The sequence below is a fragment of the Salvia splendens genome, chromosome 10, assembly GCF_004379255.2.
Source record: "Salvia splendens isolate huo1 chromosome 10, SspV2, whole genome shotgun sequence".
Classification (NCBI taxonomy): domain Eukaryota; kingdom Viridiplantae; phylum Streptophyta; class Magnoliopsida; order Lamiales; family Lamiaceae; genus Salvia; species Salvia splendens.
Window position 1 is genome coordinate 25,102,934 of NC_056041.1, and position 72,089 is coordinate 25,175,022.

Genomic DNA, 72,089 nt, shown 5'->3' on the forward strand with positions numbered 1-72,089 from the left:
GGAACACATCAAATTCCAAGTCTTTTTTAGGAAATAAGCTCGATTTTTAGATCTCTCTTCTTACCGGAAGAGACCTTCACCGCTTCGATATTCCTAAAGGGACTTAGAATAAGAATCCCATATCATAACACACATCAAAATAAGATCCCAAAATAAACAATCTGAGAGAGAAAGGGAGAGATGCATATGTTTTCAGATGCCATTTGATTGAATAAAGTGAATTGCTTGAGTTTGAGAGAGATAAAGGGAGACATGAGTGAAATTTGTTTAGTTTCAGACTGTATTTATAGAGGCTTTTGCAACCCTAATAATTTTATTTTGCAATTAATGCTCAAAATCTGAATTAAATAACCAAATCTGAATTATTTGTTTCAAGTATAAACATTATTACTGTAAATATATAATGTGACCTTAAATTTATAAGGGCACATGGATCGGTTTTGCTAAATACTTATTATAATGGCCTTAATCACCATTTTACAAATTTATTAAAAATAATGTTAATAAGAATATATACATAGACTATTCATATCAATTAATTAATAATTGAAAAGGCTTGATAATTAATTATTCATATCAATTAGTTAATAACTGAAAAGGCAAAATAAAATAAAAATTCTAGTGAAATCCTACACACAAGAAATTAAAATTGAAGGAAAACAAATAATATCAAAAGTTGGGACCGAAAATGACACACAGAAAAGGGAACACATCAAATTCCAGGTCTTTTTTTTGTTGTAGGAAAAACGCTTGATTTTTAGATCTCTCTTCTTACAGAAAGTGACATTCACTGCTTTGATGTTCCTAAAGGGACTTGGAATAAAGATCTCATATCATAATCCCATATCATAACACACATCAAAATAAGATCCCACAATACACAATCTGAGAGAGAAAGGGAGAGATGCATACGTTTTCAGATGTCATTTGCTTGAATAATGTGAACTATTTGAGTTTGAGAGAGAGAGAGAGTGAGAGATGAGTGAAATTTGTGTAGTTTCAGACTGTATTAAATAGAGGATTTTGCAACCCTAATATTTTTTTTGCAATTAATGCTCAAAATCTGAATTAAATAACCAGATCTTAATTTGTTGTTTCAAGTATACACATTATTACTGTAAAGATATAATGTGACCTTAAATTTATAAGGGCACATGGATCGTTTTTGCTAAATACTTATTATAATGGTCTTAATCACCATTTTATACAAGTTTATGAAAAATAATGTTAATAAGAATATATACAATGACTCGGATTAGTCAGATCAATTAATTAATAACTGAAAAGGCTAAATAAATTAAAAATTCTAGTAAAATCCTACACACAAGATATTAAAATTGAAGGAAATCAAATAAAATCAAAGAATTAAAAGTTGGGACCGAAAATGAGACACAAAAAATGGAACACATCAAATTCCAAGTCTTTTTTTGTAGGAAATAAGCATGAATTTTAGATCTCTCTACTTACAGAATGAAACCTTCACTACTTCGATTGTTCCAAAAGGGACTTGGAATAAGGATTCCATATCTTAACACACATCAAAATAAGATCCCAAAATACACAATGTGAGAGAGAAAGAGAGAGATGCATACATTTTCAGATGCCATTTGCTTGAATAAAGTGAACTGTTTGAGAGAGGGGGAGAGAGATGAGTGAAACATGTGTATTTTCAGAATGTATTTATAGAGGCTTTTGCAACCCTAATAATCTATTTTGCAATTAATACTCAAAATCAGGCAAAAAATATTTAATTTTTCTTACTGTTTTACTTGTGACTTAAAACCATCCCAAATTTATTTTGGATGATAAAAGCCATCCTCTTTCATAAGAAAACTCAAATGATTCTCTTTGCATAGAGAGACTGAGATTTTATTTTTTATCCCAAATTTTAAAATTTAATGTTAAATTTATTATTTTGGTGAGAGTGAAATAAATTATGACATGGGTTTATACTAAGATTGTTTTTTTAATGGTGAAACTCTTATCATGTAGCTTACGACATTCTTTATCGTATGTCGATTGTTCCACTTTAGTTGTCACGACGATCTTTGTCGTTAGTTTATCGTTATATACAAACTGATAATCTTATGTTATATTCATTATTTGGTAAAATAATAATACTGATTTAAATAAACTATGCTCGTAATTTTATGGTAAAACTAGTATTGATGTAATTGACAACTATATTTGTCATCTATCGGTCATTGGGCAATAATTATGTAACTTACAACGATCTTTGTCGTTTGTTGGCCGTTGAACAACACTGTATGTGATAATGATCATTGTCGTTAGTGATAATTGTATTTAATATTTGTTATTAAAGCCACAACACTTTTTATCATGAGTTGATGTCGAACAATTATTATAACAATGATCTTTGTTGTGAGTGTAACTTTGATATAAAATTAAAATACTTTATGGTAGTATTCTCAGTACTTTGTAAATTAATAGTATTTTCAATTATCTATGGGCAAGCGAGATATTTATTTCTAAATAAATATAAAACTAATTAGTTTATGAGTGCCTAAAATTGAACGGAACAGAAATTGAATCGGTAAAATATGAAAACTAAAATATGTTAAGCTCAATGATATTATAATTTTCTTGAAATTAAATAAAAAAATTTAATAAAAACATAATTCTGAGAAATATATATATTTAAAATACATATGCTACACAATACTTTAGATAATATATTTTCATTAAAGATAGTTTTTTATTGTATTCTCATTATTTTTGAAAAATTTCCTATTTCAACTCATATAATTAATTGCAAAAAGTTGTAGGTGCAATTTAGTTTTACCCGCCATTTTTATTTTGGAAACTTGGCTATTTTCTTTCCCGTATCATTAATTGCAAAATAAGTAGTAACTGCAATTTAATTTTTTATGTCATTTTTATTTTGGGATTTTTGCTCTTTTCCTCCTCATATCATTAATTGAAAAAGTTGTAACTGCAATTAAAATTTTTATGCTATTTTATTTTGAGATATTGGCTTTTTCTTCCTCGTGTCATTAATTGCAAAAAAAGTTGTAAATATATTTTATTTTTTCATGCCATATTTTTTGGGATTTTGGCTCTTTTCTTCCTTCTATAAAATTGCAATAAGTGGTAACTTTAATTTAATTTTACATGTGATTTTTATTTAGGGATTTTGGCTCTTTCTTCCACTTAATTGTACACCAATCTATATATGAGTATACCTTCTCATTAGAGAAGAACTAATTCATTCTATACTAAATTATTAATTTTTTTGAATGAAAATATGAAATCACTAAGTGCAGACAAAATAATTTATGACTCTTTGTCTATTATAAGAAAGGAAATATTAAGGAAGTGATAAATTAATATTAGTAGAGGTTTCGAATTAGATGGAGAAAAATAAATTAAATAAATTGGACTTGATTGGTCATTTTTACAAATTTAGAAAATGAAAATAAATTAAAATAATATTAATTGAGCTTAATTTATTTTAGTTTTCATTTTTTTCCCAATTCAATTTCTATTTTGTTCAATTTCCGACAATCCTACGCTAATTAGTTTTAAATACCATAAATTATTTAATTTACTTTACATGCAGATGATTAAAATACCATAAATTATTAAAATACCAATTTCTATTTTGTTCAATATCTATTTTGTTCAATTTCAGACAATCCTACGCCAATTTCAGACAATCCTACGCCAATTCACTTTACATGTAGATGATTAAAATACCAAAAATTATTTAATTTTAAATACAGTTAAACAGTTGTGACAACTATTGTGAAGTGATAAACTAATTTTGATGGATGGAGTAAAATGGAAAAAATATATAATTTTTTGTAAATAGATGGAGTACTAATTTTATAAGATAGTTGTGATAACTATTGTGTAACATGTTTTTCATTTTTTAAATGAGAATCAATAATAAATTTCCATTTACTGCTGTGATGACTAAAAACCCCAATTTACTGGATTGGGGAAAAACATCTTACCGGCTATATAATAATTTATTTAAATGAGTATTACCATAAAAAGGGTTATTTTAACGTTATATTATAGTTACATTTTTATCAAATAAAGATTTTTGTGATAATAATTGTTTGACACCAACTAACGACAAAAACATTTGACTTTAACGACATATAATAAATGCAATTGTCAATTAACAACAACGATCATTGTTACATACTCCCTCCGTCCCGCTTTAGGAGCCCAGGTTGATCAATTTCGTACATCCCGCTTAAGGAGTCCCGGTTGGGCTAAACTAATAAAAAACGCTTACAATTCAATTTAAAAAGTGTTAAAAGTGGGTCACAATATGTTGGGGTTTGGAGCCCCTCGCACAGCGGAAGACTTATATAAAACAAATAAATCAGACGTAGGATCTATTTGACAGATTATGAGATTATTCTATTCACATGTTAACATAGAATTGCAAGATAGAACGCAAATAATTCATGCTTTAAAGAATATAAATCCTAAAACACGAATTCTACGGTTTAGAGTTACCGATTTGATTCTCCAAAGAATCATCGACTGCTCGCGCCTTCTCCACGATGATCTTCAATACTAGACCACGGATCTTCTGACTGGTTCCCGAACTGTATCTCGATATCAGGGTGGGCTGATCTTATCAAAATACTATGACTCGAATAAAGAGACAAAACTTTCTCATTGAGGAGCTAAAAAACTCACGGAGGAGAAAATTAGAAAATTTCGTCCTCCTTCAAAAAGAGAAGGGACGAAAATTTCACCTTTAAAAATTATGTTTTTTGTCTCATTTATTCTCCTATTTATATTAAGTTCATATTGGGCCCAGTCAGGGATCTATGGAAGGTTTTGGATATGGGCTCCTCCGATTAGCTTTTTTTACTAATTAAATTGAACCCACAATTTAATATAAGCTTATATTGGAATATTGCAAGCAGCCACTACAGAAGTAATATTGATCTCCCCATCCAAATCCGAAATTACAAGTAATCCGGGTTTCCATTTTGTTTATTATTTATTTCCAGCGCTTAAGATATAAATGTCCATTAATTAATTAAAGTCTGCTATGGACTTAATTAATTAACATCTTATCAATTCCAAGAGTGGACTTAGCAAGAAACACTTATTTATTATTCATGGAATAATTAAATTCCAACTAGCCAGTTTCTGAATAATAAAACCTTGTTCAAACTCCTCTCGAGGACATTATCAAACGAGACTCACCTCGCGCAAGATTCAACATAATAGCAATCCTAGCACCGCTAGATATTAATCACCACTACCCAATATATCAGGATTATTGGGTCGCGAAAAACCTGCACCTTTTGATAAGTCAAAGTAGTGCATAATCAATACCGTATGCTCAATGCTAACGTATGTAGATTAAGAAATAATATATTATCAAGACCTAGTCTTTCAATAGATAGCATAAAGACACGTCTTGCTGTTAGATCCATTCAGTGCTATACCACACCAACGTCATCTTATTTCAATAAGGCTTAGAAATAATCGGACTGACATTGCAACCTTTCGCGATAGGTAGCTAAAGCCTATCTAGGTTGTGAAATTCTTCTTTTTCTTTTGCAAAGCATTGCATAGAACTGACAGTAGTTACCTTAAAGTGGACGACGCCCACAACCAGTTTACTAAGCAATAGACTTAGGCTTTGTTTACTTTTTATGCATTTAAATGTTTATAAAACATCTTATAAACGCACAAGCAAACACAATATAATAATATACTGATTCTATTCGTGCAAACTGCTCGAATAATATTGAATCGGGTTAAAAGTGGATTGTAGAGTTTTCCGTATATAAGTAAAATTATATTCGCGCGAACTTGCTCGAAACATGCTTTTCAGTATACTAAACCTAACAATCTCCCACTTATACCCAAAACATGCTTTCGAGTATACCCACTGCCAAAACTCTCCCACTTATACACAAAACAGATCTTGGAGCTAGATATATCGAACTACCATTCATTTCACATCATGTTTGAAACATGTTTCTACAAAGGCATTTTCTGTGAAATCTGCTTGGTTGTTCTCTGATCATATCTTTTCCACCACTATGTCTTTGTTGCGTACTTGATCTTTAATTAATTTCATCTCTCTATGTGATTGCTTAACTTATGTTCTCGTATGTCCCTTGAGTTAGCCTTTGCTAGAGTAATTAAAAAAATACTCATAGCCATGCTCAAACTTACGATCAAAGCTACTAGGAATATACTCCTAAGGTAAACACATATAACGAGGGTGACTTACTCGATCACTGATTAGTCATAAGACTTAGTCAGTGTAACCCCAAGGACATTACATGAGTGACTGGTAAACTAGAATATAGCGATTAGTCTTTCTCAAGTACTATGGTATATTCATGACCTCAATCAAAGTCCTTTGCCATGGTTAATATGATATACACTTGCTATGCATAAGCACAACTAATATCAAACTTAGTACACATCATAGCATATATGAGACATCTATCTCCAAAACTAGTCTCATCATTCTTGATCTCACTAAGTGTCAAACGACACTTACTAGAGAGACAGTTCCATCTTGAAAGGTAAAAGCATTTGCATGAAAATTCTAATGCTAAAATGTTCCAAGCAATGTATAGATATAGGATTCCGAAGAGAATCTCAACATTCTTTCTAGCAATGTTAAAGACTTTAGATGCTTAGAGTGTAATTAGTTTCTCTTAAATCCTTTATCTTAAAATGGGTAGACAACCAGTTTCCTACGCCAGATGTCAAACTCAGTTGTTTGTAACTTTTGTAGATTTCATCATCGTAGAGTACCAATAATACCATATTTAATGCACTTTCAACTTGCTTGTGCTTACAACACTATTAAGGGTACAAGTCAAGTCAAAACATTTGACAATCTTGATAAAACACATATACTTTGATTTAGATGCATGCCTAAGACCACAAAGGTCTTCATAAGCTTTTAATCATGTGTTTCTTGCCCTCTATTACATACCCATTAGGATGTTCCATGTAGATGATTTCCTCAAGACTTCTATTAATAGAAAGTTGTCTTGACAATCATAATACATACATTCTAATTTATGTAAGTTCTGATAGACAGTAGGATCGAATCAATCCTGGCACAACGACAGACGAGAAGATAATGTTTCTCTTTGGGCATAACCCATTGTCATTGTCTAGCCATTTGAGATCCACATTTACACTTGAGAGGATACTTGCTCCCACTGACTGACACAGCCTATAGGTAGTATTGCAAGTCTTGTAAAACATGTTGTCTATCTAAGATTGTAGTTTGAAATCTATCACCTTTCCAATGATAAATATCCAAATGAACCAATGCTACATTTTAGTAGATGGATTATGTTCAAGTTAATCTAAGACTGAGTCTTGCGACACTCTTAGACCCATGAACTTGTTATGTTCCTAGGAACGCTCCCACTATGACATGGTTCTTACAATCGTATGTGTTGAAGTTGATTTTATTAGTGCAAAAGTTTCTAATGGTATGACTCCTTGGTAATGTGGAAAATTCGATATCTCTCCCTACCCTGAGAGTTATCACGTTGTTAGGCTTTTAGTTCCTTTCTTGATCTCTATACAAGAATTCTATCTTTGAAGATTACAGAACTTATAATCTTACATCATTTGGGACAACCTTAAAACATGCCTGATCAATACTCAACTCCAATTACTTGGATACCTTTCCAACATATGTTGGAACAACATTACACCTTGAGATGTGCTAGACTAGAGTCGCTCTAGTCCACAACTCGTGTTTTGTAGAAGGTACTGATGTTGGTAGTTTCTTTAATGTGGAACTCATTGTATCTAATGCTTATCCCATCAATGATAAGATTTTCATGAGTACAACTCATCACTTAATCAAACTTGTCTTAGAAAGACTTCGATTCCTTCTTACATAACTATCCCATTCTTTAGAAGAATGCTTGAATTCGTCAATGGAGATTAGACTCCCACTACTGATCATAACCCATTGCTCGTCTTCTTATGGTGTAAACCATTAAGACTTGCTAGTCGTTCTATGTCGCACTTCTATAAGTATTCTTAATCAAATGATTCTAACTCATAGTGCATCAAACATACATTCTCGACTTTCAAGCTATTTAACAAACAAATTGCTAAAATCTTGATAGTCTAGATCAGTTTTGAACAATAGCTCAGTATTTTCTTGGCCTTAAGACTAAGAGCCATAAATACTTTATCATTCATTGTTTAAGAAGTTGATGTGTTGTTTCATACTCAATCTTGTTGAATTTATATTGTTTCAATACTATGATGTCATAAACATCAATCATGAAACAATAATTTAGCATAAATAGCTCTCACTGCAACAAATGCCTAACTGGATCAAGATCTCTTACTTAGAAGTTGCATTTCTATGTAAGTCATTTTCCTTCTTTAAAAGGTCAATCCAACTCTCAAAGCATCTCTTCTTGCTATAAACAAACGTTGATGACAATTCAGGCTCTCCCATTTCCATATCTAGTCTTTTGTTCAATGAACTAGGACATAGGAAAACTGCAGCCTTGATGAATTCGCCATTTATCATGTTACTTTCCTCTAACAGTAATATAACGACTAATATTATGAAGGTTTTCTACTTTTCGGTTAAACCTTCTTTTAGTCATTTCTTATTACTCCAGGTGATGACTTGAGTCAAAAACTATTTGAATGATCAAAAGATTCCTCAAAACATTCTGTTCCTCTAGGATATTCCAATCGAATCATCTTGACAGATTCTATTGATATCCATCTTTCATCGTCACTAACAAAGACTTGTCATGCTACTTAAAAGAAAATAACTTGACCTTATTCCTCAAAGAACTTGTCAAGTACATGCAAAAAGCATTCTCGAACATTCTTCATGGAATTATGTCGAGGATATGGAGGACATGAATCATTGAGTATAAACTCCAAGTTTTAGCAATGAGAATCTTATCCATTCACGTTTCCAGTCTACATAATTTTATCATTCGAGTTTTTCTTTAAGGATCGCAGACAAAATATTGAATGACATAATGAAGATTTGGCAAATTAACTTATTATCAAATACTTACGCTCAATGCATATCGCAAATAACCACAAAACAATTATGTATCTTGCAACTATAAAATAGAAATTAGGTACCCTTCATAAGAGGTCAATACTCATTCACAACTTTAACATTTTTACTGGTCACAACACCGACGAATAGTCCAAAGACCACATAATGGCATGGCCGCCTAATGTTGCCTAAGCACGACCATCAGATTTAGCATTACAGAATTTTGTTTCTACAACACATTCCCATAACAATGCTCATGTGCTGATAACAAAATCAAATTATCTCATAAATTCTATATGAACTTCTAAAACTTGTAATTTCTTAGGTTTATTCTCCTCACATAATGGGTAGCGATAATATTAGAAACTACTTTCTAGTTCACACTATTTATATTTGAGAAGTCTTCCCATATGAACTTGCTATTTCGTAGGATTATTGTCCCCACATAATGGGTGGCGATAATATTAGAAACTGACTTCATAATCGAAGGAGACCATATACAACGCACTTGTTGTAATTATCGCTTAGATATTTTATATGGTTTTTGCATAATTATCACATAAGCAGATAAGACAGATAATCCACTTAAAAATATAAACACCAAATAAACAGATAAATCCATTTAATGCATGGCATATAAACACACTGGATAATTAACGATAATTATTTAATCTAGTCAAGGGAGAATCAATTAAATAATTAAGTTTTGTCATGGATGATGATTATCCAAATTCATTTAGGATTTATCAAGATAGTGTTAACTATCTAAATCCATTTAGGATTATTCTAGATTTTATTTTGATAAAATCAAATCCTTCGATTCAAGATAACGTTGCTCTAGGATTATCATTATTTAAATTGTACTGGGATATTACTAGATAGAAACAATTCCATCATAATCCATGAGATAAAATAAAATCCTATCAATCAAGATTTATACAAATCTTAATTCTATTTAGAATAGACATCCAGAATATATCAAACATAACTTAGGATTTCTTCGATAAATTAATTTATCTAAATCTAATTAAATAAGGATTTTCTAATATATTATCTTTATCCTAATCTATCTAGGATATAAATCCAAAAGATAAGGATAACTTGGATTAATGTTTATTCTAATCTATCTAGGATTTGTCTTAATAGAATTAAATCTATTCAAATCCATATGATAAAAATAAATTAATATTAATATTAATCCTAATCCATCTAGGATTTATTCATGAAGTAAATCCATATAAATCCAAAGAATTAGATAATATAATATTATCATTCTTCAAATCCATCTAGAACTCATATATGAATAAATTCATATAAATTCATAGGATAAGAATAAAATATTATATTATTACTATCCAAATCCATCAAGAATTTATCTATGAATAATTTCATATAAACTCATATGATAAGAATAAAATAATATTATCATTATCTAAATCCAACTAGGATTTGTCTAGGGATAAATCCACATTAATCCATAGGATATAGATAAAAAAAATTAGATTGTCATTATCCAAATTTAACTAGGATTCATCTAGGAATTAAAATCCCTATAAATCCATAAAATAAGGAAAAAATCAAATTAATCCATAATTAAATCTCATGTAATATATAAAATCCACAAAAGATATATTCAAATCTTATTTTCATATTTATCTTGAATTATTTCCAAAATTGAATCCAAGGATTTGGAAACCCTTATCAAAATTTGGAAAGCAAAGTCACGGAATGAGGCGATGCGACGTCGCGCATAGGAAAAACCTTAGTTTGACGCAATGTTGGGGCTGCTCACGGAGGGACGCCGCTGCTGCCCGACATCGATGCTGCTGCGTCGTCTCTGACGCTGCTGCTGCATCGTCGTCGCTGCTCCTGCACCGATCCCTCTGTCGGACTCCCACTGAAAAAAACGATGCAGCGCTGGGCTCCCACTCATCTCGTGAGCTCACCGAGCCTGACGCCTCCGAATACATCGTGCTGCTGCGCGCTTACCGCCGTTGAGCACAGCCGCTGTAGCCTGGAACAACGCAACTGTCGCGCTCCTCCGGAGCTGCTGTTCCGCGGCTGAATTGGCGCCGCTGCTGCTGGACATCTCCGACGCTGCTGCGTCGATGTCCCACCGCCGGGGTTGCTGTCTCTGCGTTGCAGCAGCTGCCCCTCGGAGTTGCCCAGCCATCCATCTATTCGCCGCCGCGATTTGAATGCCGTGATTCTCAAGTCGCAAATTGCATTCACACAATACGTATAAAAATTGCACTCCAAGAAATCACAAATTGAAACATTGTAATCATTATATGGATGTAATGATCACATACCATGAATTAAATGCTAAACAAAGTCAAAGCTTCATAGAAGAATTGATTCACACAGCGGACATAACGAATAAAAATATGCATTCAAACAATTCAACAGGAAATTAATCCACATAATCAGAGCTAAAAATTGGCTCTGATACCAATTGTTGGGGTTTGGAGCCACTTGCACAGCGGAAGACTTGTATAAAACAAATAAATCAGATGTAGGATTTATTTGACCGATTATGGGATTCGCATGTTAACACATAATTGCAAGCTAGAACGCAAATAATTCATGCTTTAAAGAATATAAATCCTAAATCATGAATTCTACGGTTTAGAGTTACCGATTTGATTCTCCAAAGAATCGTCGATTGCTCGCGCCTTCTCCACGATGATCTTCAATACTAGACCACGGATTTTCTGACTGGTTCCTGAATCGTATCTCGATATCAGGGTGGACTGATCTTATCAAAATACTAGGACACGATTAAAGAGACAGAACTTTCTCACGGAAGAGGAGCTGAAAAATTCACGGAGGAGAAAATTAGAAAATTTCGTCCTCCTTCAAAAAGAGAAGGGACGAAAAATTCAACTTTAAAAATTGTGTTTTCTGTCTCATTTATTCTCCTATTTATATTAAGTTCATATTGGGCTCAGTCAGGGATCTATGGAAGGTTTTGGATATGAGCTCCCCCAGTTAGCTTTTTACTAATTAAATTGAACCCAAAATTTAATATAAGCTTATATTGGAATATTACGAGCAGCCACTACAGAAGTAATATTCACCTCCCCATCCAAATCCAAAATTACAAGTAATCCGGGTTTCCATTTTTTTATTATTTATTTCCAGCGCTTAAGATATAAATATCCATTAATTAATTAAAGTCTGCTATGGACTTAATTAATTAACATCTTATCAATTCCAAGAGTGGACTTAGCGAGAAAAACTTATTTATTAGTCATGGAATAAGTAAATTTCAACTAGCCAGTTTCCGAATAATAAAACCTTGTTCAAGCTTCTCTTGAGGACATTATCAAACGAGACTCACCTCGCGCACGACTCAACATAATAGCAATTCTAGCACCGCTAGATATTAATCACCACTACCCAATATATCAGGATTATTGGGTTGCGAAAAACCCGCACCTTTTGATAAGTCAAAGTAGTGCATAATCAATACCGTATGCTCAATGCTAACGTATGTAGATTAAGAAATAGTATTTTATCAAGACCTAGTCTTTCAGTAGATAGCATAAAGACACGACTTGCTGTTAGATCCATTCAGTGCTATACCACACCAACGTCATCTTATTTCAATAAGGCTTAGAAATAATCGGACTAACATTGCAATCTTTCACGATAGGTAGCCAAAGACTATCTAGGTTGTGAAATTCTTCTTTTTGTTTTGCAAAGCATTGCATAGAACTGACAGTAGTTACCTTAAAGTGGACGAAGCCCACAACCAGTCTACTAAGCAAAAGACTTAGGCTTTGTTTACTTCTTATGCATTTAAATGTTTATAAAACATCTTATAAACGCACAAGCAAACACAATGTAATAATATACTGATTCTATTCGTGCAAACTGTTCGAATAATATTGAATCAGGTTAAAATTAGATTGTAGAGTTTTCCGTATACAAGCAAGATTATATTCACGCGAACTTCCTCGAAACATGCTTTTCAGTATACTAAACCTAACAATCTCCCACTTATACTCAAAACATGCTTTCGAGTATACCCACTGGCAAAACATCTTATAAACGCACAAGCAAACACAATGTAATAATATACTGATTTTTTTTAGAAAAAAAAATTAACTCCTATATAAGGGGGGAAATTACAAATAAACTCCTATACTATAGATAGGAGGAAATTACAACTGATGTCAAGAGGGCTCGAACTCGGCACCTCATGCAATAATGTCTAAGCTCCTTGCCGCTAGGACAAAGGCTCTAGACATGTAATAATATACTGATTCTATTCGTGCAAACTGCTCGAATAATATTGAATCGGGCTAAAAGTGGATTGTAAAGTTTTCCGTATACAAGCAAGATTATATTCGCGCGAACTTGCTCGAAACATGCTTTTCAATATACTAAACCTAACACAATATCCACTACAACATTTATTTATTACACACTCAAACACTTTCTTAAAACATGTGCACGACTCAACCGAGACTCCTAAAGCGGGACAGAAGGACTCTAATATTGTTCAAAGCCAATAGACGATAAAGAATCAAGGTAAGTCACTAAATTATTCTATTACTAGTAATAAATTTCACATTTAATTTCCACGAAAAAAAGACGACAAATATAATTATAAATTACGAAAATAAGAGTTTTACCATAAATATACAAGCTTAGTTTAATTTAAATCAATATAATTATTTTATTAAGGAATGAGTAGTATTACGGTAACAGTTTTTTTAACGATAAACTAACGTCAAAGGTCGTTGTGACAACTACAATGCAACAACCGACATACGACAAAGGATGCTGTAAGCTACATAATAAGTGTTTCACCAATAAAAAAACAATCCCAGTATAAACCCAGGTCATAATTAATTTCTCTCTCACCAAATAATCAATTTAATATTAAATTTCTACATTTGGGATAAAAAAAATAAGATTTTTGCCTCTCTATGCAAAGAGAATCATTTGACTTTTCTAAAGAAAGCGGATGGATTTTTATTATCTGAACATTTAACCCATGGTTTTGAGTAACAAGTAAAACAATAAGCCAGATTTTTACTACTATTTTATTGTTCATATAACTAAATTTTATTATTAAATTTATTTGTATGTGCACTAAAATTGTGTTTTATTTTATTCATATTCCTTTATATGCATCGTAAAAAGTGTTCGGATGGTTCAAGGATATTGTAAACTGATAGACGAGAAAGATAGAGTAAGAATAAAATCTTCGATCTGACTACAATAATGAAAATATAGTTATACACTAAATGAATTATTGTATAATACTATAAAATTAAAAATATAATATCACAATGAGCTGTAGTTATGAAAAATTGACAAAACTAAGATGCTTTATTTGTTGACATAAATGAAATCAAACATTTATATTCTTTACATGATATTTTTATTTTATTATTGTAAGGGTTATAAAATTTTAAAACGAATTTAACTATATCACTGCACAAAATCAAGTTTGTTAATAAAGTAGTTATGGGTATTGAGAACACTAAAATAATTAATAGTATAATGGATTGTACATAAACTCTATAACTATTGTATATTTAAGTAAATACCAAAAGTGGAAATATATTGAAAAAAAAATAATGAACTGATGTAGTAATGTGCAAGGTAGCAGGTGTTGTGGAGGACTCCACATTAGAGGATTCTTTCTCACGTTATTAAAAGTGAAATGGGATAATGAATGCCATCTACACATTACATTTATCCTTACATAACTCACTAAAAGAGCTATGGGATAATGAATGTCATCTCCACATTAACAAACCTCATTTAAAAAATGGAATAATGAATGTCATTTCCACATTTAAAAACCTCATTAAAAAACAAATGGGATAATGAATGTCTTTTATACATTACGTTTACACTATCATGTTAACATTTATTTCAACCATAAGTGTAATCTCTAAGCAAACAAAAACTGAAGAAACGAATTGGGGGATCTAATTGTTGTAATATTATTGCTTGAATGTTAAGTACAAAGACTACAACCTTTTATAGGCAAAGGACCAATTTACATATGGTAATACAGCCAAGGAGATCCTATTCTATTTATGGAGTAAGATCAATTAGAATAAATCATATTAATGCTATGAGATTACCAATACTTAACTTGCCCAATACTTCTCTGAACGATTTCGAGTCCACTGCTTTAGTCAGAATATCTGCCAGCTGATCTCCCGACTTAACAAATGGCAACTCAACAATCTTAGCTTCAATTTTCTCCTAGATGAAGTGCTTGTCTACCTCCACATGCTTAGTTCTGTCATGCTGGACTGGGTTCTCAGAAATGCTGATAGCAGTCTTATTATCACAAAACAACTTGCACGGCTTGGATACGTAAAGATCAAGTTCTGTCATGAGCCTTCTTAGCCATACTATCTCAGTGAGACCACTCCTGATTCCTCGGAATTCTTCTTCAACACTTCAGAGTGCAACCACCTTCTGTTTCTTGCTTCTCCAAGTGATAAGATTGCCTCCAACAAAAGTGAAGTACCCGGCAGTGGATTTTCTGTCATTTGGGTTTCTAGCTCAATCTGCATAAGTGAAACCATTAATCTCCAAATGTCCATGTTTCTCAAACAATACTCCATGTTCAGTAGTTCCCTTTAAGTACCGAACAATCCTTAGTGCAGCTTCCCAATGGTCTTCCTGTGGTGAGTGCATAAACTGACTTACTACTCCCACAACATATGCTGTATCTAGCCTAGTATGAGAGAGATAGATAAGTTTCCCTACCATTCTCTGATATCTCCCCCCGTCGGCAAGTCTTGCTCCTTCGAGTATTTGTAGTCCATGATTCTGTATCATTGGAGTGTCTACTGGCTTGCAATCTATCATCCCAACTTCAGCTAGAAGATCAAGAACATACTTTCTTTGGTTGATGAAGATTCCCCGATCTGATCTCAGAACCTTAATCCCCAAGAAATATTTGAGGAGTCCAAGGTCCTTCATTTCAATCTCCTTGAACAAATTTTTTCTTAGTTCACCGATCACTTCTTCATCACCCCCTGTGATGATCATGTCGTCAACATAGATGATAAGACATGTGATCTTCCCATTTTTCTTCTTGATAAACAATGTATGGTCCGAATTACTCTGTTTGTAGTCATATTTTTTCATCACTTCAGTGAATCTTCCAAACCAGGCCCTCAGAGACTGCTTCAAACCATACAATGTTTTCTTGAGTTGACATACTTCCCCCGGCTGAAACTCCTCAATGAACCCAGGGGTAAGAACCATGAATACTGGTTTTGGCAGTTCACCGTGCAGAAATGTGCTTGTCACATCAAACTGGTGGAGGGGCTAATATTTGTTTGCTGCATTGAAGAAGAGAACTCTTACTATGTTGATCTTAGCTACTGGCGAGAAAGTGTCTGCATAGTCAACTCCATACATCTGAGTATACCCTTTTGCCATAAGTCGTGCCTTGTATCTTTCAATCAAACCATTTGGTCTTCGTTTAATTGTAAACATCCATCTACATCCAACGGCTTTGACTCCCTCTGGTAGCTTTCCCTTCACCCAGGTATTATTCTTCATTAATGCTTCATTTCAGTGAACATAGCCTCTCTCCAATGCTTGTGTTTCATTGTCACTTCCTCTGTTTGTGGAATTTCCTCTTCCTCATATAGTGCCGCTTCAAATACTCGTGCCATCTTGGTCAGATTTTCCTGCATAAAGTTTGTCAGTCCACATCTTCTCTTTGCACCAATCTTCTCGGGAGAATATCTTTTCAAGGGAATGCCTCGAGTGCTTCTAGGTGGAAGAATGTATCTCCCAGTGTCACTATCCACAGTGTTATCCTCAACTTCTGCACTGTTAGTAACAACTGTAGTAATCTCCTCAGTTTCAGATTCTTGTGGAGAGGCTTGCTCGGAGGCAATGACAACTGACTCTGTTTGATCCTCAATCAAAGGACTTTGAGGTAGCACAAACCAACTTAGATAGTCCCCAAAATTATGTTTAGGATTTTGCTCCCCCTAACTGCTAAGGTGGTGAGGGTAACAGAATTCGGTTTCCAAGAAATTGCAATTTATGGTGGTGACAATTTTCATAGTGGTTGGGATCAAACCCTAAACCCTACCCTTTCTGGTTTATCCCATACCCTATAAAAATACATTTGGTTGCACAAGGTGAGAATTTGGTTCTCTCCTGTTTAGGAATGTGGACATGAACTGTACACCCAAAAACTTTTGCTGTCATGCTTCAGATTTGTGTTTCAAAAATTGCAATTTAGGAATGTGGACATAAACTGTACACCCAAAAACTGAGTTCGAATCATATGGAAGAAAACTGAGTTCTAAAAACTGTGCCACAGCTAAGCCTCTTCTTTCGTGGATCTGTGAGCCAGCATCGCACTGCCATGTTGAGCTACCCCATCCACGTGGTAGAGTCCTTGGTTCTCCGTGCCACGCCCAACGATCTTCCTCGTCCGAATATCCTGTAAAATACAAAAACTCGGGTGCATTAGGAGTGTACAGTTCAACTCTCTTGTTACATGACTCACTGACATCAATCTCTGAGATAAACTCGGAACAAATAAGTAGTTTGACAAACGAAAATTTGGAGAAATCTTTATAGTTCCAGTCCCGACCAATGTAATCAGTTCCCCATTTGCAGTTCAAATAAAAGTCTTAGTAATTTCTCCAAAGTCAATAAAATCAGCTCTTTTGGGAGTCATAGTATCTGTGGCCCCACAATAAAAAATCGGAATTGTATCATTTTTTGGGGCCAAGTCGGAATTACCAATTTTCGTTAGTGACTAATCACATTTAAACAGAGAATTTAGGCAAACTAGGAGGATTTAATTGCAAAATAGAAGAGTTGTTAGGGTGTGGTTAGTAGGTGACCAAAACCTTTACCTCATGTGAATTCGCCGCTTCCCAATTTATCGTCTCCCTTGCTCCGGCTCTCTCCACAAATTTTCAACCTGGATTCCACCACCTCCGCCGCCGCCGTTGCCACTGCCACCACCAGCGGTGATTTCTGGATGATTGGTGTTGTTCAGTTTGTTTCCTTCACCAATTTCTCCTTCTCGCGGTGTGATTTGGCATTCTGCCACTGTCCTGTTTCTGCGATATTGGTGGCGGCGAACTTCGCCTGAGCTCGTGCCCTCTGCCTCTCGTCCCACCATTCCGGGTATCCCACCCGTAGGAAGCAATTCTCCCTTGTGTGCTTGTTTTTCCCACAGTGGGAGCACAACAGTTTGCTCGTCTAGTTTTACTCCGGTTTGGTGAGTGGCTCCTTCGGCAGGTGGCGGTCGCGGTCCGTTCCGGTTATTCGGTCGCTCTCTTTGCGCTCCGAATCCGTAACCTATCTCCCCCGATGATGCATCGGCGCTTCCTACGCCAGAGGTGTCTCCGGTGAGTGGAGAGGACGCCGGTGGCATGATTTTCCGTCGATCTGCCCCTACTTCACATATCCGTAGGACTCTTTGACTGAGGGGTATGGCTCTAGTTTGAGGATGTCCCGCCGGACCCCGTCGAATTCCTCATTCAATCCGGTGAGAAATTTGATCAACCGTTTCTCATTCAAGTGTTGCCGGAATTGCCTGATCCCTTTGTCACAGCACATCACCGATGATTTTTGGCTTCTGTCGACAGTCACCCACAAACCTTGGATTCGACGGTAATAAGTTTCGAGATCCAAATTCCCCAGTCTAATTGAGATTACCTTGTCTTCCAGGTCATATATGAGGTACAGCTCCGCCTTTCTCTCGAGGGTTATTGCTAGGTTGTCCCACAGTGCTTTGGACGTCTGGTGGTGGGCGAAATCGGCTAGAATATCGGTTTCAATATTATCGACGATCCATGAGAAAATCACTAGGTCAGTCTCCTCCCAATCGCGGTATCCCTTGCTGTCCGGTTCTGGTGGTTCGTCAGTGATATGGGAGTATCCCCTCCTACTCTCTATCACGACCTTCATCAGTCGCGACCACAACGGGTAGTTCTTCCTGTTCAATTTGAACACCACAGTAACATTCCTGGTCGTTCTTAGTCTGGATGATTCGGTTGTTGGTTTCTCCTCCTCTGAGTCTGACATATCTGTGTATAAGGGTAGGGATTGGTTTCTGTGTTTGATTTTAGTTTCTTGGCCGAGAATTGGAACATGCTATGATGAAATTTTTCTGAGCCAGAATTCCTCCTGCTCTGACGCATGAAGAAATGAATTGGGAGATCTAATTGTTGTAATATTATTGCTTGAATGTTAAGTACAGAGACTACAACCTTTTATAGGCAAATGACCAATTTGCATATGGTAATACAATCAAGGAGATCCTATTCTATTTACAGAGTATGATCGATTAGAATAAATCATATTAATGCTATGATTTCTTTCCAACAAAAACAAAAAAAGTAGATAGAAGATATGGAAGGAGTTATAACCAAACACATGTACTATTACAGAAGATAAAAAATTATAGACAACAGCTATGAAAAATGTATTTCCATTACAAGTCATTTAATGAAAAGTAGGTTTTTCTAGTTTTTCTAAAAGGGCAAATTCTTAACTTCCTCACAACTATTTCAATCCAGAAAACGAGGGAACAAAGACAGATCTAGATCATCTATCTCGGTGCTAAAACCCTCTGCCGCTTTCTGAAGGTGCCTGATCACCTCGCTTTCTTCTGTGGCGGAGGCAAGCAGTGCTACACGATATGCATTGAAGGATTGGAAGCGTCAATTCTCAAAGAATCGAGGTTGCGCAACTTGATTTCCGACTGTTTAATGGAGGCGCGGTGGTGTTTTAGGGCGGCCCTCGGCCATGTTGAGGAGCCTCTCTTGATATATAGGGTTGCTTCACATCATCATTTCCCGCACTTTTTGAGTTCGCTCTCTTCATGATCTCTCTCTTGACTATGAATAACTATAATCATTGTTGAGAGTGTAATTAATTATGGTGAGTGTGTAATTTTTTTTAATTAGTATCTCACACTAGTATATAGAAATAACTGATTATAAGATGAAATCCTTACCTTCCACATCTCCTGCGATTCATTATGCTCGCGAATCAGGACTACCCGCATGCCTTGTGATCGTTGTGCGATTGTAAGGTTACTTCGATCATCGATATTTGGGTACACTTCCACCTTTGTGCCTCTCCTGAGATTTCTTGAAGTATTTACAACATCTTCATCTTCCTATAATAAAAAAAATAAAGTATATCTTATATATACAACTTTGTTTACTCAGAAGCTAACCATTTCCACAAAGATGGAATTTAATTGAACAAAAAGTTTATGTTTATTACTCCCTCTGTCCCACAATAAGAGTCACATTTTGCCATTTCGGTTCGTCCTACAATAAGAATCACATTTCATTTTTACATTTCATAAATGGTAAGTAGGTCACACATTCAACTAACTCACATTATTATATTTTAAATAACCAGATCTGAATTTGCTATTTAAAGTATAAACATTATTACTGTAAAGATATAATGTGACCTTAAATTTATAAGGGCACATGGATCATTTTTCCTAAATACTTAGTCTTAATCACCATTTTATACAAGTTTATTAAAAATAATATTAATATGAATATATAAAATGACTCGGATTAATTATTCATATCAATTAATTAATAACTGAAAAGGCTAAATAAATTAAAAATTCTAGTGAAATCCTACTCACAAGAAATTAAAATTGAAGGAAAACAAATAAAATCAAAGAATTAAAAGTTGAGACAGAAAATGAGACATGGAAAATGGAACACATCAAATTCCAAGTCTTTTTTTTGTAGGAAATAAACTCGATTTTTAGATCTCTCTTCTTACAAAAAAAGACCTTCACCGCTTCGATGTTCCTAACGGGACTTAGGATAAGGATCCTATATCAGAACAATCATCAAATAAGATCCCAAAATACACAATCTGATAGAGAAAGGGAGAGATGCATACGTTTTCGGATGTCATTTGATTGAATAAAGTGAACTGTTTGAGTTTGAGAGAGAGAGGGAGAGATGAGTGAAATTTGTGTCGTTTCAGACTGCATTTATAGAGGCTTTTGCAACCCTAATAACCTTTTTGGCAGTTAATGCTCAAAATCAGAATTAAATAACCCGATCTGAATTTGTTGTTTCAAGTATAAAAATTATTACTGTAAAGATATAATGCAACCTTAAATTTATAAGGGCACATGGATTGTTTTTGCTAAATACTTATTATAATGGTCTTAATCACCACTTTACAAGTTTATTAAAAATAAATTTAATAAGAATATATACAATGACTCAGAATTAATTATTCATATCAATTAATTAATAATTGAAAAGGCTTGATAATTAATTATTCATATCAATTAATTAATAACTGAACAGGAAAAATAAATTAAAAATTCTAGTGAAATCCTACTCACAAGAAATTAAAATTGAAGGAAAACAAATAAAATCCAAGAATTAAAAGCTGAGACCGAAAACGAGACACAAAAAATGGGACACATCACATTCCAAGTCTTTTTTTAAGGAAATAAGAATGATTTTTAGATCCTCTTCTTACAGAAAGAGACCTTCATTGCTTCGATGTTCCTAAACGGACTTGGAATAAGGATCTCATATCATAACACACATCAAAATAAGATCCCAAAATACACAATCTGAGAGAGAAAGAGAGAGACGCATACGTTTTCAGATGACATTTGCTTGAATAATGTGAACTGTTTGAGTTTGAGAGAGAGAGGGAGAGATGAGTGAAATTTGTGTAGTTTCAGACTGTATTTATAGAGGCTTTTGCAACCCTAATAATATTTTTTGCAATTAATGCTCAAAATCTGAATTAAATAACCAGATCTGAATTTGTTGTTTCAATTATACACATTATTACTTTAAAGATATAATGTGACCTTAAATTTATAAGGGCACATGGACCGTTTTTGCTAAATACATGTTATAATGGTCTTAATCACCATTTTATACAAGTTTAAAAAAATAATGTTAACAAGAATATATACAATGACTCGGATTAATTAGTCATATCAATTAATTAATAACTGAAAAGGCTTAAAAATTAATTATTCATATCAATTAATTAATAACTGAAAAGGCTAAATAAATTAAAAATTCTAGTGAAATCCTACACACAAGAAATTTAAATTGAAGGAAAAAAAATAAAATCAAAGAAATAAAAGTTGGGCCGAAAATGAGACACGGAAAATGGAACACATAAAATTTCAAGTGTTTTTTTTGTAGGAAATAAGTAGGGATGTCAATCGGGCCAGCCCACCAGTTTTCAGGCCAACCCTACTCGCGCTGCGGGTCAATCGGGTGCAGGCTAATCGGGTTGTGATTTTTTCAGGTTATAAAATTTCAACCCTAACCCTAAAAGCTCAGATTTCAGGCTAGCCCAACGGGTTAATCGGATTGCTACCGATAAAATTAGCATGCGATCAATCCAATAAATAATGACGAAAATTAGTTATATTTATAGAATATAAAATATTTAACTATGAAAAATTTGAGATACATACTTAAACTCGAACAAAAACATAATCAAACACTAATATTTGAGCTTTGTGTAAAATAAAACATAAATTTAAATATTTTAAAGCATGTTTTAGAAATTTAAATATTTTTTAATGAATTTAAAGTTTCTAAGTTATTTATTTATTATTGTACTAATAAAAATTTAATATATAATTTGTATATTGAATATAAAATTGAAAGTTATTTTTTTAGTTATCCATATTGTAAAAATAATCAATGAAAGTTTCCAATTAGGAGTAAAAAAAACTGAACAATAGAAAATTTATCGGGTTTTCGGGTCCGATTCTAACGGGTTGCGGGTTAATCGGGTGCGAGTTAATAGGGTTGTAATTTTTTCGAGCTAGAAATTTTCAACCCTAACCCTATAAATTTGGCGGGCTATTCGGGCCAGCCCACGGGTTGCAGGCTGCATTGACATCCCTAGAAATAAGCATGATTTTTAGATCTCTCTTCTTACAGAAAGGGAACTTCACTGCTTCGATTGTTCCTAAAGGGACTTCGAATAAGGATTCCATATCATAACACACACCAAAATAAGATCCCAAAATACATAATCTGAGAGAGAAAGAGAGAGATTCATACATTTTCAGATGTCATTTGCTTGAATAAAGTTAACTGTTTGAGAGAGAGGGAGAAAGATGAGTGAAATATGTGTATTTTCATACTATATTTATAGAGGCTTTGGAACCCAAATAATCTTTTTTGCAATTAATGCTCAAATTCAGGCAAAAAATATTTGTATTCTCACTTTGATTACAGTTTATTGAGCATCGCTTGTGCTCCCATCAATCCATTGGCTTTTACTCTAATAAATTGGTGCGGTGAATGATGGTTGCGACTGGCAGCACGGATTCACGTTTGGATGGGTTAGGGAAGGCCACCAGAGATTTGGAAAAATGGGTCGATTCCGCCAATGCATCAATTGGCGAACTGAACGCACAAATCACAACGATTCGACTCAGCTAATGACGATCCTTGTGGAGTTGCGAGCGAACAAATCTGATCCCAAAACGAGACCCACCAGCACAGATTCCATCGACGGTCTGGAGTCCAACACGACTGCCTCCAGGGGGTGCGCATCGTTGACTATGCCCACGTTTGATGGCTCAGAGGCCATCGTTTGGCTAGCTAGGGCGGAGCAGTTCTTTTTGGTTCAAAATAATCCACCGGAATATCAGGTGAAGATGGCCATGGTGGCACTGGCAGACCCAACCCTACCTTGGTACCAGCTATTGATCAAATGCGTCCCCACACACTATCATGGGCGCAGTTTCTCCAGGAGCTTATGAACCGGTTCGGAAACAATGGAGCTCTTGACGAATATGAGGCGTTTAGGGCGGTCCGCCACACCGGAACTCTCGCCGAGTTCGTGGCAGCATTTGAAGCTCGTCTTGCTCAGGTCCGGGATTTGGCCTATTACCAATATTTGGGTTTTTTCTTGGCCGGTCTCCGATCATAGGTTCGTTTGCAGATGAAGGCGGCCAAGATCACGAACTATGCGGACGCGATGCAGTTCGCATTGGACATCGACCAAATGTCAGGGAATCCTCCATCTGGTTCCTTTCAGCCGCCGCCCACCAGCCCATCACCAGTGACTGTGCCGGCCTCCGGCCAATCTTTCTCGAAAGGGTATTCTCAGTCTAACTCTTCCCGATCGGTGACAGGACCCTCTCGATCTCAGCCAAGCCAATTCCGGCATATGTCTCCCGAAGTTTACAGGAAACACATCGTGAATGGAACGTGTTTCAAATGTGGTCTAAAGTTTGGACCTACCCATCGGTGCCCTCCCAAATATAAAGGACCAGACGATGATACCATTTTCCATGAAACCATCGAGGATTTGGACTCGAAACTAGTTGCAGCTCTCTGAGCTCTCTTTCAACGGATTGGGCCCCCCAGACCTTGAAGCTTTTTGGCGATATCTGTCATCACATGGTCAAGGTGTTGATCGATAGTGGTGCCAGCCACTGTTTCATATCGAACAAGGTGGCGGCCTTGCTCCATCTTCCGGTCACTCCAACTATGCCTTATTCTGTCACGTTCGGTGACGGTTGGAAGGTTCACACAACCGGAATCTGTCACGACGTTTCCCTCTAGCTTGCAGCCGAGAAGTTTGTCATATCTTGTTATGTGTTTCCCTTGCGTAATATCGATGCCATCATGGGTGTATCGTGTTTGGCCGGTTTGGGAACCGTAATGGCAAATTGGCAACATATGACCATGGAGTTCTCGGTCAACGGTCGTCAGTTGTTCCTACATGGTGATACATCCCTGACTCGGCGTGCATGTTCTTCCTGCGACATCGCCGTCTTGGAGGAGGGGGATTCTTGTTGGTTTCTGCGTACTTTGGAAGGCGAAACTAGCACGCAGGCATTCGAGCTGGGCACAAATCCGTCAATGGCAGCTCAATTTCAACTTCGTGATATCATCGCGGCTTTTCCTTCGGTCAGCAGCACCGCATCTGTACTCCCCCAGTGCGCCTGACTGATCATCATATTCCTCTGCAACCGGGATCTCAACCCGTCTCTATCTCAACCCAGAAAGATGAAATGGAGAGACTGGTTTCTGAAATGTTGACGTTCGGCGTTATTCAACCAAGCACAAGCCCCTACTCTAGCCCGGTCCTGTTGGTACGTAAGAAGGACGGGTCTTGGCGATTTTGCATCGACTATCGTGAGCTTAAAGGACCAGGGGTGCGTAGGTGTCGTTCAAGCAAGGATATATCCTACTGGTCAGGATAGAGATCTTAACTAAGCCTAGACCTTGGTTTCAAAGATTCCTCAACCCACTCCTACTGATCAGTATAGTGGTGATAAGGGTCGAATCCCACAGAGATGGTGCGTTTAAACTACCGCGGTGATATTTGGAAAGGTTGGTTAGCTACCACGCTTGGGTTGAGTCTCTACCTAGGCAAGAATTTAAAGGTAATCTCCTACTGACTAGAATGGGGGAGAAGTGTAGAGTTGCAGCTGTGTACGTGGAAATGGATAATCATGGTGTAACAGAAAATATTCGAAAAGTACTGGGTTTCTATTTTGGGCCAATCGGAATATCAGAAGGCAGTGGTAGTTGTGGTGACTAGGCTGACAGATCTGCACGGTACAAACTAAAGGTGAAGGACAAAAGGCAAAAAGCATCTAAAAAGCAAAAGTGGTCCCCAACTATTGACATGGACATCATCTTCTTTAACAAACATAACTAAAATCAAATGAAAACTTCAGATTCAGCGCGCAAAACACAGAAATGACGACTCACGAACACAGATCCACAAATAAGAATCCCAAATCTGAAATCAAACTCCGAAACTGAAACTCCGCATACTGGACAACATGAACACAAATCGAAACTAAAGACTAGACTTTGCATGCAACGATTTACTTCACAATCAAACAGTACCAGATTATACTAACTTCGAGAAAATTACGACGACACAGAAACGAACGATTTAACACTTAAAAAACAACCAAAAACATTAGATCTACTAACTAGGCAGAAAAGAAAGAAAGCAGCTCAACAAACTGAACAGAAATCAACTTCATAGCATTAAACATTGTTCGGATCTTCAACAAAATACTTCAAAGCAGTGAAATTCAAAAGCAGCAAAGATCCAACGTAAGGAAAATGCAAGTAAATTAAACTACGAAAGCGAAATAAAAGTGTTTTGCCACTCCGGGCGATGGAACTCCTAAACTATGATCTTGCTGACTGGAATAAGGATGACTGGTACTCCGGGAGCTTCTAGAACTCATGTGATCATGTCTGTGGCGAGGTAAGAATCTGGACTAGGCTGGAAAAACTGGAATTACCGAGAGAGAATTCTACCTAAGGTTGATGGTGGTCATGATCCTTCCTTTCTCTCTCCAAGTGGCTTCCTTTTATAGGGAGGCTTACCCTTGATTTTAGGGTAAAACCTTGTGGTGAGATGACTTCTTTGCCCTTAATTGTGGTTGATCAGTCCCAGCTATCCTTCTTCTCTATCTCGAGCCATTTTTGCATGTATACTGGTCAGTACGTAATCGTCCTGACGCCCGTTTCACCTGAAGTATCTGAAGCTTTGCCTACTTACTAGAACACTCAACCTGCACGCTTAAGCAACTTGTTTTGCAGATAAAGTTCAAATATGCACATCATACTGACCAGTAACCAAGGCCTAGAATACGACTTATCAAACTGCTCAGACTTACCACATGCTTGTCCTCAAGCGTGAAGAACAAACAAAAGAAATAAGTCGAATTCTAGCCTGGTTACTTCCCTGACCGACTCTACCTAAACTAGACTCTATACTACGACGCAAAGAAAAACACTTGAACAAACATAGAAAAAAAAACACACAAACAAACATAAAAAGACTAAAACACAAAGATCGGGCTATATTTTCAACCATCCCTCCCATCGGGATCAGGTGCAATCCGGCCTTAGACAGCCTTGAAATTCTGACGCCCCCCTTTTCTTTCCTAGTCAGTATATCCGCTTGTCAAGATCGCCCACACTCTCGGCCGAACACTAGGTTCACTCAGTCACTCATACCTCACCAGGAGTATTAGGACTGTTCTCTCTAATTGTTGGACCACAAAATGCTTCGGACATAGATCTCACGTGCAGCGACTGAAGGACTTAAAAGCTTGTAAATGGGCTATTGGCTTGTAATGTTTTGGGGTGGATGTTCCTAAGGCTCTAGGTTCAAAATTTCTGCTTCATTGAGGTGGGGGAACTGTGTGCATTTGGGCTCTTGGTTGTTGCTTCTCTTGGCTGGCGCTTCTGGCTATGATCTCCAACTGGTCAGTAGCTTCTTGTGGCTTCGCCACCCTTATTCCTTCTTCATTTTTTTTTGTGGCCGAGTTTTTTTCTGACCATTTTCTTCATATTCTTTCTTCTTCTCTTTTTTTCTTTTTCCCCCGTGGCTTCGCTACCCTTATACCTTCTTTTTGGGCCTGGGATGACTCCCTGACCGATTTTCTTCCAAACTTTCTTGTCCAGCTGGATTCTGCTTTCTTGTACACCCTTCTAGCCAGTAAGCTTCATTCGCTTCATGCCTTGCACACACACAGTCCCAGTGGCTAGGGGTATTTATCTGGGTATAAAGAGTTAGAAAAGAGGTTCTAAAGGTGGTTTTTGTTTTGGGGGGGGGGGGTTTCCTACTGCCTTCAGTGTTGCTACACGCAGTCACTTCACCCTAGGCACCCTGTGGCAGCCACTCTTTTCTTTTCTGAATTAGTGGAAAGTGGTTCCACTTTAGGCTTTTTTTGTTTTGGCTCTAAGTGTGGGCTTTTCTTTCATACTCGCATCATCTATCCTGGCTAGGAGGTATTAAGGAGGGTGGTTTCTGTTTCCAGCATGTCGTATCTCCCTCAATTCCCCTCACCGTCAGCTCAGGACAGTTGAGTTTTAAGCCCAATCAACACACAAAAGAAAAAAAACTAGACCTAACAAGACACTAACACAAGCACAAACACAAACCACACATATACACATACATCATATTGGCCATTGCGTCCCCCCTCCCACTTCACAAGTGTCTGCCCTCAGGTAAGGCTGTGAAGTGGAAAAGCTAATGGCCAGTATGATGGACACATAGACAAACAGACAAAAACAACATATTAAAACTAAAACTTCTCACACTTAGACTATGGAATGGGCTAAGTGGGAGAGTTTGAAAACCTAAACAGAAACCAATAAACAAAACACACATATATACAAAACTCCTCACACTTAGGCCATGCAATGGGCTAAGTGTGAGCCAACATGCTTACGAAAAAGAAAACAGAAAACACAAACACATGCGCCAAAAAGACAAACCCTTAACTTCTCACACTTAGACTATAAAATAGGCTAAGTGTTATGAATGGGGTTTGCGCACAAACAGAAATTATACTACCTAAAAGCACAGAAAACAATAAAAATACGAAACACTAAAAACTGAAAATAAAAAGAAAACTAACTGGTCAGGTGGGGTGGTGGTCACTTGTTCCTCCTGCTCCTTCGCGGGGCAGGTTGTGGTGCAGGTGGTTCTTGCGGTTGCTCCTCCTCATTCTCGGACTGTTTTCCAACCTCACCTGCCTCTGCTCCTGCGCTGGTGTTCCCTGGGCTGCCGTCGCTCTCCCGGCTGGTATAGTTCCTTCTCCCATCGCGTAGAAACGTGGTATGCCCTGCCTCATGTAAACGGTGTTCGTTCGGACGAACAATGGTGTATCAAAGAGGCCGGGAGGGTCGACCAATGTCAAGGGGGATAAGTCCTCTCCCTCCGAGATAGCTATGTTGTTCCTGACAAAAACTTCCAATATATGGCAGAAGGAGAGGTTCCTCGCTGGGTGGGTGGCAATTAAATGGCATTGGTAGGCGGTCCAAAAACCCAGATGTAACTTTCTTCCGTGCTTGGCGCACCAGAGAAGGTATAACTCCGTCATCGATGTCCTAACAGCGGAGTTCGACTGCCCCAACAAATTGAAGTCCAAGTGAAGCTGGACTAGGCGTAGGATTGGGTTATTGAAATGGATTGAGCGAGAGAGAGTGGATGCAAATTCTCCAGAGACTGGGTGAGTTAACTCCTCCCATGCCTCCTGGGGCTCAAATTCCACATGTCTGTGGGGAATTCCCCGCTCCCTACTTCTCCACTCAGGCCCTATGGCCTCTCCTAAACTACACATTCCCAATCTGACCGTCCACTCAATCAAGCTCATGCTCACCTCTCTTCCGAATACCCTAAAGGTTATGACTCTTCAACCAGATCCGTAGTGACCTTGAATCTAAAGGTAGTGAAAAACTCATTTGCCAGCCTTATAGGTATACTCGGATCCCCATTCTCCAACAACCAATCAAATCCCAACGCACGCAAATGCAACAAGAGAGTCTCACGGGAATTCAATTCATCAAGTGCTGGGAAAAAGAGTACCTTCCCACTCTTAATCTGCTTGTTGTCGTCCTTGTCATCAAACGCATCCTGAAGCTTTTTAGTGCTGAAGTGCTTCATGTCTTCTATTAGCTCGTCAATGAGCTCCACCTTCCGACCCTGGTACTTCAATCTTTCCACGGGAGGATGCATCAACTCTCGATGGTTGTGTGGGAGCTGCTTCTCCCCATACTCCTCGTCCTCTAGGGAGACGTCGCTTTCTAACCCCAATTCTTCACTCGCGGTATACTCACTGTCACTCGGCTCCTTTCGGCGCGGTGGGGCTCTCTGATCTGACTCTGTGATGGCGATGCTTCTTACTGCTTGGTTTCTTCTTAACAGGGGCTTTCCCCTTCCTTTTCCTCTCCTTGCGGTATCTGTCCTCATCTCCGTCTTCATTTTCTTCCGGTCTCTCCTCTGTTGGTGTTGAAGGCTCCTTCTGGGCAGTAGACTGGGTCTCCAAGCGGATATGGGTACTGTCATCTCCTGGCTCTAGGTGCCCTACTGACTCCGATGCGAGGTCCAGACCCTCAGCCATCGTGTCAGTTTCTTCCCTCTGGTCACTCGGCGTGGGTGAGACCACCTCGGTTGCTGTCGAGGCATCTTTCAAGTTGGTAGCCGAAAAGGATTCCTCCCCAGGTTTTGTAGGAGTAGCCATGTGTTCTTCACTAGAGATTTCCAATGCACTTGCTGCCTTGTTTGCTCCTGCCTTGTTGGATGTCCATTTCCAGAGGCATCTTTGCGATACTCTCTTTGGCTTCAGCCGTTCTGCCTTTGGATCACCTTTAAACACCAATTTTCTTTTAACTGCCTTCGGTTTCAATACTGGTGGTACCACCTGCTCTGGTTCTGCTGGTTGTACCTCGGTATTCTTCTCCTCGATTTGTGTATCACTCTCCCCTGCTTCTGGCTGGGGAGTCACCGACTTCGGCTCTCCCTCTTCGGTCTGTTTCTCTTCCACCTTGTCTACTGGCTGGTGGGCTAGGCCTTCTGGGTCGTTCCTTGTACCAGCTTCTTCACTCTCTCCTACTGCCTCCGATGCGAGGACCAGACCCTCAGCCATCTTGGAAGTGCCATCTTCCATCCTGGTTACCTCGTTCAAAAGCTCCTCAAACTCCTCATCAGTCATAAGGACTTTTTTTCTGGCCGTTTCATTCAGATATATCCCCTCCCTTTCCATTTCTTTGGGAACGAGTTCCGCTACCGGTGTTCTCTCCGATTCATCTTCTTCCTCCCGGCTCTTCTGCTCCTCGATTGCCTTCCATTCACCTTCCCCTAGGTCAGAGTCACAATAGGCAGAAAGACGGTCAACATCCATTGGTTCGATTTGTTGGCGAGTCGGGGAGGGTTTTGAGGATTCTGATGGTGCGGTCGTCAATGGAGATTTCTTTTCTGGTGGGATTGTTGAGGAAGTTGGAATGGGAGTCGGTGGGTGCACTGTGGGCAAAACATTTGTTCTGGGGTAGGTACTATCGGGGTTCCTCCGGTCATGCTTGATCCGCCTCCGATTTGGTTAAAACCCGCCAACACAGCCGCCCAATCTTTATTTGGGTCCTGCTGCCTGAGGAACTCCGCCAGTTCGTTCAAGGGAATCATCGCCAGAGCCTGAGGAATCGGCTCTTGTGGTTGCGGTTGTGGGTTTGGCGGCCGCTCTTCAGTCGGCGGTTGTATTTCTGGAATTTCATCTCGGAGGTTTGAAAAGGGTCTCACCGAGGCTTGTTTGTTGGCCGTTTTCTTTAAATCTACTTGTTGGGGAAGTGTGTCTGCGGGTAGAAGGTTTTTCTCAGCCTCTCCTCCTTTCTCTAATTCTCCCTCTGGAGATTCCTCTATACTGATTGGTAGCTGAACCCCTGCGGCTCCAATGAATTCTGATTTCTGACAAAAGTTCATAATTGCTCTTTCTATCTCTTCATCAGTCAACCCTTGGCTACTGATCAGATCACACCATGCAGCAGCTTCTATGTCAGCCTGTTCATAAACATCTAAAGCCTGGAGTTTCTCCTGCTATAGTTCGGTCAATCACATCAACATAGCATAGATTTTCAGAATCGATGGGTTTCTTCATGGCATCATTTATATCGAAGGTAAACTTCTCCCCATGAAAATCAATGCAAATAGTCCCCTCAGCCATATCCACTATTGTCTTGGCCATTCTCAGAAAAGGTCTTCCTAACAAGACTCCACTAGACTCCCTCGCTTCATGTTCACTCATTTTGATCACATAAAAATCAGCAGGGTATGTAAAATCATGCACTCTTACTAACACATTTTCTAAAACTCCCTCAGGACTTATGCACGACCTATCAGCCAGTTGGATCAACACCCTAGTATTTGACAGCCTCACTCCTTTCAACCGGTTATAGATAGACAATGGCATGACATTTATAGATGCCCCCAAATCACACATTGCATGTTCAACCTTCACATCTCCTACAGTTATGGGTAGGGTGAACATACCTAGGTCGGCTCTCTTGGGTGGTAACTTCTCTTGCACTATTGCTGACGCTATCCCTTACACCATAATCTTGCCATCCTTCTGGGCTCTCCCGGCTATGAAGTCCTTTATGAATTTCCCGAGAGGGGGTAGCTTCACGGCTTGGAGGAATGGTATGGTGACATCCAACTTCCCAAAAATCGACAAGTAGTCAACCGGGTTCTCTTTCTTCCTCTTTGTAACAAATCGGAATGGGAATGGTTTCTCCCCTTTTTTCTCCTCTACTGGTCCCTCAGCAACCTTCTTGGAGTCTTTCTTGGGTAGTTCCTGGGTCTGGGCCTCCATTCTGGGCTCTTCCTCTTGAGGAGGTTCCTTCCTGGTCAGTAGGGTTTCGGGTTCACCTCTTACACTTGGTGTATCATCCAAGAAGAATGGATCCTGCATCCGAGGCATAGGTCTCCCTAATTCTTCCGCTGAAATGGTATCGTCTCCTATCTTCGTTCCATTGGATCCTCCACTAGGTCGTTTCGGTTGAGGCGCGTCATAAGTAGTTCCTGACCTCAACGTAACCTTACTCACATTTGCCTTTTCAGGCATTTGGACTGTAGATGGGAGTTTCCCCGCATTTCCCTTCAAATCACCCACCGAACTGGCCAGTTGAGCTAACTGCCTATTCATCATATCCATGTTCACCTTATGTTCCTTCTGGGCATTTTGCATCCCCTGCACCACCTCATTATGGGATTGCAATTCTCCTTTGATGCTCTGTTGTGACGCTAGCATTTCACCCATCATGTCCTCAACGGATCTCCTTGGTCTGTTCGAATTTTAGAAATGACTCGGCCCTTGGTGTTGATAGTTCTGGGAGTTTTGATGGCCTTAATTAGGCGGGTATTGGTTATACTGGGCAGGAGGGGTGTACTGATCTTGAGGATATTGATTCTGGTGCTGGCCTTGGAATTGATTTTGGTTCTGATGGTGTTGGGGTCCTAGGTTCGGCTGATTTTGGAAATTTTGGAAGTTTCTCTGGTGGGGCGGCACATAGACAGGGTTCGGGTTCTGGTTTTGTGGGTTTTGGTTTTGGGATTGTTGGTTTCTTCCTGACCAGTTGGGCTGGTAGTCTGGGTTTGCTGGTCCATGGTTAGGGTTTTGGTTCGGATGGTGGTTATACTGGTTCTGACCTTGGTTCTGATTTTGGCTTCCGTCACCCCATCGGAAGTTTGGATGATCCCTCCATGGTGCATCCCGTTGTCTACCTTGAATCCAATGCCCACTAGAATTGAAGTACCCCGCAGCATTAACTTGCTCCATATTCCCGAAGTCATTAGGCTGATCATAGTTCGGTCCTTGATTTCCCTGCTCTGCACCCTTGTAATTACCAGCTGGGGGAGGTGGTGGAGTGCTCTTCTCGATCGCACTCAGAAGTGACTTCTTCACCTCATCCATTTTCAAATCCATTTTCTACTCCAGCTTATTTTCCTGATCAGTAGACGAGGCAACAGCAGCCCGCTCTCGGTTGTATCCTTCCCTTGAATGGTCATACTCTTTCTTTGCATTCAGTAGCTTCCTTAGGACTCTTTTCGCTTCGCTGACCCGTAATTGCGTGAATCTTCCTCCTGACGATGAATTTGCCAGGTCCTTGGTTACCGCGTTCATACCTTCGTAGAAAGTATGATGTACCTCAATGTCCGCCATGCGATGGTTGGGACATGATTCCAAAAGACCCATGTATCTTGCCCAATAATCACTCAAGGGTTCATCATACCCTTGCTTCACATTAGTTATTTCCCTCTTCAGCGCACTTGTCTTGGATGACGGAAAAAACTCGCCCAGGAATGCTGACTTGAAATCGGCCCAAGTCTCAATAGAGTTGGGGGGCAGGCGCATGAACCAGGTGTTAGCTTCCCCCTTGAGCACAAATGGCAAAGCCTTCAGCCTATAATCATCCTCAGTCGCCCCTGCTGGTCTCCTCTGCACCCTACAAATTTTACAAAACTCATGAAGAAACTCATACGGCCCTTCATAGCTCTTCCCACAGTATGTAGGCAGGATCGCGATCACATGAGGCTTCACATCGCAGATGGTTTGCCCTGGAGTAACGACTATGGCTTGCGGGGGCTCTCCTTCAGTATGTGCGTTCAGCGTCCCGATCTCCGGGTCTTCATCTCCCTGGTTGGCCATTTCCCTTGGGTTGCCTTCCAACAGTGGTTTCTCTTCTGGTATTGGTCCCTCTATGGTGCCCTTCTCTTCGTCACTACTCGTGCCTAGGTCAGACAAGGTGGTCGACAGGCAAGAACGAGTGGTTACGAGTATAGTTCCTCGCTTGAGTATTTTCGGCCTCCACTGATCAGGAGACGAGCTACTGCTCATAAACTGAAATGAAAAGAAAAAGGAAAATTATACACAATATATACACCAAAGTATCACACACAATAGCAACTCAAAAACGCCATCCATCCCCGGCAACGGCGCCATTTGAAAGGACCAGGGGTGCGTAGGTGTCGTTCAAGCAAGGATATATCCTACTGGTCAGGATAGAGATCCTAACTAAGCCTAGACCCTGGTTTCAAAGATTTCTCAACCCACTCCTACTGATCAGTATAGTGGTGATAAGGGTCGAATCCCACAGAGATGGTGCGTTTAAACTACCGCGGTGATATTTGGAAAGGTTGGTTAGCTACCACGCTTGGGTTGAGTCTCTACCTAGGCAAGAATTTAAAGGTAATCTCCTACTGACTAGAATGGGGGAGAAGTGTAGAGTTGCAGCTGTGTACGTGGAAATGGATAATCATGGTGTAACAGAAAATATTCGAAAAGTACTGGGTTTCTATTTTGGGCCAATCGGAATATCAGAAGGCAGTGGTAGTTGTGGTGACTAGGCTGACAGATCTGCAGGGTACAAACTAAAGGTGAAGGACAAAAGGCAAAAAGCATCTAAAAACAAAAGTGGTCCCCAACTATTGACATGGACATCATCTTCTTTAACAAACATAACTAAAATCAAATGAAAACTTCAGATTCAGCGCGCAAACACACAGAAATGACGACTCACGAACACAGAACCACAAATAAGAATCCCAAATCTGAAATCAAACTCCGAAACTGAAACTCCGCATACTGGACAACATGAACACAAATCGAAACTAAAGACTAGACTTTGCATGCAACGATTTACTTCACAATCAAACAGTACCAGATTATACTAACTTCGAGAAAATTACGACGACACAGAAACGAACGATTTAACACTTAAAAAACAACCAGAAACATTACATCTACTAACTAGGCAAAAAAGAAAGAAAGCAGCTCGACAAACTGAACAGAAATCAACTTCATAGCATTAAACATTGTTCGGATCTTCAACAAAATACTTCAAAGCAGTGAAATTCAAAAGCAGCAAAGATCCAACGTAAGGAAAATGCAAGTAAATTAAACTACGAAAGCGAAATAAAAGTGTTTTGCCACTCCAGGTGATGGAACTCCTAAACTATGATCTTGCTGACTAGAATAAGGATGGCTGGTACTCCGGGAGCTTCTGGAACTCAGGTGATCATGTCTGTGGCGAGGTAAGAATCTGGACTAGGCTGGAAAAACTGGAATTGCCGAGAGAGAATTCTACCTAAGGTTGATGGTGGTCATGATCCTTCCTTTCTCTCTCCAAGTGGCTTCCTTTTATAGGGAGGCTTACCCTTGATTTTAGGGTAAAACCTTGTGGTGAGATGACTTCTTTGCCCTTAATTGTGGTTGATCAGTCCCAGCTATCCTTCTTCTCCATCTCGAGCCATTTTTGCATGTATACTGGTCAGTACGTAATCGTCCTGACGCCCTTTTCACCTGAAGTATCTGAAGCTTTGCCTACTGGCTAGAACACTCAACCTGCACGCTTAAGCAACTTGTTTTGCAGATAAAGTTCAAATATGCACATCATACTGACCAGTAACCAAGGCCTAGAATACGACTTATCAAACTGCTCACACTTACCACATGCTTGTCCTCAAGCGTGAAGAACAAACAAAAGAAATAAGTCGAATTCTAGCCAGTAAGCTTTATTCGCTTTAGGGTTGGAGAATTGGACCACAAAATGCTTCGGACTTAGATCTCACGTGCAGCGACTGAAGGACTTAAAAGCTTGTAAATGGGCTATTGGCTTGTAATGTTTTGGGGTGGATGTTCCTAAGGCTCTAGGTTCAAAATTTCTGCTTCATTGAGGTGGGGGAACTGTGTGCATTTGGGCTCTTGGTTGTTGCTTCTCTTGGCTGGCGCTTCTGGCTATGATCTCCAACTGGTCAGTAGCTTCTTGTGGCTTCGCCACCCTTATTCCTTCTTCATTTTTTTTTGTGGCCGAGTTTTTTTCTGACCATTTTCTTCATATTCTTTCTTCTTCTCTTTTTTTCTTTTTCCCCCCGTGGCTTCGCCACCCTTATACCTTCTTTTTGGGCCTGGGATGACTCTCTGACCAATTTTCTTCCAAACTTTCTTGTCCAGCTGGATTCTGCTTTCTTGTACACCCTTCTAGCCAGTAAGCTTCATTCGCTTCATGCCTTGCACACACACAGTTGGATGGAGGATTTAGGGTTGGAGAATGGAGGGAGGAGCCATAAAGGCTCCCCTTTTGGGGGCTATGAATTGGTGAATATTATGAATTAGGTTATGGGGTAAGTATATGCTTGAAAAAGGTTTAAACATGGTAAAATGTGTCCTCCAAGTAACAGGAAAGATGAAATTTTCGTGCGCCATAGGTTAAGGAAAAGATTTGGCTTAACAAGGTAAAAGTTTATTTCCTTCTTTAAATTCCCGCCAACACATGACAACATTGCGCAATCTTCGTAGAATGGCCATAACCTTCTCCACAGAACTCCGATTGAGAAGATCTTCATACCGACGTGATGATCTTTCGAAGACGAAGAGAATGACATGTAGAATGGCCCTGATCGGACTTCAGAATCTCCGGAAAATTGAGTTTGAACACAGGCTGTCGTGCTCGACGGGCCGCCGCTAAAAACCTGATGCACTGTTTTTTAGCACTACAACTACTTGCAAGTAACCAAGGCAGAAATAGTATAGCTAAAGGTCAGTACCGGGATATCGATCGTTGCACCTCTCATGTACGACATGACATCCGAAACTCTAGAGGAGGTGAAGGATGAGCCTCAAGGGGAGAAAGGAGAGGACATCGTACGCTGAAAGAGATTTGGCGCTTCGTTATTCTACCTCCAGGTGAAAACAGAGCATGCCTTCGAAGAAAAAGCAGAAAGGCACGTGCCCGAAGTAGAAGAAGAGAATGCGCAGGCACAAAGACCACCTCCGGTGATAGATAAACCTGATTGATGCTACGATGAAAGAGAGCCAGAACTGAAGAAGGAGAGGCCCAAAAGAAAGTCTACGAGACTTAACTACCGCGAGTGGCCGGAACCTTGGCCTGAACAGCTTAAGGTGGAAAAATCTCCTGACACCGGACTACGCCCCAAGGAAAAGGAGAAAATTCAGGGGCTTACAAGAATCACAAGAAGAAGCGGGCTATCACAAGGGTAATGTATCTTCAGAAAAATCAGTGGATAGAAGGAAGAAAAGTTAGTTCAGGATCCCCAGTTGATGATTGTTCCCACAACGGGGTGTCAACCTCTGAAATGATCAAGTTGAAAGGAGACTCAAAATCAATTGATCCAGTAGAATGCAAAAATGACAACGGAAACCAGAGGTTGGATGATTATAAGGAGGAAAGAAAGCTGTCAACCTATAAGCACAGGGGTGTAGAGATGATTAATTGGGCAGAAAGTACTACTCCCCAAGTCTTGGTGGGAATCGAAGCAGGACAAATTCAGAAAAGCAAGGAACAACTTTCGACTCCACCAATCCACCACATCTTGGTAACTACAAAGTTTGAAGGGAGTATCCAGATCTATAACTTGTTCTTACTGCTCCATCTTAAAAATTGGTAAATAAATTGGTAGTATGTGTAACGAGAGAAATTCCATTACGCATACCCAACCTAATCAAATAAATAAATGGCCATTGAAAAATTCTTGGAGATTCACTTACTCGACTCACTGAGAAGAAGCACTTGATCAAGTGGATTCCGAGAATTGTCCACAACTGGGAATAAATGTTTTTATTTTATTTCATTTTATTTTGCTTTGTTTTAAGAAAATCCCAAACAAATTAATTTCAAAAAATAGCAAAATATTTTTCTCAAAAATTTTCGGATGTATTTGGAAGGAGTTTTTAAATTTAAATGATAAATCTTTTAATTCTGGGAAAAGATCTCCAACCAATACTCCACAAATACTTTCATTATGTTGGTTTCAACATATTTTAAGCATAGATTTAGTTAAATAAGTGAAAAAGAAAGTTACTATGCACTTTTGTCTTTTAACCGAGAGAAGAATAAAAAAAAAGAAAGAATTTCATAAACACTGGAAATTTGAATTTTGGCGCAGAAAGGCGAACAGTTGCTAACGTCACAGAGATCATTTCACCTTCATCTCTCTGCTGTTATCTAAACATATTCCTCCCCACCTTTTCATTTCCCAACCAAGATTGACCGCCGATTCTCAGAGCCATCAAACCCTAACCCCTTTCTCTCACCCCTTTGCAACCTATCTTTCCAGTCAGAAAAAAATGGACAAGTCCTCTACATCCGGTCAGCCACACAAACCTTCCACCGGATGGCGGGTTCGATTGGTTCCCGCAACTCCCAGGCCGGAGGGCGCAACAGTCCCTACATCGCGCCCTACAGAAGATCCCTAATGTAGGTACATCTCAGCCACCGGAGACGTCCGCGGGCAATTTTTACTCGAGAATGATCCAGGAGGAGATAACAACAGTTAATCATGACGAAATCAAAGAGGGAGAGACGAACTCACTCGAGAGTTCTAGTGAAGCCGGAACCCTATCGGACACCCAGATTACTAGCCCGACATCGTCTTCCTCACTAAGGTTCAGCATGGACGACGAAGATGAATCAGAGGAGGTACAGGGGAAGAGAATAACGGGTTGGAAATTCGAAGAAATTGCATCGGAGGTGATTCGAGAGATTAAAGAAATTGAGGAGAAAATGAAGGAAGAAACGATGGAAACGCAGGAATTGGGAGGGCCGCAGGGAGCTCCTACAGGCGTGATTAATGGGGGGCTCCATGAGAATCCCATTAGAAACATCTATGACTTGACAGAGATGGATGATGAAGAGTGATACGCTCGGATTTTGCACGGTTTTAGGCCATCCTTTGGTCCGTTTTTAATGTTAAAGTTGCATTACATGTCCATTATTTGCATATTTTATCTATTTTGGTATTTTGACATGTTTTGTGAGAAACCTAAAAAGGGAGTCAAAACGCAAAGTTGGAAATCTGGAGTTGTTCTGCATGTCCAGCGGTCCTCTGCAACATTGTCGGCGACCGCTGGCGCCTAACGACTGCTAAGCCAGTGGTGGCCTGCTTCGGGAAAGTTGTGCATGAAGTCAAGACAAACCCAACGACCGCTGGTGAATGCGTGGAGACCGCTACCGAGAGTCTAGAGAGTTACGGGATGATAGATGGCGACCGCTGAAACAAGTGCAACGACCTCCAGCCAAAGGTCAAAAGCCTCGGACCAGCTCATGGCCAAGATGCAGCGGCCCGTCAGAAAAAATCGGCAAGCAGAATTTGCCCTACTTTCTCTCCAAGATTTACCATATTATGCAACCCTTTTCCTTATATGAGAAGGGGTGATTTCTCCCCTATAAATAGCCCCCAAAGCTTCATCAAAAATAGATCTTCTCTTTGCCAAATACTTCCAGAGTTCAAAAGTTAGAGTGCTTCATTGTGCAAGGAGTTGAAGAAGGATTCAAGATCATCACGGCTACAAGGATTCAACCTTTGGGTTTTATTGATTTAGTTCTTATGCTTTCATTGTCTTCCCTTCAATCTATGTTTTTAGCTTATTCTATCATGTGTAACTAAATTCATACGATTCTAGGGATGTGTTAGTAACTTTTATTGGTTTATACAATTCCTATTTCTATTTAACATCCGTTTGTTCTTACTTTGTTTCTTCCTTAAGTTGTTCCATAATACTTCACGTTTGAGTGACACATTCGGTGATGATTTAATATAACTTGCTACATAATCGTGAGAGGAGGTTGGCGAGTTAGATCCACTTAATAGATACTACAATTAGCTTCCTTTAAAACGACACTGTTATTTGAGAGTGAGGACTTTATAAGGGTCTTAGGAGCTTCTAGGAGTTACGTATTTAGGATTGACAACCCTAATGTTTGTAATCAACGTTTGCATCGGATGAGCATAAACTAGGTGACTCGTTCTATCAAAGTAAGAATTGTGCTAGGGTGTTGTAGTTGGAATTTGTATAACCATAATTGTGAAAGCACATCCCTGGAATTCCCTTATCTCTATAATTTTATCTTCGTTACTTATTTGCAATTAGTTATTTCTTTGCTTTCTAAAGTTCTTTGTTTTAAAAAAATCTTCAAATCTTTCGGTTTTCTAAATAGTAATTGAGTTTTAGTAGAGGATAGACAATCCGTGTTTTTTTCCCCGTGATCGATATCCGGTACTAACCTTTAGCTATACTATTCCTACTATGTATACTTGCAGGTATTTATAGTGCTAATAAAAAGTGCATCAAGTTTTTGGCGTCTTTGTTGGGGACAGCAATTCACTTTGGGATTGATATCTTCAAACGGGCAATTTTGCTACTTTGGATTTTACTGCTTTCATTTTTATTTTTATTTTCTTTTTATGGAGTCCATACGGTTACAGTGATGAGCAGCAAGGAGGGTTTTACGAAGAGTGTTATAGCCCCGACCAAGAGGGATCATACTTTGACCCAGACTGCTTTGATTATTCATACGATGCACATGATTATTATGCTAATGAAAATTCTGAAACATGTGCAAGTATGGAGGAGCAACCCCGCTCCAAATGGAAGGAACTGTTGGAAATTTGCATCATCGAGGTTCAGGAAAATAGGAAAGTGACCAATCAGAGGATGGCCTAAAACCGTGTTTGAAAATAGGAAAGTGATCAATTTGGAAAGAAACACCAGCCTATTAGAGCAAGGTTTGACAAATCTAGCCGTGCAAGTAGGGGATTTGGAATATAATATGGAGGGTTTTGGCCACTGCAATAGGGAGCAAACACACTCCAGGGAAGCTTCCCAGCTTGCCAGAGATCAATTTGAAGGGAAAGTGTCATGCCTTGCAGCTTCCCAGCGGGACCACATACTAGCCTCCTCAAGCAACAGACTTAGGCAGGGACAGAAAGAAAAAGAGCAGGAACCGATTGACTTCACGCCAGCCGCTGGTCAAACCCAGCGGCCAGCTACAGATCCTCACAGCGGTCCGCTAGACGCTCCCTAGCCAGCCGAATCCGATTCAGACACAGATGCAGAACCATCGCCAGCGGCCACTGCACCACCTCGTAGCGGTCCGCCACCAGATCATCAGTCCCCAGAACCACAATTTCACTGCACTGCCACCATTCCGTATCCCCGGGGATTGAAGAGTAAGAAGTTAGACGCCCAGTTTGCCAAGTTCTTGGAGGTCATGAGGAAGGTCCAAATCAACATTCCATTAGTGGAGGCGCTGCAACAAATGCCCAACTGTGCCAAGTTCTTGAAAGATGTGGTCGCTAAGAAGAGAAAATGGGGGAAAAACGAGACAATGGGCTTAACAGAGAATTGCAGTGCTATAATTCAGAAACATTTGCCTACCAAACACAAAGATCCAGGGAGTTTTACTTTATCTTGTGTTTTGAGAAATAATGTAGAGGGTAAAGCGTTGTGTGATCTTGGAGCAAGTATTAATTTAATGCCTTTATCTTTCTACAGGAAGCTCAACATCGACAACATCCGTCCCACCTTAATTACCTTGCAGATGGCGGACAAAAGTACAACAACACCAAGGGGGATTGTAGAAGATGTCTTGGTAAGAGTAGGAGAATTCATTTTTCCCGCTGACTTTGTTGTTTTGGACATGCAGGAGGACACGAAAGTGCCTTTGATACTTGGGAGACCATTTTTAGCCACCGAGGGAACCATGATAGATGTATAGAAAGGAGAGCTAACATTGCGGTTTCATAATGAGAGTATCACATTCAACATCTATGACGCTTTGAAATTCAATGGGAAGGAAGGAGCAGAAGGCTATCAAGAGTGTAACGTCATCCAAGTGGTCACGGATTGCGTGGGGAAAGTGGAAGTCACTTACCACCAAACTCAAGACCCTCTAGAATCTTGTCTCATAAATTCTTTCACTCATACTGCTAATTTATCTACATATGTGTCTAATGTGTGTGCTATGATTGCAGAACTCGAGGTCCTTCCCGAAAGAATCCTTCAAAAGGGGAATGCATTCTTGCCATTGCGCACCTCCGAAGAAGAGGAAGAGAGGAAGAAAGCATTGGGGAAACCACGAGGACCACCTAAGGTGGAATTGAAGCCACTCCCAGAATACCTCGGGTACGCATTTCTAGGAAAGATAACACTTACCCGGTTGTCGTTTCCCCGCCTTGAGTGAAAAAGAATGTGAAAAGTTGTTGTGTGTGTTAAACAAGTATAGGTCTGCTATAGGATGGTCTATTGGTGATTTGAAGAGGATTAGCCCAACCACATGCATGCATAGGATTTTACTTGAAGAAGGGCATAAGCCTCGTGTGCAAAACCAACGTAGATTTAACCCTATTATGCAAGATGTAGTGAGGAAAGAAGTAATCAAGTTGCTAGATGCAAGGATCATTTATGCCATATCAGATAGTGAATGGGTGAGACCTACACAAGTGGTATCTAAGAAAGGGGGGATGACCGTAGTGCCCAGGAAGGATGGTGAGATGATTGCCACGAGAGTAGCCACGGGTTGGAGAGTTTGCATTGATTATAGGATGTTAATATCAATCACTAGGAAAGATCACTTCCCTTTGCCTTTTATTGATCAAATGCTTGATAGATTAGGGGGATATGATTTCATTGTTTCTTGGATGGTTATTCTGGTTATAATCAAATTGCAATGCTCCCGAGGATCAACATAACTCTGCTTTTACTTGCCCTTATGGATATATCCTTATAAAAAGATGTATTTTGGCTTATGTAATGCTCCTGCTACTTTCCAAAGATACATGATGGCCATATTTCTTGATTTGATTAAGAATGTGATGGAGGTCTTTATGGATGATTTTTTTGTTTTTGGGAAGTCTTATGATCATTGTCTTGAAAATTTGGCTAAGGTGTTGCGGAGATGTGTAGAAACTAACCTTGTTCTTAATTGGGAGAAATATCACTTCATGGTGAAAGAAGGTATAGTTCTAGGTCACAAAGTATCTTCTGCAGGGATAGAAGTTGATAGAGCCAAGATTGCAGCCATTGAGAGACTACCGCCCCCATCCAACGAGAAGGCCGTGAAAAGCTTCTTGGGGCACGTGGGGTTCTATAGGAGATTCATCAAGGATTTATCAAAAATTTCTAAGCCCCTTTGTAAATTACTTGAAAAAGATGTGAAATTTAATTTTACTTCTGATTGTTTGCAGGCTTTTGAGAACTTGAAGAAGGCTTTAGTGAGTGCTTCCATTCTCATCACCCCCGATTGGAGCCAACCATTTGAAATCATGTGTGATGCAAGCGACATTGCCGTTGGTTCCTCCTTGGGGCAGAAAAGAGATAAAACTTTTAGAGTCATTTATTATGCTAGTATAACTTTAGATTCTGCACAAGCTAATTATACGACCACAAAAAGGAAGATGCTTGCTATAGTTTATTCTTTTGATAAATTTCGAGCTTATCTTGTTGGGACTAAGACCGTTGTTTACACTGACCATGCGGCTATTAGGCACTTGTTTGCAAAGAATGACGTAAAACCAAGACTCATTCGGTGGATCCTATTACTTCAAGAATTCGATGTGGAGATAAGAGATAGAAAAAGGATGTGAGAATGTATTGGCGGATCACTTGTCTCGGTTGGAGCACCCGGTGGAGGGAGAAGATATATCACGAGAAATCAATGAGGACTTCTTATTCTTTACCCAAGACACTTTTCCATGGTATGCCGACATTGTTAATTATTTGGCAGCCAAGGTACACCTTCCCGATCTTACTCCTTAACAAAGGAAGAAATTTTATAGAGATGTTAGATCTTATTTTTGGGACGAGCCCTACTTGTTCAAAAGATGTGCAGATACTATACTTAGAAGGTGTGTACCGCAAGAAGATTGGGCAGCCATAGTTGAAAGATGCCACTCGTCGCCAACCGGAGGACACTTTGGTATGCAAATGACCTCCATCAAAATTCTATAAAGTGGTTTCTATTAGCCAACCATCTACCGTGACTCAGCCAGTTTTGTGCTGCCTATGAACACCATCATTGAGGTGGAATTGTTTGATGTATGGGGATAGATTTTATGGGACCATTTCTAAAATCAGGGGAGTACCAATATATTTTACTTGTAGTTAAATATGTGTTTAGATGGGTGGAAGCAATTCCTACCAAAACTAATGATTCTAAAGTTGTAACTGCTTTTGTGAGGAAAAACAATTTTAGCAGGTTTGGTACACCCTGCGCTCTCATAAGCGATGGAAGATCTCACTTCAACAATAGGTGGCTAGACAACGTATTAGACAAGTATGGAGTCAAGCACATAGTTACCTCACCTTACCACCCCCAAACCAATGGGCAAATCGAGCTTGACAATAGGGAAATCAAGTCCGTCCTACAGAAGACAGTGAGCACTAATAGGATGGATTGGGCACTCCGTTTGGATGATGTGTTGCTGGCATATCGTACCGCATACAAATCTCTTATAGGTATGTCTCCTTATCAATTAGTCTTTGGGAAATCGTGCCATTTGCCTTTTGAGTTGGAGTATAGGTCCTTTGGGCGGTAAAGAAATTAAATCAAGACTTCCAAAAGGCCGGCGAGGAGAGGCGCCTCTTCCTCAATGAGATAGACGAGTTTCGAATGGAAGCATATGATAGCTCGTCCACTTACAAGGAAAGGATGAAGGCCTACCACGACAGGATGATTAGCCCATGAGAGCTCACCTTGGGGGATGTAGTTTTGTTGCACAATTCAAGACTCTCTCTTTTCCCCGAAAAGTTGAAGTCCAAATGGACCGGTCCCTACATGATCAAGAAAATCTATGATAGTGGGACGATTGAGTTGCTAGCTCCAGATGGGATGTTGTTCTAAGCCAATGGCCACCGTGTGAAGAAATACTATAGCTAGGACAAGGTGATGGAGGAGGAAGTGACACTTGAAGAACCTCCCAAGGAATAAAAGAGGTACAGTCAAGCTAATGACTTTAAAAGAGCGCTTGTTGGGAGGCAACCCAACGCTTTTTCCAGTTTTTAAAGTTATTTTTATGTGATTTTCATTTTTCTGCTGTATTAAAATTTTTTCACAAGTACTGGACTCTTCCCAGCGACCGCTAGCGCTCGCACAGCGACCCACTGGGAACGCACAGAAAGTCTCTGGACTCTGCCCAGCGACCGTTGGTGCTTGCGCAGCGGCCCGCTGGGAATGCACAGAAAGTCTCTGGACTCTGCCCACTGGAATGGTTCTGACTATAACACAGCGACCGATGAAGACGTCCAGCGGACCGCTGGCCATTCACCGCACTCCAGCCGTGAATTTTTCGAGTTTTTCAAAATTTCGCTCGTCCAACCTCTACCCGAAAAATTTCAAGGTATCTTTACTGCTTTCCTTAGTTTACTCACGTCCCTGCCAACTCTACAAACTTATTTTACACTTTGTTGTAAATAAGTTTGGGGGGATGAAGTGGTGGACCATAAGCTTAGATTTTTGTTTTTGTTTTTAAAAATTCCCGAAGTTGAATCCTTGTCATGAACTTAACATGAAGAACTTAGAGACACGCATGCTTAGGGACACTTTAGACCGAGATAAAGTTCTTTCATCTTTGATTAAGTATGACTTGACGTTTTGATTTGATGGTTTGGTAAAAGGGTGCATAATTAGTAAATTTCTTGTTCACCTTGAATCATGCTTATACCTTGTGAGATTCATGCCTTAATTTCTTTCATGTGTGATTTATCTGTATTCATGTATATGTTTCTAGAACTTGCTCCTAGTCTGCCTAAGTTTACATAGTGTTTAAGTTGATTTAGGAGGATGTTATGCCATCTTTTCGTACCTACTTTTATATCCAAATTTTTTTACCCTTTTCAAAAAAAAAATTCTATATCCCTTTGGAGCCAATTTTGAGCTTTTAAGCCTTTTCTTTGGAAGCCAATCAATGGGGACAATTCCTTGAGTTAGTATAGTTATTACTTTATCTTGTGTAAAGGAATTGGAGAGATAAGGGGAAATTGTGAAAAGTGAAAAATAGTGTGCTTAATGTTATAAAAGTGTATGCTGTGAAATAGAAAAAAAATTCAAAAGTGTGCTTAATGTAGAAAGGATTCCTATGTAAGAAAAGAAAAGAAAAAGATGGAAAGGTTGTAAAAGAAAAAGAAAGAATATCGAAGGATTGGAAAGTGAGTTGAATGAAGAATAAATGTTGAAAGTGTCTTGGGATAATAAGAAAAGTGGAGTTTATTTTACTCTACTTGGGATTTTTATTTTAGCCACTTTTTAGCTAAATATTCATCACCTACCAAAGCCTACATTACAACAAAAAATAAAGACCTTTCAGACTTTCGATGCTTAATCGCATCTAGTAGAGGAGGGATTAGACTTTGAGCAAGCCTATGGTAAACATTGCATGATGCATGATTTGAGTGCTTATGCACATTACTTTATACACTTTGAGAGTGAGAGAACACTTCCCATTTTTGGAAGTTTGCCACATGTGAGTGCATGAATTCAAAGTGTTCCACGAGTTAGTAATGAATGTGCACTAATAAGCCTTTCTTGATTTGATTGCGTCAATACATGTTTGATCTATCTTTTCCATACTTTGAGGCAATTATGACATCTAGTCCTAGTGCATTCCGTGCGTCTATTCTTGTGGAGATGATACGCTCGGATTTTGATACGCTCGGATTTTGCACGGTTTTAAGGCCATCATTTGGTCCGTTTTTAATGTCAAAGTTGCATTACATGTCCATTATTTGCATATTTTATCTATTTTGGTATTTTGACATGTTTGTGAGAAATGTGCATATTTGAGCCTAAAAAGGGAGTCAAAGTACGGCTACGTAGAGGGTGAAGAATTTGGTGTTCACTTGGTTGAAATGAACACAAATCTTTTTTAAGACTGACACCCCCATCGGGCCGACACCGGCCGATTTTACTCCTCATCAGGCCTCTACCAAAAAAATTTGCCTTATGATTGTTTCCAATGATCAGATCCTCCGGAGTATTGACGTACACTTTAAAGATCGTCTTTATCTCATGGAAGCATGAAACACGGGTGTCAAATCTGTTGTCAAAAAATTAAAGTAGTGTTAATAGATAGTTGGTCCAAAATATTTTTGGTGTTTTAATGGTGGTATGAGTTGTAAATAACTTAATGCATAAATATAACAAATTGGGATGACTGTCCATAAATGGAAATGCACATATTTTTGTGAGATGGATGAAAATGGAAAGTGCACATATTTTTATAGGACGGATGGAGTATCAACCCATTTTGGTGGATGGAAGAAAATTGAAAAATGGAACATGACATACAAAACTTTGTACGACTTACCTATACAAGTTGGATGGCTTCCCCCTTGATGGATACCTTAAAATTAAATATAGATGAGTCTTTAGAAGGGGTCAGGACGAGCTTTTGGGGGTGGTCTCTTTCGTGACGCCCTAGGAGGCCGGTGATATGGTTTCGTGGCTAGCATTGGGAACTGCTCTATTCTGATTGCACAGGTTTGGTGTTTATTCTATGGATTGGCCAAGAAGAGAGGATATCACAAACTGGGGGTAGAGGGTGATCGTTTTGTTGGTATGTCAATGATTATGGGTAATTTTGATATCTTAATCAACTGTCGGCCTTTAATACGAAAGGTGTGCGACATCCTCAAAGATTTTGATTCTATTGTAATTCGACACATGCACAGAGAAGGTAATTTTGCTGTTGATTTTTGGTCGCATTTTGCTTATAGTTTTCTCAGAAGAGTCCATGTTCTAGAGGCTCTGCCGAGTTGTTTGAGTAGTTGGTTACTTCATGATAAAATAGTAGAATAGGTGTTTCTTACTTTTGGTAGTCTACTTTCTTCCTCAGGAATAGCCCGCTTATGTTACCCGAAAAAAAAGAGCACATGATGAGACATCTATGCTAGGCCATTCCAAAGGAGCAAAACCATTTTCATTTGTCACAAATATACTATTCTCTCCACTGCATTGATCATCTCAATATGAAAATTTTGTCAGTCTGTGAATAGGTTCTCTTTAATTTTTTTAATACTTTTGGTTATTTGGTTATGAACTGCACATTCCATTGTCTTCATCTCACTCACATTTTATTAGAAAACCAATAAAAGTCACCTTCGACTAAATTTTTCCATATACTTTCAATTACACTTATAAAAACTCAAGCCAAGTCAAAATGAGTCTCTTATTGTGGCGGACGGTGATACTCCCTCCGTCCCACAAGAATATGCACTCTTTCCTTTTTAGTCCATCCCACAAGAATATGCACTTTCTAATTTTGAAAACTTTTATCTTTCTAATGAGGTAGTGTCACGACCGCACTTCCTAAGGATAGGAAGCACGGGGAATCGTGACTAGTGGGGGAATTAAGAAGCGGGGAAGAAGGGGGTAGCAATCAAGGGAGTACGACATATCGATCAAAAGACGAAATTCCATTATCAAATCAAAGTTTCAAATCACGAAGTAACATAGTGTGAATGACATAGTTCTGCAGAATACAGAAAACATCAGAATTTTAAAACTTGACATAGCGGAAGCATTTGAGAGTTAGCTACTACTATGTATGAAGACACAATAGTAACCGGATCATTTATTGAATAATGTCTCTGTCCAATGCTCAACATCCTCCGTCCCCCGTCCACGCTCAACCTGCACATAGGGAAAACATATGCAGGGGCTGAGTACTTGATGGACTCAGTGAACTCATGCCCGAAATACATTTATCATTTAAGATATGTCAAGCCATCATCGAGTGAATCTCGGGTTTTACTTTAAAAAGGCCGAGAAACACTAAATCATTCCTTTAATAAAAATAGTGCCTGCAGGCAATCATCATCCCCCATCATGTACCATATCTGAGCTATCATGTGAAACGAGAATGTGGCCACAATCTCGATCACTGGACCGGCCGACCTAGGGGACGGCTCACGATCCCTATCAGTGCACTAGTCCGAGTAGGGACTCACTCCCTAGTCAGACCCGAATTCGTTAACTATAAAAGTCTAGTAGGATATTATCCAGTAGACAATCAGATAGGCAATTCAAAACATAAAATACGGCATGACATACTATTTTAAACCACCCTTATTTCACCATAACATAACATTTCAAATAAAAGAGTTTAAGTAATAGAGCCCACCTCAAAAGCTTAGGATTTCCGTAAAAAGTTCCTCGTTCCGAATTTAGCGTGCGTGCGAACCACCTTTTCAGTAAATACATAATGTTCACATCAAACTCGGTAACGAAGACATTTTAGAATGCATGCACTCTAATTAAAATCTTTTAATTTGTTTCCTCGGTTTTCGTACATTTTTTATTATTCGGCGGCCGCACAAGGCGTCGCTTGCGGCGCCGGTCGGCCGCTTACGCCCATTCTTTCCTCCGTTGGCTCCTCGCATTTTTCCACGACGTCGAAATAAATTTCTTAAAATTTATTTAAGCGTATAATTAAATTACCGCACTATTTCTCTTCGCCAATATATATTCATTTCGGACTTAGGATAGAAATCCTCGTTCTTTGAATAAGAAATTAATTTAATAATTTCCCAAAATTAAATTATTGGCCCAAGATTAATTATTTTCTTAGTCCATCTTATTTCTCCAATTAAATTTTAAAGCCCCAAAAAAAACTCAACAACACTTCAAATTTTAAATTGAGAGGCCCAACTCTTTTAAAACAAACCATTGGCCAATTTTTTTAAAAAGAAAGCCCAGTTTTTTTTTTAACTCCCATACGCCCCCACGTCTCTCTCCCTTCACCTCATTCCATTTTCTCCCAAACTCAAAGAATCCCCAAATTGCAGAGCCCTACACCCGCCGCTTATAATCAATTGGCTCGCCTGGCCATCGTCGGCCGTAATCGCTGTAGGAGAGGAGACGACACAGCCGTCGCTGCTGTCCCTCGCCAGCCACCGCTCGCCGAGAAGCGCCGACGCTGCTGTCACGGGGCAGTCGGCGTAGTCGACGCTGCTGCTGTTCCCCAACAGTCGCCGGGTCAGCCTTCACCAGCTCCGCTGCTGCTGTCTCCCCGGCAGAAATCGCCGCTGCAGCGAGAGGGTGGTCGCCATTTAGCCGCTGCTGCTGTCCACCTTTCATTGATGCTCAGTTATCTCTCGGACAGCCTCGAAATGGCCCCGAACAGCCCCGAAACGGCCCCGAACAGTCCCGATAAGATAAGTTCTTTACATTTCGTTACATTCTTTCGCATTTCATTTAATTACCGGGGAAGGGGTGTTGGATTGTTTGAGAATGATTGATTTGTTTGATCGGTGTTACTTGTGTGGGAGATTGATGTGTTGATGATATGCTATGTATAACAAAGATCACAAGGGAAGGGATTTATCCCTTCTATGCTAAGAACTTGACCGTGAGGTTTGTAGGCTGAAAAGGGAGACTCCTTGAACTTGGCAGATTAAATTTCACGTCTGGAATTGAATTGAGAATTTGGCAGCTCTTCAAATTCTCGCTTTCTGTCGTGAATCCGTGACTTGTAGTGGTAGACACTTGGAAACCAAAAGCTCTTCTACTCTCCTTCTCTCTTGGCTCTCTCTCTCACTTTGTCTTTGCTAGAGATGACGGTGTGAAAGTGTATGTGGAAAACTGATATTTAAATTGTGACCTTTGATTGTAGAATTAAAGATGGAAGATGAAGAAGTTTGAAATTGGAGAGTCTCCATAGAAGGGGTATCGGCCAAGAGGGAGAAGGAAGAAGAAAGGATTTTGGGCTTGCTCCCATTTTTGGAAAAGAATTGGACTCCTACACTTTAATTAAATTGTTTTGGGCTCATTTGGTTGTAAGGCCCAAATTTGTATCATTCTTTATTTGTTAGATTTTTTTATTATTATGGCCCAAAGCCATTTTTATATAAACATTTGGACTTCAAATTTTATTAATTATTTCACGACATATATTTAAATTAGTACTTAAAAAGTACGGGGTGTTACAGGTAGACTCCATTCTACACTAACAATACTTTATTTACTTTTTCTCTCTACATCTCTCTTACTTTACCAATTTTGCATTAAAACTTATGCCGAATCCAAAGTGCATATTCTTTGGAGACGGAGGAAGTATTTATTTACCTACAATTTTGAACACTATCCCAAAAGGCACTCTGGCTTTTTAAAAATTAGAGCTCTAGGTTCACAATAATGCATCGAACAACGTTTAGATACACAGAGACAGATGGGTGGCAAATGAATAAGCGTCGAGACTCGCAAACAATTTACACGTCAAAAATAGCAAAACCAACAAGCCGGTTTAATGGAAGATGATCCACAAGAAAACATATAGCAGTATAGGGTTTTAAGAAGTTTGGGAAATGATTGGGCACAAGACGAACACGAACGCAGTTTTACAACACACGGAATAGAGTGCACCTGCACATCCCATTCTCCTGCGTTCTTCATAAAAATATGCACTCTACATTTTTCTTCTGCACATAGACATGGTCAAGATTCTGCACTTGGGCTCTGCATGCAGCAAAACCATTTTTTCTGCAAACGCCATATTTCAGTATATCAGTTTTGGATGGATGACGTTCATGAAACTTGTTCAACCGCTCGTAAACAACTACAGTACATAACACGTGCAAACCGTAACATAATCATAAGGAAAGTTGCACTTTTTCAGGAAATTTCTTTCCCTCTAATGAGGTGGGACCCATTTTCCACTAACACACTTTGTCTTTCTATATCTCTCTTACTTTATCAATTTTGCATTAAAACCTGCGCCGTTTTAAAAGTTCCTATTTTTAGGGGACGTTTGGGAGTATATATATACAAGGGGATGGTACAAATCATGCTAGCTTCAATTATGTATCAAACAAATCAGAAAAATTAAATAAATCGAAGAACGACTTACACCCTGAGGTTTTATAGGTTCTGCTCCTCCATAATTAGTATTTGTATCCACCTTTGAAGGAGAATCAGGTTTCCCACCTGTCTTTTTCTCATCACGGGCCTTGTTAAATATTACAGTAAACCCCTCAGCTGAAGTAGGATCATTAACATCCCAGTCACCAAACTTTGGCAATGGGCGACCCTTCTCCTGGACAAGACACAAGGGGAAAAGAAAACCGAAATAGTTAGAAAATATGCAAATTTTAAGTTGCTAAGATCTCGAGAACAATCAGTAACTAGGCAAAAAATTTGATGCAGAATGCCAAGTACACAACAAAGTTGAAGAATAGAATTAAGATCGGTATGATGACAGAAATATGGCTATGGTGGTGATGGTGAGGAGGATACAATGATATTGCAATACAAGATCACTTAGAAGAGGGAAGATGTGTAATCATGTCAGTGTAAAATGATAAGCATTCATTCAAAGAACTAAAAAATCAGTCCGTTTATGCACAACATTACACAATAAAACTGACTTCAAATTAAACGATAAGGTGAACTTTACAGCAGCAAAAAGTTTCCCTTCTTATTGTGATCCTACTACAATTCAGCTACTAACTTCAGAAGACAAAATTACTCAGAGATAAAAAGGGGTAAGCAACGCAACGCATATGCAAACTGAACAGGATATCCCATTAGATAACGGCAAGCCAATCGTTCACCCACAAGCACTTCCATCGCCAAAAGGAGGGGAACAGAACACCCCTCCCCGCCACCAAAGTATGAAAGTCGTACTCGTTCTCCAATCCAATTTCACACCCATACCCATACCCATACCCATACCCATACCCGTACCCATGCCCCTTTTAAATCCCTTGAATTGCCAGCACACGAAAAATGAAACTTTAAGCCTGAAAGAACTACTCGCCACCATCAGCAACACCGTTCTAATGCAAATCACATCGAAAGACTTGTGAGCAGGCAGGGAGATACTTAATGGTACATCATATGCATATGTATGGCAAGGCATGATAATATGTGATCAATAACTCCAAATAAAACAACCAATTGCACTCATACAGAAAAGGACATAAGAAACCACTATCAATTACAATTGGTAGCAATATCACTGCACCACATGTCTTTATTACACTATTATTGACTACTAAACGAACACGCAACTCAAATAACCAGGTAGACTGGCTGATCAGAAAAAAACAAAGAAAAGTATGCAAATCCGAAAGTTGGGAGGAAAGAGCTGCTACTAAAGAAAAATTCACATAATATAATATACACCCTCCATCCCTTAAAACTAGAAACTCTTTCCTTTTTTGCCCATCCTCTAGAAATAGAAACTTTCTGTTTATGGAAATTCTTTCCCTCTAATGAGGTGGGACCCGTTTTCCAGTAACACACTTCTCATTATTTCTCTCTCTTACTTTTCCAATTTTTCATTAAAACTCGTGCCGTTTCAAAAGTTCCTAGTTTTAGAAGACGGGGGAGTTCGATACTTCAAGAAAGATTAGTTCTTTTAGTGAAAATGTTATAGGATTACGAAAACAGAATCTAGACAGCTGAAATAGAATAACCATATCAAATTGAATACACAAAATCCAATTTTGAATATGTTGAGGTGCGAAAATTAATAGAGAAGAGTTCTTTGATTAATAGTCACATCAAAATTCAATAAATAGAAAAGCTAGCAACAGTTAAAAAGCAAAAATCAAAGAAGTAAACAATCGAATAAGCCCAAGCCTCTGAAACTGAAAGCATACCCAAAAGCGATCGACAACAAAAAAGAAAAGTTTCACTGATGAAAATAACAATCCAATCAGTATAAGATCGAATATTGAAAAACACCCATGTAAGAATTTGGATTGCATACCGACATGGCTCCTCGGCGAGAAATATCCTAAGCAGAAAAAATGGAGTTGAGCAGTGATTTGTGTGAGAGAAAAAGAGAGAGGGAATGAATGAATGGGACAGAGATAGATGGGTTTAGTCGTCAATATAGACTAATATCAATGTCTCAAACTAATATCTGGCTCTTCACTTTTAGTTTGTTTTAATTTATTTTAGACATTTTAGTATTTTAGTTCATTTTATACAAAATTTATTTTAGCATCGTTTTGTTTTATTTTTTCTAAATTGAAGTTAAATGATCTAATAATGAAATTGATTGAAATTGATTCGACAATTCGGTCTTACTCCCTCCGACAATTCGCTATTACTCTCTCCGTTCCACAAAGATTGTCTCATTTTTCTATTTCTGCTCGTTCCATAAAACTTGTCTCATTTCATTTTTTACTATTTTTAATAGTGGACCCCACATTCCACTAACTCATTCTTATCATATTTTATTATAAAACTAATATATAAAAATATGACTCACATTCCATTAACTTTTTCAACTCACTTTTCATTACATTTGTTAAAATCCGTATCCGGTCAAAGTGAGACAATCATTGTAGGATGAGACGGGGGAATAGTAATTAGTTTTGAATAAATTACAACTTGTATGTCAAACTATTTTCAAATTGTATGTGTACATATCATTATAGGGTGTGTATACATACACATAAGTAAATGGTATGCGTACATCTTATACAAGCACCACACTTGCTCGGAACACATTTAGCGTTGTTTATTTTTTATATATTTAATTTGATTTTTATATATTAAAAAATGTCATGGAAATTTTATTTTCACAATTCATAAATATTAAAGCTCGATTTGTTGTTTTATTTAAGGTTATGGAGAAAATGAGCAAATCGAACTTCGAATTTTATGAATTATGTGAAATTAAAAATCTTAAGAATATTTTTAATACATAAAAATCAAACTAAATACTCTCTCCGTCCCATAAAAATATGTGCACTTTTCATTTTCGTCCGTCCCACAAAAATATGTATTTTCCATTTTTAGAAAGTTATATCAATTTAATAATGTAGGTCTCACTATCCACTAACACTACTTTAACTATCATTCTCTTCATCTCTCTTACTTTACCATATCATCCTCCTCCTCTCTCTTACTTTACCAGTTTTTTCTTAATTCTCGTTCCATCCCAAATGCACATATTTTTTTGGGACGGAGGGAGTATATAAAACAAAAAACAACGCTAAATGTGCTTCGAACAAGTGTGGTGCTCACATAAGGTTTGTAGTATATCATTTCCACGTATACATATACCATATACTCCCTCCGTCCCTCAATAATTGTCCACTTTGGTTCCGGCACGAGTTTTAAGAAATGTAAAGGAAAGTGTGTTCAAAAAGTTAGTGGAATAGAAGTCTCACTTTTATATACTCCCTCCGTCCCATAAAAATATGGGCGGATAAGATGGCACGGGAATTAAGACAAAATTGGTAAAGTAAGAGAGCGGAGGAGAATGAGATATGGTAAAGTAAGAGAGAAGAGGTAAATAATAGTTAAAGTAGAGTCAGCGGATAGTGGGACCTACATTATTAAATTGTTATAACTTTCCAATGCACATATTTTTGTGGGACGGGCGAAAATGGAAAGTGCATATATTTTTATGGGACGGAGGGAGTATTAGTTTATAATATAATGTAATTGAAATGAGTTAGTGGAATACGATGTCTACTAACCAGTTACGGTAAAAAGTGAAAGTGAACAATTAATAGGGGACGGGCGAAAAATGACAAAAGTGGACAATTAATGGGGGACGGGGGGAGTATTTGCATAGGGCTGTGATCAAATGTTAACCAATTCACAATCCAGAACTACGAGCTTCAATATAGTGTATTAATATTATCAATACAAAGACATAATTTTATCAATACAACATGTGAATTTAAATTTAAATATCAACAGTCTTATGTTGATATGCTTATATCTTTGTGTTGATAATATTAACATAGAAAATTGAGATTCTGGATTGAAAATTACTCCCTCCGGTCCCCATTAAATGTCTTATATTTCCTTATTTGGACGGTCCCCAATAAATGTCTCATTTCACTTTTACTATTTTTCGTAGTTGATAAGGCTCATTTCATGCATCTGTTTTGTATCTAAATTTTGTGTTTTCTATGGTGCTAACGTGTAATTGTAAGTCCAGATGCGTGAATTATCTGTCAGATCCAGGAACGTGTTCTATTTACCAGGGCAGAGGAAATAGGAGCAAAAAGTGAAGAAAATGAGCAGAATCCTCAAGGGCACAAACGTCAAATCGCAAAGACCGTTTCCCTAGGGATTGGAGCCACGCCTATAAATACGAGGAAATATATTGAAGAAGGAGCTTTTTTTTGGAGTCCCAAGCTCTCTTTTTAGTTAGAAAATTTCTTAGCCGTTTTCGGCTCACTCGTCATATTCACTCACTTAGCTAACGCATCGGGGTAGTGTAGCGTGGTGTTTTTGTTCTGTTTGAAATGTAACACCGTCCTGATAAGGGCAAAATAACTATCATTTACTTTTTCCGCATGTACTTTCTCTCGCTGACTTCCTTGCCGGAAGTTCAACGACTGTTTTGTGACTAACTTCGACGTTTTTATGGTTAATCTAGTTCCATTTCTCGCTTTCACTCTGATGTGTGATGTTATGTGTTTACTTTACTGATTTGGATGCTTTTCGCAATTGAATGTTTGTTTGAAGTTGAGATCAGAGAGATCTGAGTTGATTTGTGGTTGTTGGCTTGATTCGGAGTTGAATCGGGAGTTGGAAGTTGTAGATTTGGTTTGTTGGTGTTGAATCTGATGAATCTAGTGTAGATTTCATTTTTAATGTTTGAATCTGAGTACGTACTTTTTGGATCTGCATGGAATTTTCTGTTATTGTTGATTTGCTTAACCTGGTAGATTAGATCTGGTGAAGTTTAGCTTATTCGTCTCGTTTAATGTTCGATTTGAAGTATGCTCTATTTCTATGCTCTGTTTTTGTTCTAGTTCGTGTTGGCTTACTGAAGAAGATGAAGATAATCGGTAGTTAGAATCAGATCCGCTTTAGTTTGTTAGTTGCAGCTTTCTTATCAGAAGCTATTTAGGGAAATCTGTTCTGTTACTTTTTCTTATGCTCTGTTGTCTAGCTGTTTTAGGAAACTTATTTTGCTTGACCCAGGAAATTTGGCGAATGATCTAAAGTTAATTTTCAATTTCAAATCATGATTGCAATTACATTTGAAGTACTTTTAGTTCTCTGGATCCAGTAGATAGAATAGATTAGTTTTAATGTCCCAGGTCTAGAAGTTAAAACTCAACCCTCACGTTGCGTGGCAGCAGCCAAACCCTCCCAAGTTCTCTTAATGCATTCGAAACCCTTTCGTCCTCGTGGATTCGATCCCGAATTCCCTATACTAGCCAATAGTATAGAGGGTTGAGGTTTTGAAGCGGGATTGTTGTGACAACGACTGAATTCTGAGAGTTCCTGATCTCCTACACCCTGTGCTCTAGTGAATCCTCTGTACCTAAGAGTTTACTTTTACCATAGCAGCAACGATCACACAAGCTTCAAATGGCGCAGTTGCCGGGGACAGATGGTGTTATTAGTGTTTGCATTTAGGGATTTTGGTGTATATAGTTTTAATTTGTTGTTTTTTTTCCTTTCTTTTCAGTTTATGAGTAGAGGCACAAGATCTGGACACTGGAATAGCTCATTTGGTTGGAGAGACGCTCAAGCTAGTTGGCAGATCAAGAAAACAGTCTCCCCTGTTACTACCCGATCTGGGTTGACAACAGGAGATCCAGTCCAGTTGAGTTCGGAAAGTGACGACGACCTAGCCCCACCAATCAAGGACGAAGTTGAGTCGACTGCGGGCTCAGAAGAAGAAGGAGCCGTTAAAATGGCGGCTGAACCAGACAACGATCCCGAGATCGGCTCGCTGAACGCCCATCTGAACGGCGAGCCAGCCCAAGCCATAGTGATTACCCCAGCCCAAAGATTGATCGATATCAAGACTAATGTGTTGGTCATAATGCCGCACTTCTATGGCCGAAAGATATAATTCCCTTATGAGTTTCTACACGAGTTTTGCAAGCTCTGCAATATCCAGAAAAGGCCCCATCAGCTCATGGGCAGACTTCAGGCTACTATTCTTGGATTATTTCTTTCCATTGAACAAGACCAATGCCATCAAGAAGGAGATTCTGGCAAGCAGACAGGACTATGATGAGTCCTTGAGCCAGTACTGGTCGAGGTTCAAAGGATTGCTCGATTCATATCCCAACAATCGGATGTGCGAAGCAGAGATCTACAACATTTTCTATGAAGGGGCGAATCCAGAATCCAAGGATTTCCTGAACTCTTCGAGCGGGGGGAATTTCACAAAGAAACGAGTGAGTGAAGTCAGAGAGATCTTAGGAAGGTTGATCGATGCTAAGAAGTCGTATGACTCCCCTCGCACCATTCTTAAGAGGGCGAGTGTGGAAGCAGTGAGCGTGCAAAGTGAAGATCGGATGGACGCTAGGATGGATAAACAAGATAAGGCAATTCTGATCGCCTTAGGGAAGAACAATTCACCAGACCCAGCTGAGAAGATCAAGCAAATACCATGTCCAGAGGAGGGATACCCATGCTATGGTCAATAAGGCGATGGAAAAATCCAAGCTCAGACGAATGCAATGGGAAGCTGGAACCCGAATGGAAGTTGGAACCCAGGCAAGCAGAGGGATGCCCCCTGGAGGGATCACCCAAACTTCAGATGGTCCGACAATGACCCAAACCTGCCACCCCAACAACAGAACTCCAACTATTCAAACCCTCAGAGCGACAACCGAACTGGGTGGCCAAAAATCAAGAGGGGAACAATTGGGGCAGTCGGTAGCAAGACGACCAATCTAATTGGGTAAATAGGAATCAGAACAACCCAGCTAACTCCTACGTGCCGCCACACCAGAGGAACTACCAAAGCAATAACCAAAGCTCCCAGCCCAACTACCAAGGAAACCAAGGATATCAAGGGTCGAGCCATCAGTACAACAACAATTCTGGAGGACAAGGAAACTTCCGTCCGAACCAAGGACATGGTCCGAACCATCCGCAAGGACCAAACACTAGTCAGCAGAACTCCAGGCAGCCGAAGAACCTAGACGATATGGTGAACGATTTGGTTAGCTCGCAACAACACATTTAGAACAACATGCAGTCCAACAATGACGTGGTGCATAAACTTCAAGACACTCAAGTCGAGCAGAAGGCAGCCATGGACATGCTAGCAAAGCAGCTTTCTCAAATCGCGACTTCCTTGAGTGAGATACGCGGAAACGAAGGAAGGATCACTGCCTCAGTTAAGCCATCGGATAGGGCGAACATCAGTCAAATCACCCTCAGATCTGGACGAGGGTATGAAGGTCCGAAAATGCAGAAGGATGAATGGTCCACTCCAACTCCACTGGAAACAGGGGAAGCCGAAATAGGGGAAGTCAGAACAGAGGATGATGACCAGAGCAAAAACGGTTAAAAACCAGTACCCCAAGAAGCTGACCAACATTTCTCAGGCTCAGGAGTTGAGGTGGAGATAGAAGAAATCAGAAGAGGGGCTAGAGAATCTTCCGAGGGAGATATCAGCCACAAGGAGAAGCAAGTGAAACCTTTCCCTACAGAGGGGAACTCAAGAAGAAAAAGGAGGATCCAGCGGACTTCATGGAAATTTTTGAGAAACTGGAAATTAACCTGCCGTTTCTCCAAGCTCTAAAGCTGCCCATCTTCAGCAAGTTTATCAAGGAGTTTATCGCCGGGAAGACAAAACCCAGCGGCAAAATAGTGATTGGAGAAACCGTGTCGGCAGTGATTCAGAAGAGAAGAATGCCCTCCAAGCGTACTGACCCAGGTATGTTCACTCTCTCTATTTCAATTGGGAACATTAAAGTCGAGCATGCTATGTGCGACCTAGGTGCATCAATAAATGTTTTACCACTTTCCCTCTATTAGAAACTGGAAGGAGTAAGAATGGTTGATACGAAAGTGGTAATTCAATTAGCTGATAGGTCGTGCATCAGTCCCGAGGGCGTGTTAGAGAATGTAAATTTCAAGGTGCATGATTTTCTATACCCCGCTGATTTCCATGTTATTAAGATGAGTGAGTACCAGTCTGCTGAGTCTAGCGGAGTGCTTTTAGGAAGACCATTTTTACGCACCGCTAAGACAATCATTGATGTTTTTGATGGAACTATTTGCTTACATTATCATGGAGAGAAGTTTACTTTTAACATTGATGAGGCCATGAAAAAGTCACAGGATATAGAAAATATGCATGCTATAGATGTAATTAACCCCCTGGTACAAGAATTTCTTGAGACAGAATTGATGCAGGAACAGGTGGAAAATTCAGAGTTGAGTCACTCCATTGACAAGGAGGTGGCCAATTGGTGCGAGGCAATAAACACACTAGGAATGACAGATGAAGAGTTAGCAGAAGCAATTCTGGAATTGTGCAAAGGTCCTGAATCTGCCAGGTCTAAGGGATCAGCCTACGCAGCCAGTGTAGAAAATTTTCCTAGACCTGAAGGATTGCTCAACAAGGAGACGAAAAAGAATCCATTACCTTAGGAGGCAAATTCACCAAAGAAGGAGTTGAAGACATTGCCACCTGGTCTAACGTATGCTTATTTGGAGGAAAACGAGATGTTCTCGGTGACCGTTAACAGCAATCTGACCAAGGAGCAAAAAATTTGAATTACTGGAGATAATCAGGAGGAACAAGAAGGCCATAGGATGGACTCTATCAGACCTGGTGGGAATCAGTCCTGACCTCTGCATGTACCATATTCATTTGGAGGAAGGAGCGAAACCCCACCGAGACCCACAGAGAAAGTTGAGCCCGAACATGAGAGAAGAAGTCTTGAAGGAAGTGCTCAAGCTGCTGTCATTGGGTATCATATACTCCATTCCCGACAGTAAGTGGGTAAGCCCAGTTCATATGGTACCGAAGAAGTCGGGAATCCAAGTGGTGACAAATGAGAAAAATGAGTTGGTACCCACAAGACTAGTAACCGGCTGGAGGATGTGCATCGACTACCGGAAGTTGAACGAGGCCACTCGAAAAGATCACTTTCCATTGACTTTTATAAACCAGATGCTGGAGAGGCTACCAGGCAAGAAATTTTCTGTTTTCTGGACGGATATAGTGGGTATTTCCAGATTTTCGTCAATCCGGAAGATCAGGAAAAGACGACCTTCACGTGCCCATTTGGGACGTATGTATATAGAAGGATGCCCTTTGGTTTATGTAATGCGCCAGACACTTTTTAGAGGTGCATGATGAGTATTTTCTCAGACCTGTTGGAGGAATGTATCGAAATTTTTATGGATGACTTCACGGTCTATGGGAATTCCTTCGAGACCTGCCTCGCCAACTTGGATTTGGTATTACAAAGGTGCAGAGAGAAAAATTTGGTGCTGAATTTTGAGAAGTGCCACTTTATGGTGCAGGAGGGAATTGTTCTGGGACACGTTGTCTCGGAAATGGACATTCAGGTGGATAAGGCGAAGGTAGACGTAATCTCAAGGCTTCCGTACCCCACAAATCAGAAGGAAATCAGGGGATTTCTAGGCCATGCTGGATTCTACCGAAGGTTTATCAAAGACTTTGCAAAGATCGCACAGCCCTTGACCCGCCTCCTGCAGAATGACATAGACTTCAACTTTGACGAGGCATGTCAAGGGGCCTTCCAACTTCTGAAAGAAAGGCTTGTATCAGCCCCTATTATCAGAGCTCCAGACTGGAATTACCCCTTTGAGGTAATGTGTGACGCCAATGATTACGCAGTCGGGGCAGTGCTAGGTCAAAGAATTAAAGGGAAGAGTTATGTGATTTTCTATGCATCGAAAACTTCAAATCAGGCCCAAAAGAATTACGACACCACAGAGAAAGAGATGCTAGCTGTCGTGTACTCCTTTGAGAAGTTCTGACCGTACTTACTGGGGTCAAGGGTAATAGTATTCACTGATCACACAGCAATAAAGTATCTACTGGTAAAGGAGTCAAAACCAGGACTGATTCGATGGGTGTTATTACTTCAAGAGTTCGACTGGGAAGTGAAAGACAAGAAGGGGTCCGAGAACAAGGTAGTTGACCATCTCAGCAAGATCTTCCAAGGAGATACTGAAGAAGCTATACCAGATGCGTTATCGGAAGAGCATTTGTACTATGCAGGGGAAACCTCGCATCCTATCCGATGGGATAAAGTAATGGCAGTAACTGGGCCAGGAGTTTCAGACAAAGGGAAATATCAGCTGAATGCAGAGCCGTGGTTTGCAGACTTAGCAAACTATTTGGTCACAGGGGAGCTGCCTAGTATACCGGAGATTTCTCGGGCCCAGAGGATGAAAATTAGAAGCGAGGCCAAGTACTACTTCTGGGATGATCCGTATCTATGGAGAATGGGATCCGACCAAGTAATCAGGAGATGCATTCCAGAATGGGAACAAAGAGACGTACTGGACCACTGCCATGCATTAGCGTGCGGTGGACATTTTGGTCCGAGGAAGACTGCTCGGAAGGTTCTAGATAGCGGATTCTATTGGCCAACATTGAATAAAGATGCTTATGAGTACTGCCAGAGTTGTAACCGATGCCAGCAGACCGGGGGAATTTCCACTCGTGATGATATGCCTAGATTCCAGTGATTGTCTGCGAAGTGTTCGATGTTTGGGGGATGGATTTCATGGGACCATTCCCATCTTCCTACGGTAACTCTGACATACTGGTGGTAGTGGGTTATGTATCGAATTGGATAGAAGCCAAGGCGACTGCCACATGTGAGGCGAAGGAGGTCACGAAGTTCCTCAAGGAAAATACTTTCAGTCCATATGGAGTACCAAGGGCGGTCATTTCAGACCAAGGGACGCACTTCTATAACCGAACCATGGAAGCCCTTATGAAGAAATACGGGGTACATCACCGACTCTCTACTCCGTATCATCCACAGAGCAACGGGCAAACAGAAATTTCTAACAGAGAGATCAAAGGGATTCTGGAGAAGACCGTTAACCCGTCAAGGAAGGATTGGAGCAAAAGGCTGGATGATGCACTCTGGGCATACCGGACCTCGTTCAAGACCCCCATTGGGATGTCACCCTATAGGCTCATGTTTGGAAAGATGTGCCATCTTCCAGTTGGAATAGAGCACAAAGCTTACTGGGCAGTTAGAGAGATGAACATGAAGCCCCAGGCCTGTGAAGAGGAAAGGAAGCTGCAACTGCAAGAACTGGAGGAGTTAAGACTCGAATCATATGATGCTACGATGTGGTACAAGGAGAAAACTAAGTTGTGACACAACAAGAACCTCCGAGTGAAGGAATTGCAGGTTGGACAAAAAGTGCTCTTGTTCCAGTCAAGGTTAAAGCTAATGCCCGGGAAGCTGAAGTCAAAATGGACCGGACCCTACACAATCGTGAACCTCAGAGCTAATGGAACCGTTGAAATTCAGGGATGCACTCCTAACTCTATACCTTTCCTAGTTAATGATCATAGAGTCAAGGTGTTTAGGGATAGTTCAGAGCTGTGTGTGGTGGATAGTCCGTAGTGGGTAAATATATAACTCATACAAAATGTTTCACATTTATTTCATATTAGTACAAAAAGTTTGAAGTTTACGTAAATTATACAAAGTTTTATTTGTGTTCCGATTTAGTACATTCTGTTATTTTTGTTTAACCGACGTTAACTTTTTATTTATGTGACGCACAAACCATAAAACAATGATGAAATTTTTTGTACAAATATGAAACAATGATAAAACGTTTTGTACCAACGTGAAACAATTATGAAACATTTTGTACTTCACGTAGACATAGAGTTAATGACATCCAAAACAAAAATAACGGACTGTACTAAATTGAAACACGAATGAAACTTTTTGTACTCTCTCTGTCCCCGAAGTGTATGCACTATTTCATTTTTCGTCCGTCCCTAAAGAGTATGAACTTTCAATTTTGGAAACTATTTCTCTCTAATGAGGTGGGACCCATTCTCCACTAACTATACTTAAAAAACTTTCTCTATCTATATCTCTTACTTTACCAATAATGCATTAAAACCGGTGCCGAACCCAAAGTTCGTACCCTTTGGGGATGAATGGAGTATGATTTATGCAAACTTTAAACTTTTTGTACTAATATGAAACTAATTTAAAACATTTTGTATGGGTTATGTATTTACCTCGTCCGTAACAGGACCCTACATTCTTGGTCCAAAACATTCACTTTTTGAAAAACAAGTCCATAACAAATACAATCCTTGTCTGAGTGGTCCTTTTTTTTACGGTTTCATCAAAAAACTAACGGTCATGCCACTGTGCAATTAGTGTTGACCGTTAGTTTTTTACGGAACCATAAAAAAGGACTACTTCAGTGACATTTTCATTTGTTATGGATTGTTTTTCAAAAAGTGAATGTTTTGGATCAAATTCGTATTTTGGTCATATGTTTAAGACCAAAATTGACATTTACTCTAAAACTAATACTCCCTCCATCCCACTCAAAATTTCTACATTCTTGAGTGGTACGGGACTTTAGGTGGAGGAGTTAAGTAGATTAAGTAGAGAAATAAAAGTAGTTGAATATTTTAATGACGAGAAAGGATAGAAAAATTTATTTCCAAATGTAAAAAGTGGACATCTTGAATGAGACAAACAAAAAGAAAGGTGGACATCTTGAGTGGGACAGAGGGAGTATATAAAAGTAGGACTCACAATCCACTAACTTTTTCTAAATTTATTTACAAAGTCAAACAATTTTTAAAACCCGCACCGATCAAATATGAGATATTTAATGGGGACCGGGGGAGTAGTTAGAATTTTAACGCGACCTATTTGCATATATATAAGGTGATTCCACGCAGTTTGCAATGAAGTATTGTTAAAATATTGCGACTGAAAAATGAGACCCACCTAATAGTGAGAAATTTATTATAAAAATACACACTAATTTTAGTAAATGGACTAAATTACAAAAATATGGATATTTTTTATGGACGGAAGTAATGTGTGGTTTGCATGCACACGTCGGGGCTGAACCTTGTGATGTCGGATAAAGTCTAGCCAATTGGCTTCTTGTGTCGCTGCAACATCGCGACAAGGTCTCCCTCTTGCTCACCGTTGAGCTCGCTGCTAATGATCACGAGCAGCATTTCTCCTTCCCCTAAGTAGGTGTACTTAAGGTTAGCGGGTAGTGTTTTGAGCTCGAGCAAAGGAGCCTTCACATCTGATGGTAACAATTTGTCCTCCTCTATCGGATTGGGCAGTCCGGTATAGGTGGGTAAGTTTTCTAGTCAGGGCCAGACATGCCCACGGTTCGTAAACCGGCGGTTCTGGTTCGGAACTGCCAGTTCCGGTTTCGAGAAATGTGGAACCAAAACTGAACCGTGAGGCTATTTCACGGTTCCGGTTTCGGTTCGAAAACCGCCGGTTCTGGTTTCGAACCGCCGGTTCTGGTTTCGAACCGCCGGTTTCCGGTGGTTTTTCGCGGTTCCGGCTAGATTTCATGGTTTTCCTACGGTTTTTCATGGTTCTGGTTTGGAACCGGCGGTTCCGGCACGGTTTCAGTTCGTAAAATTTGGAACCGGAATCGGTCCGCGGTTCAAAATATGGCGGTTCCGGTTCAAGAAAAAAGTCACGGTTCTGGTTCGGAACCTGAACCAGCGGTTACGGTTCCGTGGTTAACCACCGGAATCGAAAACCTTGGGCATCTCTAGTCAAGGCATCTTTATCACTTCCTTCATATATTTGACTTGATTTGTGTGATACCACCCCTCGATTGCATCCTTTATGCATTTTTATGTTGTTGGCTAAGTAACTACTCCTAGGTGGGAGCATAAGTAAAGGTAAACAATTTGGGTAACTAAAAGAACTAAGCACGTAAATAAGAACATGCAGTAAAGAATCTAGGAAAGCGGGTAAAAGTTGGGCAGGTACATGTGAGTGGATGCGGCGGTAGCATAGAGTAGACATGTTGTCACCTGCATATGAAGACATCGGAAGAAAACAAGGAACAATTAAACTAATCTATCCTAGAAAGAAGAGTTGAAAGCCTGCATGTAACATGAGGTACAAAACGAGTAAAAGGCGAAAAAAAAAGTACAACGCTACAGTGAAAGGTGGGACCTGGGATGACTCCCTGGTCTTTGCCACCCTTATTCCTTCTTTTTTTTGGGACCTGGGATGACTCCCTGGTCGATTTTCTTCCTTGGGCCTTCAATCACTCTTGCCCAGTTGGATTCTGCTTTCTTGTACACCTTCTGGCCAGTTGCCTTCTTGCCTTATGCCTTGCACAAACAATTCCAGGGGCTAGGGGTTATATCTGGGTATGTGTATGGCTAGAAAGTGGGGTTCTAAGGGTTGGAAAATAAATATATATATTTTTTTTGGGGGGGGGGGGGGTTTCTTACTGCCTTCAGTGTTGCTACACGCAGTCACTTCACCCTAGGCACCTTGTGGCAGCCACTCTTTTATTTTCTGAATTAGTGGAAAGTGGTTCCACTTTAGGCTTTTAACTCACATTTAAAAAAGGCTTTTGTGTTTTGGCTCTAAGTGTGGGCTTTTCTCTCATACTCGCATCATCCATACTGAGTAGGAGATACTAAGGGGGGTGGTTTCCATTTTCCAGCATGTCTTATCTCCCTCAATTCCCCTCACCGTCAGCTCAAGACAGTTGAGTTTTAAGCCCAATCAAATAAAAACTAGACCTAGACACTACGCAAACACTTAAACACAGACCACACATATACACATACATCATACTGGCCATTGCGTCCGCCCTCCCACTTCACAAGTGTCTGCCCTCAGATAAGGCTGTGAAGTGGAAAAGTTAATGGCCAGTACGGTGGACACACAAACATGACAAACAAAACGACATGCTAAAAACTAAAACTTCTCACACTTAGACTATAAAATAGGCTAAGTGGGAGAGTTTAAAGCCTAAGCAGAATCCAACAATTACAAAACACATATATACATAAACTCCTCACACTTAGACCATGCAATGGGCTAAGTGTGAGCCAACATGCTTACGAAAGCATAAAAACAACAGAAAAACACAACACATGCGTAAAAATAGTGAACCTTGACTTCTCACACTTAGACTATTGCGTAGGCTAAGTGTTATGAAAAGGGTTTGCTCACATACTACACAGATTATACTACCCAAAAAAAAACAAAACACAATTAAAATACGAAAAACTAAAAACTGAAAATAAAAAGAAAACTAACTGGTCAGGTGGGGTGGTGGACACTTGTTCTTCCTGCTCCTTCGCGGGGCAGGTTGTGGTGCAGGTGGTTCTTCCGGTTGCTCCTCCTCATTCTCGGAATGGTTTCCTTCAGGCTCGGCCGACTCCTCGGCATCTCCGTCCTCTTGTTTCTCCTCTTCTGTTTGGGGTCCTTGTGATCCGACTTCCTGGCCTCCGTGGCCGCTTGTACCAGCTTCTCGTACTAACTTTTCAGCAGCTAACTCCCTCAAGATTCCTTCCATCACAGTTGCCAAACGGTTCAACTCCGCCCTTGCTTTCCTATTTTCATCGGCCAACTCCGCCACTGCTTTTTCCAACCTCTCATGCCTCTGCTCTTGCGCTGGTGTTCCCTGGGCTGCCGTCGCTCTCCCGGCTGGTATAGCTTCTTCTCCCATCGCGTAGAAACGTGGTATGCCCTGCCTCATGTAAACGGTGTTCGTTCGGACGAACAATGGTGTATCAATGAGGCCAGGAGGGTCGACCATCGTCAAGGGGGATAAGTCCTCTCCCTCCGAGATAGCTATGTTTTTCCTGACAAAAACTTCCAATATATGGCAGAGGTAGAGGTTCCTCGCTGGGTGGGTGGCGATGAGGTGACACTGGTACGCGGTCCAGAAGCCCAGGTGCACTGTCCTCCCGCGCTTAGCACACCAGAGGAGGTACAGTTCGGTCATTGAAGTTCGGACGGCGGAATTTGATTGCCCCAACAAATTAAAATCCAGGTAAAACTGTACCAAATGCAAAATTGGGTTGTTGAAGTGGACGGAGCGGGAAATCGTGGATTGGAACTGCCCTGCGTCAGGGTGAGTAAGTTCCTCCCAGGCTTCCTGGGGCTTAAATTCGATGTGCCTCCGGGGAATTCCCCTATCCATACTTCTCCATTCTGGCCCAATGGCCTCTCCTAAACTACACATTCCCAATCTGACCGTCCACTCAATCAAGCTCATGCTCACCTCTCTTCCGAATACCCTAAAGGTTATGGACTCTTCATCCAGATCCGTAGTGACCTTGAATCTAAAGGTAGTGAAAACCTCATTTGCCAGCCTTATAGGTATACTCGGATCCCCATTCTCCAACAACCAATCAAAGCCCAACGCACGCAAATGCAACAAGAGAGGCTCACGGGAATTCAATTCATCAAGTGCTGGGAAAAAGAGTACCTTCCCATTCTTAATCTGTTTGCTGCCGTCGTCCTTGTCATCAAACGCATCCTGAAGCTTTTTAGTGCTGAAGTACTTCATGTCTTCTATTTGCTCGTCAGTGAGCTCCACCTTCCAACGCCGGTACTTCAATCTTTCCACGGGAGGATGCATCAACTCTCGATGGTTGTGTCGGAGCTGCTTCTCGCCATACTCCTCTTCCTCTAGGGAGACGTTGCTTTCTGACCCCGATTCTTCACTTGCGGTATACTCACTGTCACTCGGCTCCTTTCGGCACGGCGGGGCTCTCTGATCGGACTCTGTGATGGCGATGCCGGTGTTGACCGTGCGTTGCTTCTTGCTGCTTGGTTTCTTCTTAACAGGGGCTTTCCCCTTCTTTTTCCTCTCCTTGTGGTATCTATTCTCATCTCCGTCTTCATTTTCCTCTGGTCTCTCATCTGTTGGTGTTGAAGGCTCCTTCTGGGCAGTAGACTGGGTCTCCAAGCGGATATGGGTATTGTCATCTCTTAACTCTGGGTGACCTACTGACTCCGATGCGAGGCCCAGACCCTCAGCCATCGGTCAGTTTCTTCTCTCTGGTCACTCGGCGTGGGTGAGACCACCTCGGTTGCTGTCGAGGCATCTTTCAAGTTGGTAGCCGACAAGGATTCCTCCCCAGGTTTTGTAGGAGTAGCCCTGTGTTCTTCACTAGATATTTCCAACGCACTTGCTGCCTTGTTTGCTCCTGCCTTGTTGGATGTCCATTTCCCGAGGCATCTTTGCGATACTCTCTTTGGCTTCAGCCGTTCTTCCTTTGGATCACCTTTAAACACCAATTTTCTTTTAACTGCTTTAGGTTTCAATACTGGTGGTACCACCTGCTCTGGTTCCACTGGTTGTACCTCGGTATTCTTCTCCTCGATTTGTGTATCACTCTCCCCTGCTTCTGGCTGGGGAGTCACCGACTTCGGCTCTCCCTCTTCGGTCTGTTTCTCTTCCACCTTGTCTACGGGCTGGTGGGCTAGGCCTTCTGGGTCGTTCCTTGTACCAACTTCTTCACTCTCTCCTACTGCCTCCGATGCGAGGTCCAGACCCTCAGCCACCTTGGAAGTGCCATCTTCCATCCTGGTTACCTCGTTCAAAAGCTCCTCAAACTAATCATCAGTCATAAGGACTTTTTTTTTGGCCGTTTCGTTCAGATCTATCCCCTCCCTTTCCATTTCTTGGGGAACGAGTTCCGCTACCGGTGTTCTCTCCGATTCATCTTCTTCCTCCCGGCTCTTCTGCTCCTCGCTTGCCTTCCATTCACCTTTCCCTAGGTCAGAGTCACAATAGGCAGAAAGACGGTCAACATCCATTGGTTCGATTTGTTGGCGAGTCGGGGAGGGTTTTGAGGATTCTGATGGTGCGGTCGTCAAGGGAGATTTCTTTTCTGGTGGGATTGTTGAGGAAGTTGGAATGGGAGTCGGTGGGTGCACTGTGGGCTGAACATTTGTTTCTGGGGTAGGTACTATCGGGGTTCCTCCGGTCATGCTTGATCCACCTCCGATTTGGTTAAAACCCGCCAACACAGCCGCCCAATCTTTATTTGGGTCCTGCTGCCTGAGGAACTCCGCCAGTTCGTTCATGGGAATCATCGCCGGAGCCCGAGGAATCGGCTCTTGTGGTTGCGGTTGTGGGTTTGGCGGCCGCTCTTCAGTCGGCGGTTGTATTTCTGGAATTTCATCTCGGAGGTTTGAAAAGGGTCTCACCGAGGCTTGTTTGTTGGCCGTTTTCTTTAAATCTACTTGTTGGGGAAGTGTGTCTGCGGGTAGAAGGTTTTTTGCAGCATCCCCCTCTTTTTCTAATTCACTATCTGAGAATTCTTCTGTACTGGCTGGTAGTTGAGCCCCTGCGGCTCCAATAAATTCTGATTTCTGACAAAAGTTCATAATTGCTTTTTCTATCTCTTCATTAGTCAACCCTTGGCTACTGATCAGATCACACCATGCAGCAGCTTCTACGTCAGCCTGCTCATAAACATCTAAAGCTTGGAGTTTCTCCTGAAATAGTTCGGTCTCAAGAAAATCATGGACTAGGGGGTCAATCACATCAACATAGCACGAGTTTTCAGAATCTATAGGCTTTTTCATGGCCTTATTGATATCAAAAGTAAATTTCTCCCCATGAAAATCAATGCAAATTGTTCCCTCAGCCATATCCACTATTGTCTTGGCCGTTCTCAGAAAAGGTCTTCCTAACAAGACTCCACTAGACTCCCTCGCTTCATGCTCACTCATTTTGATCACATAAAAATCAGCAGGGTATGTAAAATCATGCACTCTTACTAACACATTTTCTAAAACTCCCTCAGGACTTATGCACGACCTATCAGCCAGTTGGATCAACACCCTAGTATTTGACAGCCTCACTCCTTTCAACCGGTTATAGATAGACAATGGAATGACATTTATAGATGCCCCCAAATCACACATTGCATGTTCGACCTTCACATCTCCTACAGTTATGGGTAGGGTGAACATACCTGGGTCGGCTCTCTTGGGTGGTAACTTCTCTTGCACTATTGCTGACGCTATCCCTTCCACCATAATCTTGCCATCCTTCTGGGCTCTCCCGGCTATGAAGTCCTTTATGAATTACCCGAGAGGGGGTAGCTTCACGGCTTGGAGGAATGGTATGGTGACATCCAACTTCCCAAAAATCGACAAGTAGTCAACCGGGTTCTCTTTCTTCCTCTTTGTAACAAATCGGAATGGGAATGGTTTCTCCCCTTTTTTCTCCTCTACTGGTCCCTCAGCAACCTTCTTGGAGTCTTTCTTGGGTAGTTCCTGGGTCTGGGCCTCCATTCTGGGCTCTTCCTCTTGAGGAGGTTCCTTCCTGGTCAGTAGGGTGTCGGGTTCACCTCTTACACTTGGTGTATCATCCAAGAAGAATGGATCCTGCATCCGAGGCATAGGTCTCCCTAATTCTTCCGCTGAAATGGTATCGCCTCCTATCTTCATTCCATTGGATCCTCCACTAGGTCGTTTCGGTTGAGGCGCGTCATAAGTAGTTCCTGATCTCAACGTAACCTTACTCACATTTGCCTTTTCGGGCATTTGGACTGTAGATGGGAGTTTCCCCGCATTTCCCTTCAAATCACCCACCGAACTGGCCAGTTGTGCTAACTGCCTATTCATCATATCCATGTTCGCCTTATGTTCCTTCTGGGCATTTTGCATCCCCTGCACGACCTCATTATGGGATTGCAATTCTCCTTTGATGCTCTGTTGTGACGCTAGCATTTCACCCATCATGTCCTCAACGGATCTCCTTGGCCTGTTCGAATTTTGGAAATGACTTGGCCCTTGGTGTTGATAGTTCTGGGAGTTTTGCTGGCCTTGATTAGGCGGGTATTGGTTATACTGGGCAGGTGGGGTGTACTGATCTTGAGGATATTGATTCTGGTGCTGGCCTTGGAATTGATTTTGGTTCTGATGGTGTTGGGGTCCTGGGTTCGGCTGATTTTGGAAATTTTGGAAGTTTCTCTGGTGGGGCGGCACATAGACAGGGTTCGGGTTCTGGTTTTGTGGGTTTTGGTTTTGGGATTGTTGGTTTCTTCCTGACCAGTTGGGCTGGTAGTCTGGGTTTGCTGGTCCACGGTTAGGGTTTTGGTTCGGATGGGGGTTATACTGGTTCTGGCCTTGGTTCTGATTTTGGCTTCCGTCACCCCATCGGAAGTTTGGATGATCCCTTCATGGTGCATCCCATTGTCTACCTTGAATCCAATGCCC

At 40.0% G+C, this 72,089-nt stretch overlaps 2 protein-coding genes and 1 long non-coding RNA gene across 3 annotated transcripts; 1 reads left to right on the plus strand and 2 right to left on the minus strand.

Annotated features, from left to right (window-relative positions):
* Positions 1-29,669: 29,669 nt before the first annotated feature.
* Positions 29,670-30,731, minus strand: LOC121752832 (zinc finger CCCH domain-containing protein 18-like). The gene has a single exon (XM_042147919.1). The coding sequence runs from the start codon at positions 30,729-30,731 to the stop codon at positions 29,670-29,672; it is 1,062 nt and encodes a 353-aa protein (XP_042003853.1).
* An 18,604-nt stretch (positions 30,732-49,335) lies between these two features.
* On the plus strand, positions 49,336-51,104 carry LOC121753110. The gene is made up of 2 exons (XR_006040351.1): positions 49,336-50,650; positions 50,786-51,104. It is a non-coding gene; the product is annotated as an uncharacterized LOC121753110 (long non-coding RNA).
* A 170-nt stretch (positions 51,105-51,274) lies between these two features.
* On the minus strand, positions 51,275-54,039 carry LOC121753109 (protein NOI4-like). The gene is made up of 3 exons (XM_042148289.1): positions 53,885-54,039; positions 52,019-52,204; positions 51,275-51,651 (listed from the first exon to the last, which is right to left on the minus strand). Exons 1-3 carry the CDS (start codon positions 53,888-53,890, stop codon positions 51,607-51,609), a joined length of 237 nt encoding a protein of 78 aa, XP_042004223.1. The 5' UTR covers positions 53,891-54,039; the 3' UTR covers positions 51,275-51,606.
* Between the last annotated feature and the right edge of the window lie 18,050 nt (positions 54,040-72,089).

What these genes read in the sequence shown, in the direction of transcription:
- LOC121753109 (XM_042148289.1), bottom strand. An exon ending in AACCTATAAAACCTCAGGGT is followed by an intron (nt 51,652 to 52,018) that starts GTAAGTCGTTCT and finishes TGGCGTTTGCAG; the next exon opens with AAAAAATGGTTTTGCTGCAT.
- LOC121752832 (XM_042147919.1), bottom strand. Translation starts at nt 30,731, where the DNA reads ATGGATGTTGACCGTCTTTCTGCCTATTGTGACTCTGACCTAGGGGAA.